The sequence below is a fragment of the Zootoca vivipara genome, chromosome 6 (genome assembly GCF_963506605.1).
Source record: "Zootoca vivipara chromosome 6, rZooViv1.1, whole genome shotgun sequence".
In the NCBI taxonomy this organism is placed as follows: domain Eukaryota; kingdom Metazoa; phylum Chordata; class Lepidosauria; order Squamata; family Lacertidae; genus Zootoca; species Zootoca vivipara.
This window is the reverse complement of record NC_083281.1, coordinates 76,341,078-76,410,545: the sequence shown is the minus strand read 5'-3', so window position 1 is coordinate 76,410,545 and position 69,468 is coordinate 76,341,078. Positions and strand designations below refer to the sequence as shown.

Here is a 69,468-nt window from a genome sequence, read left to right as displayed (position 1 = left end):
TTGCTGGAAGCTGCAGGATGGGAAAATGCTCTTGTGCTCATGTCTTGTGCATGTTTCCCATAGGCATCTAATTGAATGCTGTGAGAACTGAATGCTGGACCATTTTTTTTCTTCAACGTCTTGGTAAATGACCAAGATGAAGGAATAGAAATGATGCCCACCCAACTTGCAGATGACACTAAAAAGGAGGGGTAGCGCATAGAATCAGGATTCCAGAGGACCTTAATAGATTGGAAAATTGGGCCAAAACCAACAAAATGAATTTGAACAGGGTTCAGTGCCAGCGCTGCCTTTAGCACATGCGCTGCCGGGGCGCAAAGATTCGCCCAGCGCCCTCAAATTTAGTTTAGCCCCCAAATTGACTTTTATTATGCTCGCGCCTTATCGCTTGTTTACAAAAGAAGGGAGGAAAAAGAAAACTTTTTTATTTGCTCATTTATTTACAATACACTTATACTTAAATATACACCACCACCACACTTAAGCTTATAAGTATTGATTAGGCACCTACTTAGGAGAAACATCAGTTGTGTCAAAGGTGCCACTGACCCCGTTGCCACATAGCAGCTCAATGCAATACGTAACATAATATTTTGATGTAAGAGTTAATTTCGTGTGCATGGCGCCATTGTGAATGACAAGCACCGTTGTTGAGTCTGACAAGAGCCGCCGTTGTGAATGACAAGTGCCGTCACTGGTGCGGCCCATCTTTGGTAAATTAGTGCACAAAGTCGAAAGTCCTTTAGTGAAACAGTAGGTATACGCAGTACATTTTGGTAATACCTTGGTATATATGTATTTTGTTTTTCTATCTTGATCAAAATTATTTATTATTTCATAACAGGTAAATCATTAAGAGCGTAGGAGGCTTCAGCGACGGGTGCCCGGCACCCCCTAGAATTTGGCACCCGGGTGCCCCACACCCCTTGCACCCCCGGGTAAAGACGGCCCTGTTCAGTGCAAAGCTCGACATTAAGGCAGGAATAATCCTGCGCTCTTCCTCTAGCAATCTGTGGTTTACTTCCTGTGCTTTTGATATTTTGAGTTTCTTCTTGTTGTAATTCGTGTGTGGATGGTAACAACAGCAACAGCAACAAGAACTCCTTTAAGACCTGTTGACAGGGGGACAAAAAGGGGGAAGAATCAGAAGGATTCAAAGCCCTGTTCCACTTCCTGGCAATATTGAGGTTCAGTACCTTTTTTTTTTTAAGGCATTTATCATGACTTCAGCCATAATTACCGACAATTATGTCATGCAGAAGATTTTTTTCCCCTTGACATGCATGCAATTTAACCCCACATCCTGTTTCTGAAAGATAGGAAACACACATATTTACAAATATGGCATGGTGAATGTGGGGGTGTTAAGAAATACGCTAAATGAATGGTAACATATCTGGAATCTGGTAGTCTTAGGTATAATTCATCTCAGCATGGATTTGCATTGCGCTATGAGGACCGTGCGTTAAGAGAAGAGCCCATGCTTTGAAAATACAAGGGTTTAGGTTCCACCCTGGGGATCTCTGGGTAGGAATGGGCCTCGGGTCTGAAGATTAGGAAATCTTGGGCCGGGCATTGCACACTAATCCTATTGAACAACTACTCCCACCTTTAGTCAGAAGACTAAAGACTTCAATAAGCTGAAAAGAACATCACACATTGTGCCACTGCCAAGACCCATGGAATTGCTGTTGGTGTTCGGATGGATGAAATTTCTGCCTGGAAGTGTGTGTGCTAATTGAGAATTACTTCATCAACCAGCCTACAGACAAATAAGTAGAGTAGATACCTCTGGTGGAGTCATACAGTAGAAATTCTGCCATTGTAGACTCAATGTTTCCCTTGCACTCTTTGGAACAGTGAAATGGAGCTTCTTCTAAGCCTCGTGCTTGGGGTGATTGAAGTTATAGGGATTCTTTTCCTGTTGCTTCTCTCCTTCGCAATTTATTATGATCTTTCCAGGAGTAAAATCCCACCTGGATTTGACAGTCCATTGAAGCTTCGGGTCATTCACTGGAATGTCGTTATGGTGGTCATTGTGGTAAGTTGGGGACTTGTTGAGCTATTATGTGATGCAGGAGGTTATTCTTACGTTCTTATGTGAAAGGTGATTAAGAAATGATGATGATGATCTTAATTTTTTTAATTTTTAAAAAAATGATTTTCAGTTATATACATTTCAATAGTTTTAGAGTCATTTTAACATTTCAAAACTCAACTTCCTTCTTCCTCTTTCTGCAGTTCCTTAATTTTTTTTACATTTCCTGTATATTATATTCCAAATTACGTTAACTTATCATTTTATTCATCTACTTTAATTATTTACTCTTGTGAAACTGCAGGTTATTACAATAAACCTGCTAAAGTTTACAACTTATTTGTACACATTCAATAAACCATTACCATTCTTTTTATAAAAAGTTTGTTATCTTGATTTCTTATTTTTCACCATTTCTGCATAGTCTATGAGTTTTAGTAAACATTCTTCTTTTGCCAGGATTTCTTCTTTTTTCCATTTTTGGGCAAATAACATTCTTGTAATTTCATACATGAATAAATTTGTATACTGTTTAGAATAGATAGTTCTACCCCTATAATTCCCAGAAGAAAATCTTCTGGTTTTATTTTTTATTTTTTTATTACAAATGTTATTTTAAACATCTTTTTCAATTCATTATATATCCCAGTGAGCTTTAACCTTACTGCAAGACCACCACATATGGTGGAAAGTACCTTCTTTCTCTTTGCATTTGAAGCACTTATTTGATTTAGATTTTTACATTTTTGCCAGTTTATTAGATACCATCTATATAACATACTCACATAGTTTTCTCTTAGCATGCTGTAAATTTTATAGCTGTTTCCCACAATCATTCCCACACTTCCATATCTATATTATAACCAATATCTATTGCCCAATGTATCATTGAAGATTTTTCTTCTTCATCCTTTGTCTCTCAATCCAATAATATTTTATACATTTTAGACAGCACTTCATTACATTCCAACAGATCTCTCTCCAATTGTAATATTTGTTCCCCAACCCCTCATTTCCCATCTTTCTTAAATACTTCATTCAAATGATGATATTGTATCCATGTTAACTTTCCTAATAAATCCTTAAAATATTTTAATTTAAACTCTCCTCCCTCTTGTTTTTAATAAATTTCTAAGTTGTCTAACCTATCATATTCTTTTTCCTTACTGCTATGGCTTCCAATGGTGAGAGCCAAAGTGGTGTTTTTGTCTCCAGGAAGTTTTTGCATTTGTCCCATACTCTATATTTTTTCCCTAATTATGTGATTTGTAAATCCTTTGTGTTCTTTCACCTTTTCTTACTACAAATAGGCGAGCCAACCGAAAGTATTACTGTGACCTTCTAAATCTAAGATATGTGGATTCTCCAATGTCATCCATTCCTTCAACCAACAAAGACAAGATGCTTCATAATATAATCTCATATGCAGCAGGGAGAAACCTCCTCTCACTTTTGCATCTATCAATATTTGGTATTTTATTCTCGGTTTTCCCCCTTGCCAGATATATTTAGAAATATATTTTTGCTATACATTGTCTTGCCAATCACCAGAATTGATTGAAACAAAAATAACATTCTTGGTAATAGATTCATTTTTATAGTTGACACTCTACGTAACAGTGAAAGTTTAATTCTGTCCCAAATTTGCAAATTTATTTTAATATCTTCCCAGGTTTTTAAATAATTATCTTTTTACAGTTTTATATTATTTGTTGCTAACTATACACCTAGATACTTGACATTCCTTTCAATCTGTGGACCTGACAGATCTTGTAATTTATTTTTACTCTCATCATTCATATATTTTTTACCAAAAGTTTGGTTTTGCCTTTTTTAATCTTAAGACCTTCTACATCACAACAACAACAACAACTTTTTGTGTTTTTATCTTGTATTTTATACTACTAATAATAGTTTATATATTTAAGTAATTCATATACTGCTTAATACAACATACAAAAAAATCAGTAAAACCAATGAGTTTGCTTGATGATGATGAGATTAGGATATTATGTTGTATCAAATTTTAAAAAGGGCTTTCTTTTCATCCCATAGAGGGATACACAAAGAGACTAATATATTATTCACACTAAGCCATGGTTTGTTTACATCATGGTTTCTTTACCAAACCACAAATTGTTTCATAGGCAAACAAGCAGATTGTGGATTGTTTCTCCAAAGCTTGGCTTCTTTTGCATCTGTAGCTTGGCTGGTGTCTGGGTTGGGGTGGCTAAATAAACCATGGTTTAGGAAAGCTTTTGGGTTTCAACATCAAGCCAAACCATTGGATCACTCATTGTCTCTAATGATAGTCCCATTCTAATAAGACCAATTGAAATTAATGGACATGGCTAACATGGGCTCGTTCATTTCCATGGGTCTACTTTAAGTAGGACTTAGCTGGATACTTATGCTGACTGATTACTGTCATAAACATTGATTGATTGATTGATTGAATTAGTTGGATACACCCCATGGTGAGTGGATGCAAATGTGGGCACTGTTTTCATTAGACTTTTCCGTTGCCAAACAGGCGAGGTGTCTTGAGCAGCTTGGTGTCTGCAGCCAGTTTGCCTTTACCCGGTTCCTCCTGAGTTTCCAGAATAAAAGAGTGGATCCCAGCCTCTCTGCCAAAGACCTGCATTTCGACGGGGTGCCAGTGAGGGTTTATCAGCCCAAAGCACCATCTGCTGGACCAAGGAAAGGATTTGTTTTCTTTCATGGAGGTGCTGGGATGGTTGGAAGCATCGGTAAGAGCCATGCCTTGTTGTTGTTGTTGTTAAAAAGTGTAAAAATTCATGGTGAGTACCAGTACCTATTTTTCTAGAAGAAGAAAAAGCACTGGGTAAGAGATTAAGGCTGTGAGCCTTTGAACACTTATCCAGAGGCAAGCCCTATTGCACTCGTAAGCCCATGTAGCATCATGGAATGAGAGAGTTTTGAGCAAGCATCCCCAAACTGCGGCCCTCCAGATGTTTTGGCCTACAACTCCCATGATCCCTAGCTAACAAGACGAGTGGTCGGGGAAGATGGGAATTGTAGTCCAAAACATCTGGGGGGGGCGAAGTTTGGGGATGCCTGGTTTTGAGGGATCCCAAATGGTCATCTAGGTCAACACTCTGCAATGAAGGAATCACAGCTGAAGAAGGCCTGACAGATGGCCATCCAACCTCTATTTTGAAACCTCCAGGGAAAGAGAGCCTGCCACCTTCCAAGGGAGTCCATTCCCTGTTGAAAAGGGCAAGTCCCATTGAACTCAGTAAACCCATGTAGAATGGTTTTCAGGGCTGAGATACAAGAGTGTTGGTGGTCGTTCCTGTGAAGACAAGGGGCATACATGTCTTTTGGATTAGCATATGTTAATTTATATGCATATATGCTTACTTAGAGTGGAAATTGGAGTTCTTGGGAAAGTCCAGAAATAAACGATAAATTGCAAGAACTCAGGCCAAAAGAAGATGGATTTCAAAAAATCTTCACAAGGTTTTATTGATGTGATGCGGAGTTTAAATGGGAATCAATCCCAATGTTGGAGGCAAATAAAGATAAATTCCAGTAAAAATCAGGACAAGGCCCTGTTTCAACTATTCTTCATCAGCAAAGATTCACAGGTCAAAGTGTACCAAGTATGTTTGCCTTCATACTTGGTACACTTTGACCTGTGAATCTTTGCTGACGAAGAATAGTCGAAACAGGACCTTGTCCTGATTTTTACTGGAATTTATCTTTATTTGCATTCAACATAGGGATTGATTCCCATTTAAATTCTATATGCTTACTTAGGTCAACAGGAAGAAAAAACAAACGGAGCCTCTTTTTATCATGGCTTCCCAGGTCTCACATCTCCACTGGTCAGTAGTCGGGGGTCAGGAGAGCTGCACTCCAGCAAGCAGCCCCTGGGGGAGGGACAGAGCCCCCCCACTGATGATTCATTTTATAAAATACATATGCCACTTGATTTCATAGAACCTCAAGGAGGTTCACAGATATGTATATAATAACTCGAGGTTGCTGCTCCTGATGGCTCTGTTTGCGTGACGAGGCTACCATAAATCCCCCCTAAATAACTCACAACACACACATTATTTTAGGTTTGGGTTTTTGGCATTATTTTGGCCACAACTTTGTTTAAATACAATTTAATTTTGAGTGTTGGCTTAGGCATTTGGTTAATCCATCTGTCCCCCTCTTGGGACAGGACCATTTCCTTCTGTCCCGCTTGGGACAGGACCAGCTCCGACTTCGCTACGTGTATAAGGAAGTCAAGTAAACACCCCATTGGAGAGGAGGTAGCTTGGCCCAGGCATCCCCCCCCAACCAGGAATGTTCCCCAAGGCTCATGCTCTGTAATGGTCCCTCAGCCCCGCCTATGGCGGGGATGTATAGACTAGAGCCCCAGAGCCCCAGGATTCCTTTAACGGAATACTTCTATGAGGAGCAACATTAAGTAGGGGGGGGGCGTAGGCATCTGGATGCCATACCCCTCCTCTAACCAAATTTATTAACCAAAGCCTAACCGCCAACCTATCAAGTTGTGACAATTTGCTAAGCAGTAGGCAAAAACCAAATGGCAACAGCCAATCAGCCAAATGACAAAATTCCTATTGGGGCCCCTTCAACAGGTGACCCCATGAAAGGCAAAGCAATGTCAGGCTAAAACCTTCAGAAAAAGCGGCGGGTGGGAGGGAGATTCAAACACTTGCAAGAGAGTGGGGCAAAACCGAAAGATGCTGAGAATATAAGAGGTTAGAGCTGCCAATCAAATATTGCAACATTCTTTTCTGCCCAACAACAACAATGCCCCCTATCACTCAGCTCTGGCTTAGCCCAGCCCCCATCCCAAACCTCAGGAATTTCTTCTTAGCCCTTCCGCAATCCTCGTTATCTTTTATTAAGATAATGAGCTTTACCAACCCAGCCACCTTCCCACCCCTGGCCACCCCCTCGTTTACACCTGACCCAACCCCCACCCCACCCCACAGTTACCCCATCCACATGTGCTAAGTTATTTGCATACTTAGCTCAACTTTCAGAAATACAAAACCCGAAACTGGACTTGTGCCAGGTTTCCATCTCGCAACAGCAAGGACATTTTTTGCCGTTTGTCAATTAACCGTGTTACTCTTGGGTACAAATCCCATTTGCAACTTGCAAAGTAGCAACTGTGGGAGGAAGGAATGGTAGGATCAAATGACACGTGAAGAAGTGGGGACTCATAATGGGGGGCTTGCTGATCTTGCTTCCTGAAATACAACAGCCATTATCCCTGACTGTGGACCATGCTGACTGGAGAGGTTGGTTTGTTTTTTTTTGAGGTGGGGATTTCAGAGGTTCTGATAACCACTTGTTTTTTTCCCCTATTTCTGAAAATTGGCCTAAGTTTGCACACAAATTATAACGTGTTAATTAAATGCAAAGTTGCAAACCACTGGACTTGTGCCCCATATCTCTTAAGGCTAGGGAGGGTTTTTTGGTCAAAATTCATGCCCCACTCAACCCGAGTGGCATGGTGGGTTAGCAGTGTAGACAGTTCCAAAAAGACGTGTGGTTCCAAAAAGACTCAGACTCAGTATACTCCATCAGTAAAGTTTTACTAAGGCAAAAAAAGCTTGATGCTACAATTCCAGATCCCTGGAATGAAAGTCTCTTCACATCCAGTTGCAGCAAAATATAACAGGAAAATAAAACTTAAACGTACTATATACACAGAGCAAGTAAAATAAGTATAGAAGAAAGACTCAGTTATACTGTATTAGTAAAAAAAAAGGAAAAAAAAGATTTGAATGTGTTATAAACATGCAACACCAGTTGGTGCGAGAGAGCAGGAAATTTCAAAACACGATTTTCCTTAGGGATTTTTCTCTTTTGTTATAACAATTTAATTTCTGTCTTATTTATAGCGTGTGCTGTTTTTTTCCCTGTATGTAGATCCTCCCTGAGAGAGAAAGTACAGAAACAAAAGAATTAATTACATGAGGCCCCAGTCCTTGGGGCAGTTCGATTTTGAGAGATAGATAATTCCCTGAGCTCATCCCAGCTGCATTGTTATCTTTAGAACTTTGTAGACACTCTACAAAGACACTGAGAGCCAGTGTGGTGTAGTGGTTAAGAGCGGTAGACTCGTAATCTGGGGAACCGGGTTCGCGTCTCCGCTCCTCCACATGCAGCTGCTGGGTGACCTTGGGCTAGTCACACTTCTCTGAAGTCTCTCAGCCCCACCCACCTCACAGGGTGTCTGTTGTGGGGGAGGAGGGGGAAAGGAGATTGTTAGCCGCTTTGAGACTCCTACGGGTAGTGATAAAGCGGGATATCAAATCCAAAATCATCTTCTTCTTCTTCTTCTTCTTCTTCTTCTTCTTCTTCTTCTTCTTCTTCTTCTTCTTCTTCTTCTTCTTCTTCTTCTTCTTCTTCTTCTTCTTCTTCTTGATACACCAGAAAACTCCTGTTAGTTTATATGCACAAAAAGGTTTATGTCAGGGAAAAAAACCCTGCATGTGCAAATACATTATGTATCAGAAGACTGCTGTTCAAAAACGTGCTTTTTAAGGCAAGAGTGGAGGCAGCAGATAATTACGTCGCTATTTAAAATTTCCCTCTCATCTTGCTAGAGTCTTACCAAGACGTCTGCAGCAAAATCGCCAAGGAGACTGATTCAGTGGTTGTGTCCGTTGGGTAAGTAATCGCAACCACGTTGCCTTTCATAGGGAAAGAGTGTAGGGGCCCAGCATGCTACCGTATTTGTTGGTGGCATCCCTTGCCATATTCCTTGCAGGAAAAAGAGGCTCCCCATGAAAGCTGTCAACGTTCCGCTCTGTGATTGAAAAATCAGAGCTAACCAGTGCCTCCAGATCAGCCTCAACTGGGAGACCACCCAACCCAGATCCAGCCTGGAATCAATTTGGAAGTGGGGCTAATGTTCAGTTAGGGCTTTTAAACAGACAGTCAGGAAGAGACTGGGAAATGCCCCCTGCATCTAAACAGGAGCAGGAGGGAAAGTTCCAAGTGGCAAATGGATCCAATCCTGCAGGGTTCTGCTTCCCCAGCATTCCCTAAACTCTTTTGCTAGCTCACAAAGTCAGTTTTTAAAAGGGCATAAGCCAGCTGACTTTCACCTGCATTGTATCTGCTATAACTGATCCAGCAGGCTCTTCTTGAAATCCTATGTGAATGTGTTTGGAAAAGATTCTGGGAGATTACCTCTTTGCTTCTGTTTTATTCATCAGCTACCGCCTGTCTCCTGAGCATCTTCCCCCCGCTCAGTACAAGGACTGCCTTGCTGCTACCATACACTTAATTCAAAACGCAGCTTCCCATGGGGTGGATCCTTCCAAGATCATCGTTGGTGGGGACAGTGCTGGGGGCACGTTTGCTTGTGTTGTTGCCCAGAAATTGGTGGAGAGATCAGACCTTCCAAAGCTACGAGCTCAAGTGCTGGTCTATCCTAATACACAGGCTATGGACCTCAACCTGCCTTGCCATCAACAGAACAACTCAATTCCCGTCTTGTCCCGGGAAAAAGCTGCTTACTTTGGCCTGAAGTATAGTGGAAAGGACCCTTCTTTGACAGGCCAGATCCTGAAGGGCTCTCATGTGCCAGATTCACTGAGGCTGAAATATGGGAAGTGGATAAGTCCAGACAACCTTCCAGAGAGATTTAAGGGGAGAGGCTACAAGCAAGTCCCACTTGCTCCTTATGAACCTGAAGTCTATAGGCAACTGCCAGAGATATTGGAACCTGATATTTCTTGTCTTTTTGCTGAGGACTCTGTCATCCAGAAGCTTCCTGAAACCCTAATTGTGAGCTGCGAGTATGACATAATACGAGACGACGGACTACTATACAAGAAACGTCTGGAGGACAATGGGGTGAAAGTCAGCTGGTTCCATGTTGAGAATGGGTTTCATGGGGTGATAAGCCTCTTTGATGCAGGCCTCTTCACATTCCCCGCTGCAATTGAATTAATGGACAGCATCATAGACTTTGTCAAAAACTTATGAGAGGAAATCTCTTGCTTTTGTGAGTCACTCATAAGGACGGGGGAATTTGCCAACTTCAGCTTTTGATTGTTTCTCATTTTTCTAATCTTATATTAATTTCTCCATATTTATGCAGCAAAATGTGGTTCTTGGGGGGCAGCGGGGAATTCCTCATGAAAATTCACCAGCACTTTAGTGTGTAATTTTCCTAATAAACACTTTTACTTCGTATGGAGTTTTGACTAATATACACATGATTCTAAGCAATTTGCTCTTATATAATGCATTTCTCTATTGTTTTCACTAATAAAGTGAAACGGCTTAGTTGATGAACATTTCTCTTTTCAAATGCTGTAAACCTGGGAGTAAATGCTTCGGTTTTCGATCTTGCCTCCGAAGTAAAATGTGCCATGCGGATTCCATATTGAGTTTTCTGTATTGAGGCTTCCATGCTGAGTTTTTAATGTTTTGGAATTCAAACGGGATGAATTACATTTCAAAACCAAGGTACCACTATATGAATTTTGTAAATGGACAATTCACCCTTCTATTTCTATTTTAGTACTTATTGGTTGGCTGGAGATCTGCACTGCTAATGCTGTTCTAAGCTGCATCAACAGAAGTTTAGTGTCCAGATCAAGAGAAGTAACAGTTTCACTCCATTTTGCCTTGACCAGACCCCACCAGGAGGACTGTGTCCAGTTCTGGGCGTCACTATTTAAGTAGGATAATTGATAAGCTGGAATATGTGCAGAAGAAGGAGATCAGGTTGATCACGGGTTTGGAAACCAAGCCTTATAGGGAATCATTGATGCAGTTGGATATGTTTAGCTTGGAGTAGAGAACAGAGAGGCCATATAGTAGCTGTCTTCAAATATATAAAGGGCTGTCACATGGGAGATGGAGCAAGCTTGTTTTCTGCTATTTCAGAGGGTAGGACTTGAACCAAGGGATTCAACTGACAAGCAAGGAGATTCGGACTATACATTAGGAATAACTTTCTGAGGATTAGAGCTGCTCAACATCGGAATGGATTTGGTCAGAAGGCGGTGGAACCTCTTTCATTGGAGGTTTTTCATCAGAAGTTGAATGGTCACCTGTTTGGGATTTTTGGGTGTGATTCCTGAGTTGCAGGTGGTTGACCTAGATGACTCATTTCAGCTCTTTTCAGGAATCTGTTTCAGTTTATTGGCCTATATCCAATTCATCATCCCACCCAAGGCATGGTATAACACAATTTGACTGCCTTTCTTAATTTAGATGGAACAGAGTGATGGAGATGGGTGTCAACCGCATGTCGATGATCCCTGATCCTATCTCTCTTGACAACAACTCCCTGCTGCTTAATAGAGATGTTTAACAGCATAGGGAATAAGACATGGGTGTCAGCCACGTGTAGATAATACCTCACAACATCTCTCCTGATAACAACTCCCATCAGCTTGATAGAGATATTTAAATAGCATGAAAGACCAAATTCCAGTTCCTATGGCACCAAATAGTGGTCTCCCACAACTACTTTCTAGAAATGGTTCTGGTGGTAGGAGTGGAACCACTGAAACACAGTGCCGCGACCCACACCTCCTTGATATGCTCCAAAATTATGGTCATGTCATTTTGGTGAGATCTCACTGGAAATCAATGCCAATTCTGGTACTGCTTCCCTGCTGTTGGTGGAGGCAGTGGGGCACCATAGGGATGCCACCTTGGGGGTCTTCCATCACCTGATGTGTCTGTTCCACCTACCCCTCCCACCCGCAATCCATGCATGATGGAGGGATGCCTGTATAACCAATCAATTTATCGACTCCAATGGAGGTCATAGAATGGCCACCAACCTATATGGCTTTAAAAGATGATAAGACACATTCTTGGAGAAGACTATCCATGGCTATTAGTCTGATAGAAAGATTTGAGAATGGCTTTTACAGCCCAACTCTCTGTCAAGGGATTCAGTGTCTCCTACATCCATTATCAACCAGAGGAAAATGGGTGGAGGCAGGAACCAGTAGAAGGAAAGCAAGCAAAACCTTTATTTTTCTGTTGCAACAGAATCCCTCCCTTGTGACGAGCTGAGCGTCCCAAACAAAGGTGTGTAACAGCTTTTGAAGACTTTAGAAATTGCCCAACCCCTTAGCCAGAAGTCCACCCCAAAGTATCACACAAGCACCACAGAAAGAAGTGGCCTACAGCAGAAATTTGAGAGTGATAGCTGAAAAGGTTTTCTGATTGCCTTATCCTGCAAATCTGAGCCATTCTCTTGAGATGGCAAATACCTTAGTTCTTTAATCCAGTTCACATACAAAATATGCCCATTTGTCAGGATTGATTCAATTTGTATGTGAAAACAACTATGGGAAAAGATTTTCCAGCATATTTCCTTCTGCAGGGGAAATATTTGGGACCATTAAGAGCCAAGTTGGCTTCAGGATTGTTCTGTACTATTTCAGGTCTTATGTACTTATGCATGTGTGTTTATCTTGTACACTTATGAACATTCACCTCAGGATTTGTATAACAATTGACACAATGGCTGCACTCTGCTTCCACGGATGGAATGCTTCTCAATACCAGCCCCTGGAAACTACAGGAGAGGAGAGTGCCCTTGTGTCCCAGTGGGTTGCCATATTTCAAGAAGTTTAAAATCTGGACACAAACAAATTTTTGACCTTTTCTGAGAAAATCGCCAAAGTTGATGAGCTTTTGTTTTTGAAGATTTCCAAAGTTGTTGAGCATTTCTGGAGTTGGGGGGGGGGGGGAGGGGGGAAGAGGAGGTGATTTTCCAGTTTTGTTGCTGCAAATCCAGGATTACACTTCACATGGCAGATGTGCAGATAAGGCAAAAACATAAAAGCAGGCCTGCTGGATCAGATAAAAAGCCTCTCCCCAGGAGTGAGAAGAATTCAGCCGCCCTGCTTGACTGGGTGGAGAAAGCTGTGTACAATGTGGGTGTATGTAGACACATTTCACTTTTACTGCTAGAGCGACACTTGTTGCGACAACCACTTTAGACCTTTGTCCTGTGCCTGGAAGCGTGGCTCATGCAGCCCTTGTATTGAAAAAGGCTTCCCCCTCCTGGCTCATCGAGACCAATTCCCTGTTCCCCGCAATAGCTAACCAGTGCTGTAGCATGGCTTACTGGCACCCGGGGCACAGCAAGTGTTACACTCCCTGGTGGATTGGTGCGCGGAGCCCACCTCCAACAGGCTCATTGCCCACTGTCTCTGTCCACCTGTCCAGTAGACCAATTCGCCTTGTCTGAAGCCCCTTTAAAGCCATCTAAATTTGGTGGTCGTGAACAAGTCCTTAGTTTCGTAAGGTGATTTTTTGGGGGGAGGGGAGGCATCCATGCAATGCCACTGGCACCAGTTTCATCACTGCCCTGTTTAAACTTGAATTTCCCTTACGACAGAGAATTTAGTAAGTCGGTGGCTTAATGGTTGTTGATGTCCTATTTGCAATATATGAATGACAGTTCCCAGCTTCTCCAGGTAGGGTTGAGAAAGATTCCCAGGCTGAAACTCTGGAAAACCACTCCCAGCCATTCAGTGCAGACAATACTGAGATAATGTGGGACGCAAGTGGTGCTGTGGTCTAAACCACTGAGCCTCTTGGGCTTGCTGATTGGAAGATCAGCGGTTCAAATCCCCGCAATGGTTGAGCTCCCGTTGCTCTGTCCCAGCTCCTGCCAACCTAGCAGTTCGAAAGCACACCAGTGCAAGTAGATAAATAGGTACTGCTGCAGCAGGAAGGTAAACGGTGTTTCCATGCACTCTGGCACTCGTCACAGTCCTCCGTGTGCCAGTAGCGGTTTAGTCATGCTGGCCACATGACCTGGAAAGCTGTCTGTGGAGAAATGCCGGCTCCCTCAGCCTGAAAGCAAGATGAGCGCCGCAATCGCATAGTCGCCTTTGACTGGACTTAAGCGCCCAGGGGTCCTTTACCTTTACCTTTTTACCTACATCGTGGAGCAATGATTTGGCAGTTTTAGAAACCCAGTTGGAATAGGCGGCTCTTTGGTCTGATCCAGTAGGACTGTTCTTATGATGCCCTTTCTTAGAATGGCACCATTTTTCACCAATAATGATTTAGAACACCTTCTTCTTCTTCTTCTTCTTCTTCTTCTTCTTCTTCTTCTTCTTCTTCTTCTTCTTCTTCTTCTTCTTCTTCTTCTCCTCCTCCTCCTCCTCCTCCTCCTCCTCCTTCTTTTCTGTGAGCACACCAAAAATGGACAGATTTTAATTTTTGGCAAATGCAAATACTTGCTGGCTTTGCTTGTAGTGGTGAACATGTCTTGCTGCCTTGCTTGTGACTCTTGCCTCACTCTAATCTCAGCAAACAGGTTTCTAGAGCTCAGTGAGGAACATCTCCTCATCCTCCATTCACCTAATGCAAAATCACAATGCTTGCTTTTCTTTGCTGCGGTCACTAGAGGTCAAAAAGGAAATGTTGATTAAACCCAGGCCATTTTTTTAAAAGCCAGACCTCACCTACCCCCCCAATATTTTATTTAACTTGGCACCCCTGCTATAAGAATATTAAAATGTGATTTTATTGAAGGATGATATAGCTAACACCTTGCTGACGCTTTCAGCCAAGCAATCAATGCAATCAATGCAAAGGTGGCAGAAATCCACTTCACACATTAGAGCATAAGGCTGCAGTCACATTAGGAACCAGGAACAGCAAATTGTTTCCATAAACAATTGTGTCATAAATCTCTATATGACAAATTCCTACCAATTCACTGACAAGGTTTCACCTACATTGAAATCGCTTCATCTAAATGACACCTACTACCTGGAAGGCTAAACCCAAGGCGCACTATTGTTGACAGGTGGCAAATGAATTAATTAAATAAATTATTTTAAGCAATTGTTTACCAATCTTCATACAAATACTTATTACACAGTTGCCAATGAACCTTGAGCAGCTCAATGTAACAACATAAGAGGCCTCTATCTCAAAAGCTATCTCATACAACCGGATGACTCACATTGCTTCAAATTTTTATGTGGTTCCACAAGGCATCTTAAAAATGCAGAAACACTGCAAATCCATAGCCTTTATTGGATGTCTAGCTCATCCTATTACAATGAGAAATGTCATCCAGTCCAACCCCCAGCCATTCAGGAATCTTTCACCCAACGTGGGGCTCGAACCCACCACGCTGAGATTCAGAGTCTCACTCTCTACTAACTGAGCTATCCCAGCACCACAAAGTAGGTAGTCTTGCAGGTATTTGGAGCTTGAGTCACATAGGGCTGTGAACATCAACCTGAACACCTTGAATTGGGCCCAGAAATGTACTGCCAACTCATGCAGATGTTTGAAAACAGGAGGAGCTATATAATATCTAAACAGAACTACAGCCAGTAATTTGGTTGCTGCCTTTTATGTTCCTGGACTTCTAGACTAGGCAGTTAAAGGTAAAGGTTGGCAGGAGCTGGGACCGAGCAACGGGAGCTCACCCCATCGCAGGGATTCGAACCGCCGACCTTCTGATCGGCAAGCCCTAGGCTCTGTGGTTTAACCCACAGCGCCACTTGCTGATATAGTAGCCATCTTCAAATATATAAAGGGCTGTCACATGGGAGATGGATTCTTCTACTTCAAAGGGTAGGACTCGAACCAAGAGATTCAAATGACAAGCAAGGATATTCGGACTAAACATTAGGAATAGCATTCTAATGGTTAGAACTGATCAACATTGGAATGGATTAGGTCAGAAGATGGTGGGACCTCCTTCACTGGAGGTTTGGCAGCATGTTGAATGGCCACCTGTTAGGGATTTCTGGGTGTGATTCCTGTGTTGTAGGTCATTGACCTTGATGACTCCATGGGGGCCTTTTATCTCTTATCAGGAATCTCTTTCAATTTATTAGTCCATATCTTATCTATTAGCCCATCCAAGGCATGGTCTAACACCTTGACTGCCTTTCCTAATTTAGATGGAGCAGAGCGATAGAGATGGGTGTCACCCACATGTAGATGATTCCTGCTCTTATCTCGCCTGATAACAACTCCCAGGAACTAGAGGTGTTTAAATAGCATGAAACACCAAATTCCAGTTTCAGCAATTGTAAACAATGGTCAGAAATGGCAAATTTCTACCCGTTCACCAACAAGCATTTACCTTCAATGAAATTATTAGATCTAAACAACACTCAATAGACAGAAGGCTAACCCGAAGGTACAATATTGTTGTCAGGTGGCAAATGAACTGAATAAATAAACAATTTTAAGCAATTGTTTACCAATCTTCATACAAATACTTATTACACAGTTGCCAATGAACCTTGAGCAGCTCAATGTAACAACATAAGAGGCCTCTATCTCACAAGCTATCTCATACAACCGGATGACTCACTCTGGTTGCTGCCTTTAATGTTCCTGGACTTCTAGACTAGGCAGTTACATGTCACCAATAGCTGGTGACCATGAAAGTTATATTCTGCTTCTACAGTGGGAAGCAGCAATGCTTCTTTATAGCAGTTGCTGGAAGCGGCAGGAAGAAAAAGTGCTCAGGTCCTGCTTGCGTGTTTTCCACAGGCATCTAGTTGAATGGTGTGAGAATTGGATGCTGGAATGGATGGGCCATTGGCCTGATCCAGATAGCTCTTCTTATGCTCCGCCCCCCAATAAATTAGAGGACAGAAGAGATCATCCTGAAAAGGATATTTGGGAGTTTGAGAAGTATAAAAAATGGGCAACCAAAGTGACCAAAGGGGGTGGAAGAACTCCAACACAAGTAAAGTTGACAAAGTTTGAGTGGTTTTAGTTTAGAGAAAGAGATAGACGGTTACGGCTGATGTGTATAAACGGATGTGTGGCGTAAAGAAAATGAATGGGGAACAGTTTTCCTCCCATAATACTAGAACTTTGGGAACATCTAATGGAGATGGAGATGAATGTTGAAAGATTCAGGTCAGATGGAACAAGTTACTGCTTCTTGAGCTACTTTTTGATATCCTTGAAGAGAAAGTGGTAATATGCGGGCTAGACAATGTTATGGTTAGGTGGATTTGTAGCTGGTTGACCAGCAGAACCCAAAGAGTGCTCTCCAATGGTTCTTCAGCATCCTGGAAAAATGTGACAAGTAGGGTGCCACAGCGTTCTGTCCTGGCCCCATTGTTATTCAATGCCATTATGAATGACTTGGATGAAGGGATTGAGAGGATCAGTTTGCAGATGACAACAAACAGGGAGGGGGGAGCTAATAGAATCAGGATTCAACAGGACCATAGCAGATTAGAAAATACAGCCAAAACCAACAAAATGAATTTCAAAAGGGTTCAATGCAAGCTTCCACACTTAGGGAGGAATAATCTCATGCCTTTACTCCAGCAATCTGCAGTTTACTTTCTGTGCTTTTCATGTTTGAAGCTGCTCCTTCTTTTGTGTTTTGTGAATCAACCTGAGATGTGTGTGGAAGGTGACAACAGCAGCAGCAGCAGCAACAACAACAAAAAACTCATTAAAGGCCTGTTAATTGCAAGACTATAAGGGAAAGAATTAGAAGCGTTCAAAGTTCTGTTCTGCCTCCTGGCTATATTGAAGTTCAATACCTTTGAAAAAAGCATTTATCATGACTGGAGCCATAATTACTGACAGCTATGTCAATCAGGAATTTTCCTTCCCTTTGGCATGCATGCGATTTAACCCAGCATCCTGTTTGTGACAGATAGGAGGCTCAGAGGTTTAAAAATAAATGAATGCTAACATATCTGGAATCTGCCCTCAGGTACACGGGCGTAGCAAGAGGGGCAGGTCTAAACTAAGGTCTAAACCTCCCTTTAAATCCATTTCGTGCAAAAGAAGGGAACTCACCTTAAAACATTGGACATACACTATGTAGAAGCATGAAAGTTTACTACTCCCTATTCCCCCCCCCACTCTTCCCCTGCACTTCTCTTCTCCCCCAACCTTATACCACATACAAGATTAAGGCTCACATTGAATATAACTGATCTGTAAAAAGGACATTATAATCAGAAAACAGAGGTGATTTTTGTGCATTTGTAACCCAAGAAAATCGTTAATGAAAACATGTTAATGAAAACTTCATCTCAACACGGACTCAACACGGACCTCAGAAGAAGAGCCCATGCTTTGAATATGCAAGGGCTTAAGTTCGATCCCTGGGATCTCTGGATAGGAATGGGACTTGTGTCTGAAGCCTTGGAAATATTGGGCCAGGCAGTGCACACAAGTCCTCTTCCACCTCGGGCAACGCCTCCCACCATTCCTGACTACAGGCATAAGCTGGCTGGGGATGTTGTGAACTTCAGGCAATGAACATCCGGGGTATGTAAAGCTGAAGAGCTCTGGGGCAGACACCATGGAACTGGATTGATCAGTGGCCAGTCTTGACATTCTTGAATTAAACATCACACATTGTGCCATTGCTAAGACCCATGAAATTGCTGTTGGTGTTCCGATGGATGAAATATCTGCATGGGAGTAGGTGTGCTAATTTGGAATTACTTAATCAACCAGCCTACAGACAGCTAAGTAGCCTAGATACCTCTGGTGGAGCAAATACAGGAGCAAATACAGTACTGACATCGTAGGCTCAGTGTTTTCCTTGCTCTCTTTGTAATGGTGAAATGGAGCTTCTTCTAGGCCTCGTGCTTGGGGTGATTGGAGTTATAGGGATTCTTTTCCTGTTGCTTCTCTCCTTCACAATTTATTATGATCTTTCCAGGAGTGAAATCCCATCTGGATTTGACAGTCAATTGAAGCTTCGAGTCTTTCACTGTAGTTTCATTATTGTGTTTGCTCTGGTAAGTTGGGGACTGGATGGGCCATTATGTTCTTCTTACGTTCTAATGTGAAAGGTGATTAAGAAATGTAATTATTCTTATTATTCTTATTATTATTCTTATTAGTGATCTTTACAGATCTTTAGATGCCAGGCAAAAACATTTCTAAGTCCTTTCAAATGTCTTTGAGGGACAGGTGTTATTAATTTCTATATCTTTTATATATAGTATTTCTCTATCTTTTAAAGGTGTTATTGATTTGCTTTGTGCTTGTTTTTATTTATTTTTTGTTTTTATCTTGGTTTTTTTTAATGATGTGAACCACTCTTTGATCCTTCCAAGAAGGGCAGTATTTTTAATTAATAATAATAATAACAGTTTATATATTTAAGTAATTCATATACTGCTTAATCCAACATACATAATGAGGTCAGTAAAATTTGTGTCTTTACTTGATGGTGATGCGATGAGGATATAATCAAATTCAACAAGGGCTTTCTTTTCAACCTATAGTGGGACACACATAGAGACAAATATATTATTCACACTAATAATATGGTTCGTTTACATCATGGTTTCTTCAGGAAAGCAAATATTGTCTGATAAACAAGCAAGCAGATTGTGGGTGGTTTTTCCAGAGCTTAGCTTGTTTCCCAGCTTCTTTTGCCTCTGTACCTTGGCTGGTGTTTAGGTTGGGGTGGCCAAACAAACCATGATTTAGGAAAGCTTTTGGGTTTCAACATCAAGCCTAACCATTGGATCACTCATTGTGACCCAGGGCTGCCTCTAATGACAGTCCCATTCTAAGCAGACCAATTGAAATTAATGGACATGGCTAACATGCGCTCATTCATTACCATGGGCCTATCTTAAATAGGATTTAGTTAGATACCACCACCCCTGGTGAATAGGATGCAAATGTGGGCACTATTTTCATGAGACCTTTCCTTTGCCCAACAGGGGAAGTGTCTTGAACTGCTGGGTGTCTGCAGACAGGTTGCCTTTATCCGCTTTGTTGTGAGTTTCCGGAATCCAAGAGTGGATCCCAGCCTGTCTGCCAAAGATCTGCATTTCGACGGGGTGCCCGTGAGGGTTTATCAGCCCAAAGCACCATCTGCTGGCCTAAGGAAAGGATTTATGTTCTTTCATGGAGGTGCTGGGATGATTGGGAGCATCGGTAAGAGATTAAGGCTGTGAGCCTATGAACACTTATCTGGAGGCAATCCCCATTGAACTCAAGTAAGCCCATCTAGATTCATGGAATAGGAGAGTTCCCAAGTGGTCATCTAGGTCAGAGGTCGGTAACCTCCGGCCTATGGGCTGGATCCGGCCCACAGAAGCCGTTTAACCAGCCCATGAGCCGTCCGCTCACTGAGCCGCCTGCTTGGCAAGTCCCACACACACTGCGCTAAACCAGCACAGTGCAGCGCAGGGACTTGCCGAGTGGTGCCAGAAATGGCATCTGCGCATGCACAGATACCAGAAAGCATGTCTGCGCATGCCCAGGTGCCTAAAATAGCTTTTGCACAGGTGCGATTTTTGGCTTCTGGGCCTGCGCAGAAGCGATTTTCGGCGCCATGGACATGCGCTGATGCGATTTTCGGCATTCCGCTGCGCATGTCCGGCCCATGGATGATTGTTTGTGGGAATGATCCGGCCAACGGCCAGAAAACCTTGCCTACTCCTGATCTAGTCAACACTCTGTAATGAAGGAATCACAGCTGAAGAAGACCTGACAGATGGCCATCCAACCTCTATTTTGAAACCTCCAGGCAAAGAGAGTCCACCACCTTCCAAGGGAGTCCATTCCCTGTTGAAAAGGGCAAGTCCCATTGAACTCAGTAAACCCATGCAGAATGGTTTACAGGGCTGAGATACAAGAGTGTTGGTGGTAGTTCCTGTGAAGACAAGGGGCATACATGTATTTTGGAATAGCATATGTTAATTTATATGCATATATGGTTACTTAGGTCAACAGGAAGAAAAAACAAACGGAGTCTCTTGTTATCATGGCTTCCCAGGTCTCACATCTCCACTGGTCAATGGTTGGGGATCAGGGGAGCTGGACTCCAGCAAGCAGCCCCTGGGGGAGGGACAATGTCCCCCACTGATGATTCATTTTATAAAATACAAATGCCACTTGATTTTATAGAACCTCAGAGAGGTTCACAAACATATATATTATAACTTGAGGTTGCTGCTCCTGAGTGCTCTGACATTGCTTTGCAACAGCTTATAAAGTAGCAACCTAGTAATCCCATTGCAGCAGAAGGAGCTTTACTCATGCTGGTCACATGACGCGGAAAGCTGTCTGTGGACAAACGCCGTCTCCCTCAGCCTGAAGGGAGATGAGCGCCGTAACCCCATTGTCACATTTGACTGGACTTAACCATCCAGGGGTCCTTTACCATTTTACCTATAAAGTAGCAACTTCAGGAGGAAGGAAGGCTAGAATCAAGTGGGGACTCAGGAGAGCTTGCCATTATTAGATACATCGATGTGGTGGTAGTGGTGGGAGACAACTGTGCCCCTTGCAGATTTTGCTTCCTGAAATGCAAGAGCCATGATCCCTGACCGTTGACCATACTGACTGGAGAGATGTTTTTTGAGGTGGGCATTTGGGAGGTTCTGATAACAAGTTTGTTTTTTCCTGTTTCTGAAAATGGACCTTTGTTGTTGTTGTTTAGTTGTTTAGTCGTGTCTGACTCTTTGTGACCCCATGGACCAGAGCACGCCAGCACTCCTGTCTTCCACTGCCTCCCACAGTTTGGTCAGAATCATGTTGGAGGCTTCGAGAACACTGTCCAACCATTTTGTCCTCTGTCGTCCCCTTCTCCTTGTGCCCTCAATCTTTCCCAACATCAGGGTCTTTCCCAGGGAGTCTTCTCTTCTCATGAGGTGGCCAAAGTATTGGAGCCTCAGCTTCAGGATCTGTCCTTCCAGTGAGCACTCAGGACTGATTTCCTTCAAAATGGATAGGTTTGATGTTCTTGCAGTGCATGGGATTCTCAAGAGTCTCCCCCAGCAACATAATTCAAAAGCATCAATTCTTTGGCGATCAGTCTTCTTTATGGTCCAGCTCTCACTGGACCTAGGTTTGCATCTATGCATATCAATGATAACATGTTAACTAAACGAAAGCTTGCAAACCATTTACCTGTGTGTAATTGGATTGAGTTTGCTTTTGTAGGTGAACCTGCTAAATTTGCCTTTTGCAAAACTATTTGTGAACCCAAAGCTAGTCTCTGATGCTTACAATGCACTACTCTAACCATGTGATGTTCACAATTCACATACTGTACAGGAAAATGTGTGCACAAAAAGGTTTATGGCAGCAAAAATTGCATGTAGAAAAACATTAGGTAAGGGAAGGTTGGTGTTCCAGAATGTGCTTTAAAAGGCAAGACTGGAGGTAGCAATGCTTCTGTATAGCAGTGGCTGGAAACCTTGGGCAGGCAGAGTGCTCTTGTGCTCAGTTCCTTCTTTCAGGCTTACAGAAACATTTGATTAGCCACTGTGAGAACAGAATGCTGGACAAGATGGACCATTGGTCTGATCCTGCAGGATTTGATTTGGTTCTTATGCGTATGTTAGAGAAATGAGAAACCCAAGAGACACTGAGATTGACAGATTCACCCATCCCTATCTGTGACTGATGGGCGTTGTATTCTCTGGACATGTAGAACATCAGTAGCCAAGATGTCACCCTCCCAACTACAATTTAGGAGGTCTTCTGGGAAGACATGGTTCAGGTTGTGCTGTGATTTATGTCCATGCATGTCAGTGGTTCTGCTTTGAAGAGTTAGATACAAACAACCCAGGTTTCTGAAAGAGCTTCAGTTTGTTAGGGCTATCTTCAAGATAATTGCCTCCATATTTAGAATTTCCCTTGCCTTTCTAGCGTCTTACCAAGATGTCTGCTGCAAAATCGCCAAGGAGACTGATTCAGTGCTTGTGTCTGTCGGGTAAGTAAACGCAACCACCTGTCTTTTCATAGGGAAAATGTGTTTGTGTGTGCTTTGCACCCAGCATGTTGTTGTATTTGTTGGTGGCATCCCTTGCCATATTCCTTGCAGGAGAAAGAGGTTCCCCGCGAAAGCTGTCAACATTTTGTTCTATGCACTGGCGGAGGAATGGGAATGTGTGGGGAGGGTGCCATCGCAGCGCACCCTCGGACACGTGCCATGTACCCCCCTGCGCATCGGGCACCACACTCACAACAGGCGGTGCATCACGCCCCCAGAACGCGCACACAGCCGGCTGTGGCTCTTGCCCTCAGGACTCAAAAATGCCACTCTTCCTCCCCTACCCAGGCCACACCCTTCTTTTCTGGGATGTTAGCACCCCAAGTTCATATATATGTAAAGGATTAATTGCAAGAGTTGTATAATTCTCTAACGTCATACACCCTGTGGCAGTTGGTAAGGCAGTGGCAGCTATTAATGGTCTTTGGTGTGAGAGCGGCTGAACTGTTGCTCTCCTGTCTGCCTCAGGGTTAGTTATTCTGTAACATTTTAATCTTTGTAAAACAGAGCTTTCCAAGCTTTTCCTGTGAGTGACACACTTTTTAGACGTGCACACAATAATTCAGTTAACCAGAGGTTAAACTAACCCCATTCCAGCTCTGGGAGTAGCTCAAAGATGAATTAGCAATTTAAGAAACATTCGCCTGCATTGTATATTTAATCTGCAACTGAAAGTGCACTAAGTACATACCCTCCAAAATTCCCTGATGAAAATAGGGACATCCCATTCCATAATTATGCTTTTATTATTTATACCCCACACACATCTTACTGGGTTGCCCCAGCCACTCTGGGCAGCTTCCAACAGATACAAAATATAATAAAATATTAAACTTTTTTTTTTTTTAAAAAAAACACCTTTCTAATACATCATCAAACCTTTATTGCGTTAGCATACAGCTATAGCAAAATAAAACAATACAAAGATGCCAGAGACAAGCAACAAAGCATAATTTACGGTGATATTGCTGGCGTAATAACATTTAAATTACCCTGAGACAATAATGCAAAGATTTAGGTGCCAGTGCCAAAAATCTAATATGGGGATAGATCTAAAGCATAACATAGCCCAAAATAGGCTCGGCACATTGAGTTAAAAATGAAATAGAGAGAATTAAAGCAGGTCCAGGTCTAGGACACACTACCCTGTCAGGGTAGCCCTGAGTTTCAGAGCCTGCACTATGAAGATTGCCTTTCTAATACAGGACTGCCTTCAGACAGCTCAGGGGTTGGGTAACTCCATACCCTCCAACATTTCTCCTATGAAAGTAGGGACATCCGAAGGAAAAGCGGTACTGTACATTACAGAATCAAACCAGCTTCTCTATAGGGACACTTAGAGGGTCTGTAAGTAAAAGTTGTTCTTTAAACTTTAAAATAGTGTGTCTTGAGTAGTTTTTATAGGAGGAAAAAGAGAATTAATATAAGGGTCAAACCACTCAGGGCTGCCTTCCGCATACTCTGCAAACGGGAACTAATGTCTAATTTCCACATCATGGACTCTGTCTTGTGCCCTCATCCTTCAATCTTACCTGCCCGGAATGTGTCCCTGACCTGAGGTAATGCCTCTTGAAGATTCTGCATGTGTTTGAAAGTACACTATCTGCACAGGTCTTTTTTCAGGGGGAACTCACAGGAACTCAGTTCCAGCACCTCTCAAGTTGGTTCTGGCACCACTTAGGTGGGCATTTTTGCCATTCCTAGAGAATGAGAGAGGTTTTCATGGAGATTCTTGGAGCTCTTTTTCTAGAAAAATAGCACTGGGTTGGGTTGCAGTCCCCAGTTGGGTTGCACATCCCAAGCAAGAATTTGGAGGGCTGTCCATGGATACTCACAGGAATAATGCTGAAGACCATTTGCTTGAAGCCACAGGAAGAGTGCCCTTGTGCTTCGGCCCTGCTTGCAGGGGCCTCCTTGGCCCCGGTGAGATCCAGCAGGCCCTTATTGTGTTTTTATGTGATCATGAATAAGTTTGGAACAGATTCTGGAAGCTTACCTCTTTGCTTCTGTTTTATTCATCAGCTACCGCCTGTCTCCTGAGCATCTTCCTCCCGCTCAGTACAAGGACTGCCTTGCTGCTACCCTACACTTAATCCAAAATGCAGCTTCCCATGGGGTGGATCCTTCCAAGATCATCGTTGGTGGGGACAGTGCTGGGGGCAATTATGCTGCTGTTGTTGCCCAGAAACTGGTGGAGAGATCAGACCTTCCAAAGCTACGGGCTCAAGTGCTGATCTACCAGACTAGCCAGGCTATGGACTTCAACCTGCCTTCCTATCAGCAGAACAGCTCAATGCCCCCCTTGTTCCAGGAAAATGTTGTTTACTATGTCACGAAGTATATTGGAAAGGACCCTTCTTTGACAGGCCAGCTCCTGAAGGGCTCTCATGTGCCAGATTCAATGAGGCTAAAATATGGGAAGTGGGTGAGTCCAGACAACATTCCAGAGAGATTTAAGGGGAGAGGCTACAAGCAAGTCCCGCTCGCTCCCTATGAACCTGAAGTCTATAGGCAACTGCCAGAGACATTAGAAGCTGATTTTTCTTGCCTTTTCGCTGATGACTCTGTCATCCAGAAGCTTCCTGAAACCCTAATTGTGAGCTGTGAATATGACGTATTACGAGATGACGGACTGCTGTACAAGAAACGTCTGGAGGACCATGGGGTGAAAGTCAGCTGGTTCCATGTTGAGAACGGGTTTCATGGGGTGCTAAACCTCTTTGATGCAGGCCTGTTCACATTTCCCGCTGCAGTTGAATTAATGGACAGGATTGTAGACTTTGTCAAAAACCTATGAGAGGAAATCACTTGAATTTGTGAGTCATTCATACGGAAGGGAGAATCTGCTAACTTTAGCTTCTGACATTTTGACACTTTTCCAGACGTAAATTAAGTTCTCCACAATTCTGCAGCAAAATGTGGTTCTTGGGGCAGCAGGGAACTCCTCTTGAAAATTCACCAGCACTTTAGTCTGAAATTTTTCTAATAAACACTATTACTTTGTATGGAGTTTTGATTAATACACACATGATTGCAAGCAATTTGCTCTAACATAATGCATTCCTACATTGTTTTCATTAATACAGTACATGAATTTTGTAAATGGAGGATTCACCCTTCTGTTGCATTTTAGTACTTGTTGGTTGGCTGGAGATCTGCACTGCTAATGCTGTTCTAAGCTCCATCAACAGAATTATAGTGTCCAGATCAAGAGAAGTAACAGTTTCACTCCAGGAGGTCTATGTCCAGCACTGGGCGCCACAATTTAAGTAGGACATTGATAAGCTCGAATGTGTACAGAGGAGGGAGACTAAGATGATCCAGGGTCTGGAAACCAAACCCTATGAGGAATGGTTGATGCAGTTGGATATGTTTAGCTTGGGGAAGAGGACAGAGAGCTGATATAGTAAAGGTAAAGGGACCCCTGACCATTAGGTCCAGTCATGACCAACTCTGGGGTTGCGTGCTCATCTCGCATTATTGCCCGAGGGAGCTGGCGTACAGCTTCCAGGTCATGTGGCCAGCATGACAAAGCCGCTTCTGGCAAACCAGAGCAGCGCATGGAAAAGCCGTTTACCTCCTCGCTTGGAGGTACTTTGCACTTGCACTTTGACGTGCTTTCAAACTGCTAGGTTGGCAGGAGCTGGGACCGAGCAACAGGAGCTCACCCCGTCGCAGGGATTCGAACCGCCGACCTTCTGATCAGCAAGCCCTAGGCTCTGTGGTTTAACCCACAGTGTCACCTGCTGATATAGTAGCCATCTTCAAATATATAAAGGGATGTCACATGGGAGATGGATTCTGCTACTTCAGAGGGTAGGACTCAAACCAAGAGATTCAAATGAGAAGCAAGGATATTCAGACAAAACATTAGGAATAACATTCTAATGGTTAGAGCTGATCAACATTGGAATGGATTAGGTCAGAAGATGGTGGGACCTCCTTCACTGGAGGTTTGGCAGCATGTTGAATGGCCACCTGTAGGGATTTCTGGGTGTGATTCCTGCGCTGTAGGTGGTTGACCTAGATGACTCCATGGGTGGCCTTTTATCTCTTATCAGGAATCTCTTTCAATTTATTGGTCCATATCTTATCTATTAGCCCATCCAAGGCATGGTCTAACACCTTGACTGCCTTTCCTAATTTAGATGGAACAGAGCGATAGAGATGGGTGTCACCCACATGCAGGTGATTCCTGCTCTTATCTCGCCTGATAACAACTCCCAGGAACTAGAGGTGTTTAAATAGCATGAAACACCAAATTCCAGTTTCAGCAATTGTAAACAATGGTCAGAAATGGCAAATTTCTACCCGTTCACCAACAAGCATTTACCTTCAATGAAATTATTAGATCTAAACAACACTCACTAGACAGAAGGCTAATCCGAAGGTGCACTATTGTTGACAGAGGGCAAATGAATTAAATAAATTATTTTAAGCAATTTTTTTTACCAATCTTCATACAAATACTTATTACGCAGTTGCCAATGAACCTTGAGCAGCTCAATGTAACAACATAAGAGGACTATCTCACAAGCTATCTCATACAACCGGATGACAATAAATTAGAGGACAGAAGAGATAGCTTTGCATGAATGACCATAGGTTAATTTCTAGGTTGCCTCATCCTGAAAAGGATATTTGGGAGTTGGAGAAATATCAAAAAATGGGCAACCAAAATGAGCAAAGGGGGTGGAAGAACTCCAGTACAAGTAAAGTTGACAAAGTTTGAGGGGGTTTAGTTTAGAGAAAGAGATAGAAGGGTTATGACTGATGTGTATAAACAGATGTGTGGTTTAGAGAAAATGGATGGGGAACAGTTTTCCTCCCATAATACTAGAACTTTGGGAACATCTAATGGAGATGGAGAGGAATGTTGAAAGATTCAGGTCAGATGGAACAAGTTACTGCTTCTTGAGCTACTTTTTGACATCCTTGAAGAGAAAGTGGTAATATGTGGGCTAGACAATGTTACTGTTAGGTGGATTTGTAGCTGTGGCAGAACCCACAGAGTGCTCTCCAATGGTTCCTCATCATACTAGGAAAAACGTGACAAGTGGGGTGCCACAGGGTTCTGTCTTGGCCTCATTGTTTTTTGGTGCCATTATGAATGACTTGGATGAAGGAATTGAGAGGATGCTCATTCGATTTGCAGATGACACCAAACAGGGAGGGGGTAGCTGATATGTAAAAACATTTCACTAAAATTAGAAATGATCAGAATATTTTAAATTGAAATGCTGTGCCACAAACAAGGCTCTGCTCATCTCTCTTGCTCAGACATGCACCACTAGTGCCTTAGAGTGGTCATTCAATAACTTGTGGCGAGTGAAGACCTGGCTAAGTTCGACAGAGGAGCGTCTCAACTGGGTATGCTTACTGAGTGCGCACACAAAAACTGCATTGGGGAGAAAAGGAAGAATTTGAGAAAGAACAAAAGATGCAAAAAGGTGTGTTCTTTGCAATTTTGCATAATATACTTGTTAACTGCCTGAAAGGTACTCCTTGGTGTTTATTTTATATTTAAGTTCCTAGTTTCCAAATGACTGGAGCTATTCCACCATAGCCCAAAACATCACAAGTCAAAGGCCTATATAACTCATTTGGCCTATACAGTGGTACCTCGGTTTATGAACACAATTGGTTCCGGAAGTCTGTTCATAAACTGAAGCGTTCATAAACTGAAGCGAACTTTCCCATTGAAAGTAATGGAAAGTGGATTAATCCTTTCTAGATGGGTCCGCGGAGTTCTCAACCTGAAGCGTACTTAACCCGAAGCATGGGTGTAATTGGTTCCGGAAGTCTGTTCATAAACTGAAGCGTTCATAAACTGAAGCGAACTTTCCCATTGAAAAAATGGAAAGTGAATTAATCCGTTCCAGATGGGTCCACAGCATTTGTAAACCGAAAATTCGTAAACCGAGGTGCTCATAAACCGAGGTTCCACTGTATATAGGTCAAAGGCCTATATGTATTGCCTAGTAGACTTCTACACAAATGCCAAACCCATACTGATACAAGTCAAACTAAAGGACACCTAGATATCCTGGCTAACACTCTACTAACTACATGCCTTCTTAAATAACCCAGCAGTAAAAACAACAACCACTAGGCCTTTGAACAACTTCAAAAACCTTCTCCTGAGAGCAGAAGGACATGGCAAGGGAATGGTATCCACAATATACAAAATACTGCTCTAGACCCCCACAGACCCCCTCAATGCAATCAAAAAACAATGGAAGCATGATATAGGCCAGTGGTCCTCAACCCCCAGTCCACGGACTGGTACCGGTCCGTGGATCAATTGGTACTGGGCCACCCAAGGAACATTAAATACAATTAAATAAAAATTATTAAATCAAAACAATCTAAATAAAATATAAACAATCAACGTCCCCCCCCCAGTGGGCCGCAAAACAATCAACGTCCCCCCCCCCCCTCAGCGGGCTGCAGTAAAATTATCAAACGTTGACTGGTCCGCGGCGATAAAAGGGTTGGGGAGCACTGACATAGGCTATGAAACAAACTCTACCCATTGGTCTAAACGCCCTATTCCCCCCACTCTACCCCCACACTTCTCTTCTCCCCCAACCTTATACTGTATACAAGATTCAAGCTCACATTGAATATAACTGATCTGTAAAAAGGACATTATGATCAGAAAACGGAGGTGATATATGTACTTTTGTAACCCAAGAAACTCTTTAATGAAAACATGTTAATGAAAACTTCATCTCAACACGGACTCAACACGGACCTCAGAAGAAGAGCCCATGCTTTGAATATGCAAGGGCCTAAGTTCCATACCTGAGATCTCTGGATAGGAATAGGACTTGTGTCTGAAGCCTTGGAAATCTTGGGCCAGGCAGGGCACACAAGTCCTCTTCCACCTCAGACAATGCCTCCCACCATTCCTAACTATAGGCATAAGCTGGCTGGGGATGTTGTGAACTTCAGGCAACGAACATCCGGAGTATGTAAAGCCAAAGAGCTCTGGGGCAGACACTATGGAACTGGATTTATCAGTGGCCGGTCTTCACATTCCTGAATAGAACATAACACATTATACCACTGCCAAGACCCATGAAACTGCTGTTGATGTTCCAATGGATGAAATTTCTGCATGGGACTATGTGTGCTATTTGGGAATTACTTAATCAACCAACCTACAGACGATTAAGTAGCTTAGATACTTCTGGTGGAGCCACACAGTAGCAAATACTGACATTGTAGGCTCAGTGTTTTCCTCGCTCTCTTTGTAATGGTGAAATGGAGCTTCTTCTAGGCCTCGTGCTTGGGGTGATTGGAGTTATAGGGATTATTTTCCTGTTGCTTCTCTCCTTCGCAATTTATTATGATCTTTCCAGGAGTAAAATCCCATCTGGATTTGACAGTCCATTAAAGCTTCGGGTCATTCACTGCTTTGTCATTATGGTGGTCATTGTGGTAAGTTGGGGACTTGTTGAGCCATTATGTGATGCAGGAGGTTATTCTTACGTTTTTATGTGAAAGGTGATTAAGAAATGATGATGATGATGATGATGATGATGATGATGACGATGACAACAAGAAGAAGCATCTTTAATTTTTTTCCTTTATGACTTTATATATGACTAATTGGTGTTAGTTTGCCTTAAACAGAGACACTTTATGCTATCCGAGCTAGGAAGAGAGCAGAGGTAATTGTTGCAGATCCTTTGCATCCCAGTCATCTGTTTGATTTACTTCCATCTGGAAGTCGCTACAGGACACTTTACACAAAAACGGCTAGGCACAGGAACAGTTTTTCCCCCTTGTGCCATCAAATTTGTTAAATTTGTAGTTGTGTAGCGTAAGGGGAAGCCAGGTATGGGTGGGGTTCCTTTGCTGTGCTCTTGTATTGTGAGTGGAACAGTGTATGTATAAGGTACATTTACATTGCAATTTAGTCGAATCAAAATTCCAAGTATGTTTGGTACTTGGCCACTAAATCATTCCTTAATCCTTAATCCTTATATACATTTCAATAGTTTTACTGTCATTTTAACTTCTCAAAACTTGGCATTGTGGTAAGTTGAGGATTGGATGAGCCATTATGTGATTCAACAGGTTCTTATGTGAAAGGTGATTAAGAAATGTAATTATTTTTATTCTTATTAACAATCTTTACACATCTTTTGGTGTCAGGCAAAAACATTTCTAAGTCCTTTTAAATGTGTTTGAGGGAGGGATGTTTTTGGTTTCTATATCTTTTATATATACCACTTCTATATCTTTTAAAGGTGTTATCGGTTTGCTTTGCACTTCTTTTTATTACGTATTTTGTGTTTTTATCTCGTATTTTTATTCTGCGAACCACCCTTTGATCTTTGTATGAAGGCCGGTATACAAATTTATCTATTTAATAATAATAGTTTATATATTTCAGCAATTCATATACTGCTTAATAGAGCATGAAATGAGGAAAATCAATACGTTTATTTGATGATGATGGATGAAGATATTATCATACTTTAGAAGGGCTTTATCTTCAACCTGTAAAGGGACACACATAGAGACAAATATATTATTCACACTAATAATATGGTTTGTTTACATCATGGTTTCTTCACGAAAGCACATATTGTCTGATAAACAAGCAAGCAGATTGTGGATGGTTTTTCCAGAGCTTAGCTTGTTTCAGAGCTTCTTTTGCCTCTGTACCTTGGCGGGTGTTTGAGTTGGGGTGGCCAAACAAACCATGATTTAGGAAAGCTTTTGGGTTTCAACATCAAACCAAACCACTGGATCACTCATTGTGACCCAGGGCTGCCTCTAATGATAGTCCCATTCTAAGCAGACCAATTGAAATTAATGGACATGGCTAACATGGGCTCATTCATTTCTATGGGTCTACTTTAAATAGGATTCAGTTAGATACCACTCCTGGTGAATAGGATGCAAATGTGGGCACTATTTTCACGAGACCTTTCCTTTGCCCAACAGGGGAAGTGTCTTGAACTGCTGGGTGTCTGCAGACAGGTTGCCTTTATCCGCTTTGTTGTGAGTTTCCGGAATCCAAGTGTGGCTCCCAGCCTCTCTGCCAAAGACCTGCATTTCGACGGGGTGCCTGTGAGGGTTTATCAGCCCAAAGCACCATCTGCTGGCCCAAGGAAAGGATTTGTGTTCCTTCATGGAGGTTCTGGGATGTTTGGGAGCATTGGTAAGAGATTAAGGATGTGAGCCTATAACACTTATCTAGAGGCAAGCCCCATTGAACTCAAGAAAGCCCATGTAGAATTGTGGAATTGTAGAGTTGGGAGGGATCCCAAGGGGTCATGTAGACCAACACGCTTCAATGAAGGAATCACAGCTGATGAAGCCCTGATACTTTCCAAGGGGGTTGGTTCCCTGTCGAACAACTCTTACCATCAGAAAGGTGTTCCTAATGTTTAGCTGGAATCTCCTGAGTATGTGCTTAAGATATCAATGTAAGAGAGGTTTACAGGACTGAAATACAAGAGTGTTGGTGATAGTTCCTGAAGAGACAAGGGGCACACATGTGCTTTGGATTATATATGTTTATTTAAATGCATATATGCTGACTTAGATCAACAGGAAGAAACAAATAAATGGGGGCTCTTGTTATCATGGCTTCCCAGATCCCACATCTCGGGTAAGGATTTTTGTAAGGTCCTGAATTTAAGCCACACTAACTTTTCACAGTCGGAATCTGGAAATAAGATGTGGCTTATATTCGGGTCAATACGGCATATAATAATTGCTGCTCCTGATTGCTCTGCTTACCAACCCAGCCACCCTCCCACCCCAAATGCAATTTCACAAGTTAGCAATTAATACTGACACTCTTGGGTACAGATCATGCACTGAGTTACATTGCTTTGCAACAGTTTGTAAAGTAGCAACCTATTAATCCCATTGCACCAGAAGCGGTTTTAGTCATGCTGGTCACTGACGCGGAAAGCTGTCTGTGGACAAACGCCGGCTCTCTTAGCCTGAAGGAAGATGAGCACCACAACCCCATAGTCACCTTTGACTGGACTTAACCCTCCAGAGGTCCTTTACATTTTTACCTATACAGTAAAGTAGAAACTTCAGGAAGAAGGAAGGCTAGAATCAAGTGGGGACTCAGGAGAGCTTGCCATTATTAGATACATTGATATGGTGGTGGTGGTGGTGGGAGACAACTGTGCCCGTCGCAGATCTTGCTTCCTAAAATGCAAAAGCCACGATCCCTGACCGTTGACCATACTGACTGGAGAGATGTTTTTTGAGGTGGGCATTCGGGAGGTTCTGATAACAAGTTTGTTTTTTCCTGTTTTGGAAAATATAACTAAGTTTGCATCTATGCATATCAATGATAACATGTTAACTAAACGAAAGCTTGCAAACCATTTACCTGTGTGTAATTGGATTGAGTTTGCTTTTGTAGGTGAACCTGCTAAATTTGCCTTTTGCAAAACTATTTGTGAACCCAAAGCTAGTCTCTGATGCTTACAATGCACTACTCTAACCATGTGATGTTCACAATTCACATACTGTACAGAAAAATGTGTGCACAAAAAGGCTTATGGCAGCAAAAAATGCATGTAGAAAAACATTAGGTAAGGGAAGGTTGGTGTTCCAGAATGTGCTTTAAAAGGCAAGACTGGAGGTAGCAATGCTTCTGTATAGCAGTGGCTGGAAACCTTGGGCAGGCAGAGTGCTCTTGTGCTCAGTTCCTTCTTTCAGGCTTGTGCTCAGTTCCTTCTTTCAGGTTTCATCCCTGTGTCTCCCCCCACCCTGTTCTAACCCATTACTTATCCCTGCCCTCTATTCGCCCCCCCCCCACCTCCACTTCCCTAGTCTGGAAAGCGGCCTAGTCTGGAAAGCCGAGGTGAGATATTGTGGAGAGGGCAGGTTTCATCCCTGTGCACCCCCCCCCTGTTCTGACCCATTACGTATCCCTGCCCTCTATTGCCCCCCCCCACCTCCACTTGGCCCAGTCTGGAAAGCGGCCTAGTCTGTCTGATAATGGCCGCTTGTGTGGTTTCAGTTGCTTGGTGGATGATGATATCATTTGGTTTGTGGGTGTGGCTTAGATTTCACAGGAAGGGAGGGGGTGTACTATGGGAGGAATTCCACTAGAGGGCGCTGTTTGAGTTGGTGGAAAACCAGGTCTGCACCTTCGCAGCTGTGCTATTTGAGGGATTTTTGTCCCCAACAACGCGCGGGGAATGGCTTGGATCGTTGTGTCAAAATTTCAGGACGATTGGTCAAGGGGTTACGGAGAAAAGTGGAACCTGGATTTTCACGATTTTTACATTTTTATATATATAGACTAGAGAAATGAGAAACTCGAGAGACACTGAGATTGACAGATTCACCCATCCCTATCTGCGACTGAGGGGAGTTGTAGTCTCTGGACATGTAGAACATCAGTAGCCAAGATGTCACCCTCCCAACTACAATTTAGGAGGCCTTCTGGGATGACATGGGTCAGGTTGTGCTGTGATTTATGTCCATGCATGTTGGTGGGTCTGCTCTGAAGAGGTAGATACAAACAGCCCAGGTTTGCGAAAGATCTCCATATTTAGAATTTCCCTTCCAACTTTCAAGCGTCCTACCAAGATGTCTGCAGCAAAATCGCCAAGGAGACTGATTCTTACAATGTAGTACTTGGGATGACATGGTTCAGGTTGTGCTGTGATTTATGTCTATGCATGTCAGTGGTTCTGCTTTAAAGAGTTAGATACAAACAACCCAGGTTTGTGAAAGAGCTTCAGTTTGTTAGGGCTGTCTTTGAGATAATTGCCTCCATATTTAGAATTTCCCTTCCCTTTCTAGCGTCTTACCAAGATGTCTGCTGCAAAATCGCCAAGGAGACTGATTCAGTGCTTGTGTCTGTCGGGTAAGTAAATGCAACCGCCTGTCTTTTCATACGGAAAATGTGTTTGTGTGTGCTTTGCACCCAGCATGTTGTTGTATTTGTTGGTGGCATCCCTTGCCATATTCCTTGCAGGAGAAAGAGGTTCCCCGCGAAAGCTGTCAACATTTTGTTCTATGCACTGGCGGAGGAATGGGAATGTGTGGGGAGGGTGCCATCACAGCGCACCCTCGGACACGTGCCATGTACCCCCCTGCGCATCGGGCACCACACTCACAACAGGCGGTGCATCACGCCCCCAGAACACAGCCGGCTGTGGCTCTTGCCCTCAGGACTCAAAAATGCCACTCTTCCTCCCCTACCCAGGCCACACCCTTCTTTTCTGGGATGTTAGCACCCCAAGTTCATATATATGTAAAGGATTAATTGCAAGAGTTGTATAATTCTCTAACGTCATACACCCTGTGGCAGTTGGTAAGGCAGTGGCAGCTATTAATGGTCTTTGGTGTGAGAGCGGCTGAACTGTTGCTCTCCTGTCTGCCTCAGGCTTAGTTATTCTGTAACAGTTTAATCTTTGTAAGACAGAGCTTTCCAAGCTTTTCCTGTTAGTGACGCACTTTTTAGACATGCACACAATAATTCAGTTAACCAGAGGTTAAACTAACCCCATTCCAGCTCTGGGAGTAGCTCAAAGATGAATTAGCAATTTAAGAAACATTCACCTGCATTGTATATTTAATCTGCAACTGCAAGTGCACTAAGTACATACCCTCCAACACTCTCTGATGAAAATAGAGACATCCCATTCCATAATTATGCTTTTATTATTTATATCCCACACACATCTTACTGGGTTGCCCCAGCCACCCTTGGCAGCTTCCAACATATACAAAATATAATAATGCCTCTTGAAGAGGATTCTGCATGAGTTCAAAGGTTAACCATCTGCAGGTGGGGTGTACACAGGACTTTTTCAGGGGGAACTCACAGGAACTCTGTTCCAGCACCACTCAGTTAGGTTCTGGCACCTCTCAGGTGAGCACCATTGCCATTCTAAGAGAATGAGGGAGGTGTTCCTGGAGATTTCTGGACCATATTTCTGGACTTTTTTTCCTAGAAGTATAGCACTGGGTGTACATCCCAGTTGGGTTGCACATCCCACATATAAACATATACAGGAAGAATTTAGAGGGCTATTCATGGATACTGGCAGGAATGCTGCTGAAGAATGCCCTTCTGCTTGGGCCCTTCTTGCACCTGCCTCTTAGGAAGCTGCTTGGACCTGGTGAGAACAGGATGCTGTACTAGATGGCCATGAGTCTGATCTAGCAGGCCCTTATGGTGTTCTGATGTGCATGAATGTATTTGGAAAAGATTCTGGGAGATTACCTCTTTGCTTCTGTTTTATTCTGCAGCTACCGCCTGTCTCCTGAGCATCTTCATCCCGCTCAATACAAGGACTGCCTTGCTGCTACCATACACTTAATCCAAAATGCAGCTTCCCATGGGGTGGATCCTTCCAAGATCATTGTTGGTGGGGACAGTGCTGGGGGCTTTTATGCTGCTGTTGTTGCCCAGAAACTGGTGGAGAGATCAGACCTTCCAAAGCTACGGGCTCAAGTGCTGATCTACCAGACTAGCCAGGCTATGGACCTCAACCTGCCTTCCTATCAGCAGAACGGCTATATGCCCCCCTTGTTCCGGGAAAGCACTGCTTACATTGGCCTGAAGTATATTGGAAAGGACCCGTCTTTGGCAGGCCAGCTCCTGAAGGGCTCTCATGTGCCAGATTCAATGAGGCTGAAATATGGGAAGTGGATAAGTCCAGACAACCTTCCAGAGAGATTTAAGGGGAGAGGCTACAAGCAAGTCCCACTTGCTCCTTATGAACCTGAAGTCTATAGGCAACTGCCAGAGATATTGGAACCTGATATTTCTTGTCTTTTTGCTGAGGACTCTGTCATTGAGAAGCTTCCTGAAACCCTAATTGTGAGTTGTGAGCACGATGTATTACGAGACGATGCACTGCTGTACAAGAAACGTCTGGAGGACCATGGAGTGAAAGTCAGCTGGTTCCATGTTGAGAACGGGTTTCATGGGGTGCTAAACCTCTTTGACGCAGGCATGTTCAGATTACCCGCTGCAGTTGAATTAATGGACAGGATTGTAGACTTTGTCAAAAACCTATGAGAGGAAATCTCTTGAATTTGTGAGTCACTCATGAAGAGGGGAGGATCTGCCAACTTCAGCCTCAGATAGTTTCCCATTATTCCAATCTTCTATTCAGTTCTCCACAATTCTGTAGAAATATGTGGTTCTTGGGGGCAGTGGGGAATTGTTCATGAAAATTCACCAGCACTTGTGTGTGAAATTTTCCCAATAAACACTTTTACTTCACATGGAGTTTTGACTAATATACACATGATTAGAACCAATTTGCTCTAATATAACACATTTCTATATGGTTTTCACTAATATATGATTTTTTTTAACATTTCCCCTTCCATTTTCATTTCAGTAGACATTGGTTGTCTGCAAATGCACTGCTAATGCTATTCTAGGCCGAATCAACAGAAGTATCGTGTCCAGATAAAGAGAAGTAACCGTTTCACTCCATTTTACCTCAACCAGACCTGACCAGTAAGGCTGTGTCCATTTCTGGGTGCCACAAATTAAGTAGGATATTGATGAGCTGGAATCTGTGCAGAGGAAGTAGGACAGGCTGATCAAGGGTCTGGAAACCAAGCCTTATAATGAATAATTGATGCAGTTGGATATGTTTAGCTTGGAGAAGAGGACAGAGAGGTGATATAGTAGCCATCTTCAGATATATAAAGGGCTGTCACATGGGTAATGGAGCAAGCTTGTTTTCTGCTATTTCAGAGGGTAGGACTCGAACCAATGGATTCAAATGAACAGCAAGAATATGAAAAAAAAGATAAATAAAAAATTAGGGATGGATTTGACCAGGCAGGCTTTCTCCCAGGTAGACACAGCCAAAACAACACAAGGATATTAATTAATATCTTGGAATACCTAGATTTACGCATTGATAAACCGGCTGCCATTATGGCAGTCGATGCGGAAAAGGCCTTCGATAGGGTCTCGTGGAAGTTCATGAATAGCATTCTACATCAAATGGACTTTGGGATACGATATAGAAATAGCGTACAAGCGATTTACACAGAACAAAAAGAAAAAAAGTTGATCAATAGTTCTATAACACAAGAATGTGAAATTCGAAAGGGGGTGAGACAGGGCTGTCCGCTCTCACCTCTGATCTTTATATTGGTATTGGAAGTGCTGTGTAATAAAATTAGAGAGGAAAAGAACATCAAAGGCGTAAAGTTGGGAGGAAATAAGTACAAACTGAGATCATTCGTAGATGATCTCATCATTACTACAGAACAGCCAAAGGAAAGTCTAATCAGAGCAATAGAAATCATCCACGAATTTGGGAAAGTTTCGGGTTTCAATCTAAATATAGACAAAACAAATTTACTAGTCAAAAATTTAACGAGTGTAGAACAACAAGAATTGGAGAAAGCTACACAATTAAAAATACATTCAAAAATTAAATACCTAGGGATCTGGATCACCTCAAGAAATATAAATCTCTTTGAGAACAACTATATAAAGGTCTGGGGAGAGATCGAAAGAGATATTGAGATGTGGACCAGGCTACAATTGTCCTTTTTGGACCGGATAGCTACAGTAAAACTAAATATTTTACCTAGGCTTCTCTTTCTATTCCAAACGATACCTATTATAAGAAAATTAGATTGCATAGAGAAATGGCAAAAAGAGATATCAAAATTCATATGGGCCGGAAAGAGACCTAGGATAAAACATAAAGTTTTAATAGACATTAAAGAAAGAGGCGGATTTGGTCTACCAGACCTAAAAACATATTATGAAGCCGCCTGCATGTCCTGGCTAAGGGAATGGTTCCTTTTAGACAATACGAATTTACTAGATCTGGAAGGGCATGACACCCATTTTGGGTGGCACGCCTACCTAGTATATGGGAAAAAACAAGCGCATGGGGGCTTCACAAACCATATAATAAGACATTCGTTATTCAAAGTATGGGAAAAATATAAGAGGTTCCTAGAACCTAAGATACCAAAATGGACGTCTCCTTTAGAAGCGCTTGTGGTAAAAAAGAAAAACATGAAAAGAGGTTGGGCAACATATAATACTCTACTGACAGAAATTGAGGGCCAAACGAAAATTAAAAAAATATGAGGAAGTGAAAACCCACTTTACAACTTGGTTAGAATACCACCAAACATACGATTTGTATAAAAAAGATAAGGAAATAGGATTTTTTTAAAAAAACATCAAGACTGGAAAGTGAATTGATTAACAACAAGATAAAAACAATATCAAAAATGTACAGGCTTCTGTTAGAATTCGGAGTAATGGACGAAGAAACCAAAGTTAATATGATAAGATGGGCCCAGGATATTGGTCGACCCATACTGATGGAAGAATGGGAACATCTTTGGAAAGTGGAAATAAATTTTACCGTGAGCTATGCCATCAGAGAAAACATGTTAAAGATGCAACATCGATGGTACCTTACTCCCTCCAGACTCTCCAAGATTTATAAGAACCTATCAAGCTGGTGCTGGAGGTGTGGGGGGAGTAGGGGCAACCTGTACCACATGTGGTGGACATGTGAGAAAATAAAAAGATTCTGGGGACTAATATACGAAGAAATAAAGAAAATGCTAGGAATAACATTCCAAAAAACCCCGGAGACGCTATTATTAAGCATAATAGGGAAAGACATACCAAACCCAACAAAGGAATTATTTCTGTATGCAACTGGATTCTGGATTCTGGTCGCCAAAAGTTGGAAAGAAACAGAGGTCCCTACAATATGGGAATGGCAGGGCAAGCTACAAGAACTGGCGGAGATGGCCATTCTAACTAATAATATACGAGGCAAATCAAAATAAAACTTTGCTGCAAAGTGGGAAAAATACAAGATATACGTGGAAAAATACAAGATATACGTGGAAAAATACTGTAAAGGAATATTACCTGTATTAATATCGGATTGAAATTTAAGAGTGGCGGGATGGTAGAAATCTTGATAGTAAAATATTGGTGCGCTAAGAAATAAGAACGCATTTGATATTTGACATAGACAAGTGTACTGTGTTACGTACGTTCAAAGTTAAGACGAATAAATGCATCGGGGAAAGACAGGAAGTTCAAGGAATGAAACAAAATTAAATATAAGAGGCAGTTATTAGGCCCACCTCCTTATCCCACTCCTTAATTAACAATGCTACAGAGAAAGAAAATAATAAAAATCTTAATAATAAATAACAACAAAACGATTTGACTAAATGATGATTTTATAAACGTGAGTGACATTCAAATTGTAAAGAATATTGAGTAACGTGAAAGAAACGGAAATATCGATGAACTAGTTGAGGGAGAGGATGGTGGACGGGTGGGGATGGGGGAGGGTAAGAGAGGGGTGGGGGTAACGATTATTTTTCATTTAATGTATCAAAAACGTTTTGGATATATTTTGGATTTTGATTGTGAGTTTCTTTATTTTTCTTTCTTCTTTTTTCTCCTTTCTCCGTTTTCTTTCCCCCCTTTTTCATTCTTCTTATCCCTCGGTTTTTTGTAATTGCTGTATTTTTATTAATGTTGTATCTTTATTGAAAACATATATGTATGAAACGGATTCAAATGAACAGCAAGAACATGGAAAAAATTGATAAATAAAAAATTAGGGATGGATTTCATTTTGGCAGATAATACAAAAAAAATGAGGTGTGGTATTTTATATCAAACCTGCACTTGAACCAAAACTGATTCAAAAAGATGATAAAGGGAGAAAACTGGTAGTACAAATTAATGTACAGGGAGAAAAAATAATTTTAGTAGGAATATACGCCCCAAAGGGATGCAGGTGGCGCTGTGGGTTAAACCACAGAGCCTAGGGCTTGCTGATCAGAAGGTCGGCAGTTTGAATCCCTGCGATGGGGTGAGCTCCCATTGCTCGGTCCCAGCTCCTGCCAACCTAGCAGTTCGAAAGCACGTCAAAGTGCAAATAGATAAATAGGTACCGCTACAGCGGGAAGGTAAACGGCGTTTCCGTGCGCTGCTCTGGTTTGCCAGAAGCGGCTTTGTCATGCTGGCCACATGACCTGGAAGCTGTACGCCGGTTCCCTCGGCCAATAATGCCTGATGAGCGCGCAACCCCAGACTCGGTCATGACTGGACCTAATGGTCAGGGGTCCCTTTACCTTTTACCTTTATACGCCCCAAATGACAATAAATAAATATTTTTTAAGAACTTAGAAACAGAACTGTTAGACTTTGTGGATGAAAGGGTGATAGTGATGGGTGACTTCAATGGAGTCCTGTCACTGGAAATGGACAGAACTATTAGGAAAAAAGATACAAAGGAAGGAAGGCTTCCCAAAACCTTTTTTGAAATGGTAGAAACATTAAATTTCTACCAAGCATTTGTTTGATAGGCAGTTCACTCCCCCCCCCCAACGTACATGGTAGCAGTGCCAGGCTTGGTGCAGCTTTGGTTTCAAAAGAATTAGAGTTAAAAGTGAGAAAAATTGAAATAAAGTGAAGAACATTATCAGATCATAATCCTATACTGATGGAAATTAAAAAATAAACCCAATCAACTTTTAGATGGAGATTAAATGAAGAAATATTGGATGATAAAGTCTTTTTTGAAAAGGCAAGAAAAAACCCCCCACAAAAATGCTGAGAGAATATTTTGAACTAAATTTGAATAAAGGAGCTGGGCTGCAAAAAGCCTGGGATGCTAGCAAGGTGGTGATGAGAGGACTGTTTATTCAACAAAATGCAATTAAAAGGAAGTTAAAAGAGGAAAGAAGGAAAGAAACTATAAATAAAATAGCAGAGAAAGAAAAAGAGTTAAATAAAACTCCTAATAAAGAAACAGCAAAACAGGCAATAAAATTACCATGGTCGCAATAGGTAAAAGGTAATGGGACCCCTGAGCATTAGGTCCAGTAGGGAGCTGGCGTATAGCTTCCAGGTCATGTGGCCAGCATGACAAAGCCGCTTCTGGCAAACCAGAGCAGCACATGGAAACGCCGTTTACCTTCCCGCTGTAGCGGGTCCTATTTATCTACTTGCATTTTGACATGCTTTCGAACTGCTAGGTTGGCAGGAGCTGGGACCAAGCAACGGGAGCTCACCCCGTCACAGGGATTCGAACCGCCGACCTTCTGGTCAGCAAGCCCTAGGCTCAGTGGTTTAACTACAGCGCCACCTGGGTCGCAATACTCCATGCTAATTAGCGAAGAAATAGCATGGAAAATTAAAAAGACAAAACAACTTTTTTTGAAAACACTACAAATCAGGGAAGCTTCTGGCATGGCAACTGAGAAAAAGTGAACAAAAAAAATCATATAAATAGGATATAATTTAATGGTAAAATAACTTTTAAAAAAAGGAAATGAGGGAAGTCTTCATAAAATACTACACAGATCTTTACAGAAAGGGAGCAGAAAAGAAAGTTCAGATAGAAGAATATGTAAAAAACAGTAACATCCCAACAGAACAAGTAAGCATTTTAAACCAAGAAATAACCATGCAGGAAATTATAGATGCAATAAATCAAGCAAAGGCAGGGAAATCACTGGGGCCAGATGGAATAATGGCTAAATATTATTAAAAAGTGAGTGAACAGCTTGTAAACCCATTGAGAGATACTATGAATGAAAATTTAAAAACAGGTGAAGTCCCAGAAATATGGAAAGAGGCCTATATAACTCTCATACTGAAGCAGGATTCAGATATAACATTGGTTAAATATTATAGGCCTATATCATTACTGTACTAAATAATGATTGATTACAAATTATTTGTATTTGTGTTGGCAAATAGATTGAAAAATGTTTTAAAAGATCATATTCATCAGGATCAAGCTGGATTCCTTCCAGGAAGGCAAATTAAGGATAATATTAGAAATGAGTTGAATATTATTGAATACCTGGAAGTTAGAAATGAGAACAAAGCTGCCTTGATGTTTATAGATGCGGAGAAAGCATTTGATAATGTTTCTTGGGACCTCATGGAAAGGGTGATGGAGCAGATGGGTTTAGGTGTAAACTTTAATAGGGGGATACGAGCTGTTTACTCAGAGCAGAATGCAAAGATAATCGTAAATTGAATAATAACAAATAAATGTAATATACAAAAAGGAACCAGACAAGGTTGCCCGTTATCACCTTTATTGTTCATTCTAGTCCTAGACGTGCTGACTAGAAATATAATAAAAGATAAGGAAATAGTAGGGATAAAAGTAAAGAAGAGTGAACATAAAATGAAGGCCTTTGCAGATGATTTGGTAATTACGGTAAAAGATCCAAAAAGTTCTCTCCCTAAAGTAATGGAAAAAAATCAAGAGTTTGGTCAAGTGGCAGGGTTTAAATTAAACAAAAGGAAGGAGGAGGAGGAGGAGGAGGAAAAAGAGTTTGGATTTGATATCCCGCTTTATCACTACCCGAAGGAGTCTCAAAGCGGCTAACATTCTCCTTTCCCTTCCTCCCCCACAACAATCACTCTGTGAGGTGAGTGGGGCTGAGAGACTTCAAAGAATTGTGACTAGCCCAAGGTCACCCAGCAGCTGCATGTGGAGGAGCAGAGACGCGAACCCAGTTCCCCAGATTACGAGTCTACCGCTCTTAACCACTACACTCTGGTTACTACACCACACTTGTAGTCCTATTGCAACTCTAACTACACTGTCTGATTTTGCCTCCTTTACTCATGCATTTGTTATTTGCCAAGGTAGACTACTGCAATGCATTTAGTGTGGGGCTACCTTTGAAGATATCTCAGAAGCTTCGGTTGGTACAAAACAGGTTGGATCTCCTGCTCAGAGTTTACCCATTGAAATTAAAAGATCTATGGTATGCTAACTCCTGTGGGCCTGCTGTGAGTGGAGCTAACATCGGATACAATCTGATGTGCCCATCTGGCTATTGTTTTGGACCAGGTGGTCAGAATGCAGGCACACCAATGCCTAGTGGGGTATTTGCCTCCCCCTCCCAATATTTTCTGGTAGAGGGCTGGGCCCCTTTGATGACGAGCAGGCGGAGGAGGCTGAGCACAGGATCAATGGCTGGTTCAATGGCTGGCTTCTCCTGAGCGTGAGAGAGGAAGCCATGTCGCACTGGGCTCCCTGCTTGGCCTCCTCCCAGCGACACAAGGTCTCTATCCCCTTTCTCCTTGGTCTAATAAACATCATATAATATCTTCATGACTGAGTGGATGGTGGAATGGGGATTTGAACCCTGATGTCCTGGATCCTAGTCCAGCATTCTGACCACCACTCTATTTTTGTTAAATTGTGGGGTAGGGAACCCTCCCAGGGATTTGGGACTCCAGTTGCTCCCCAGGGATACTGGGTACAGACTCCAGTCTTGCTCCTCTAAAAAAGCATCTAAACATTTGAGGGTTTGTAGGAATGGTTTGCCAAGAATGGTCACATGACTGATCCCCTGCGGGGGGAAAAGTTGGCACAAAAAGCTGAAAGACACAAAGCTGTTTCCCAATTACCTTGTCTTTAAATTGGCGACATTCAAACATTTATTGAGGTTGCTTCTTTTCCTGAATATCATCCATATGAAGAATTTTTTAAAAAGGGTTCAACAACCTTGGACCATAGGCACTATTAGGGTTGCCACATGAACATAAGTGTGCATAGAACAATTTATTAAACTGTTTAACATGTACATATGGACTCTCTTTAAGGGCAGGGGGATGCTAACTCTTGTCCTACCAGACTCCTTCTCCACGATTTTGTAACTGAACCAGCGTATATTGTTCTCAATATGTATATTGTTCTCAGTACAGTCATACCTCAGGATACGTCTACTTCATGTTGTGTCTTTTCAGGTTATGGACACACTGAACCCAGAAATCCAGGAACAGGTTACTTCTGGTTTTGGCGTGTCTATGAATTGCGCGCATGTGCAGAAGTGCTAAATCGTGCTTTGCGCATACGCAGAAGCACCACATTGTGTCATGCACGTGCGCAGATGCAGCGCTTCATGTTGCGGTCCTTTCATGTTGTGAACAGGTCGCTGGAACAGGTCCCGTCCCGTTTGCAACATGAGGTACCACTGTACTGAGAAAAACTCCCTGTGGTTATTAGACCATGACGGCATCAGTGTGTGTGTGATTTCCATAATCAGAACCAGCAGAAGACAGCTCAATTCCCATTGTAAGCATAAGGTTGGGTGTGTTTCTCTCTCTGTGTTATGCCATGCTCCCCACGGCAGCCATTTTTCATTATGCCATACCCCCTAGCAGCCATTTACTGTAGTGTCATATCATAGCCCCTCCAGGGTATGGAGGGGTATTTTATGACTGGTGCCCCAGCACTCTCTCAAAGTTCAGAATGTTCCCGCTGGTCCAAAATGGTCAGAGACCCCCGATTTAGAAAGATGCTTTTTGGTTTTATAAGCTCTTTATAAAATTGACTATCTTGTCCAGCCCTCTTTTACCAGAAGGGAAATTCAACCAGTCTCTGTCGAAGAAGCTTAGAATCCCATGGAACCCACTTTCAATGTGGTACCAAGTCACTGCTATGCCATTGTCCTCCAGTCTTTTCTTGTAGAGTAATCCATCATCTCTCAGGACATCATATTCACAGGTCACGATGCAGGTCTCAGGAAGCAGGCGGACAATGGCATCGTCGGCAAGAAGGGGCGAACACTCTGAAGAACTCAGAACCTTCACTTTGTTGTAGACTTCATCATCACAGGGAACTGTCGCTAGGGGCTTGTAGCCTCTGGTTTTAAATTCGCTCGGGATGTTTTCTGCACTCAGCCATTTCTTGTACTGCAATTTCAGGTTCACCGGAACATGAGAGCCTTCCAAAATATCTTCGAGGAGTGAAGCTTCTCCATTCACATGTTGCAAGATGTAAAAAGCAGCCCATTCCCTGAATAAAATGGGCACGGCGTGGTTTTGCTGGTATGAAGGCAAGTTGAAGTCTACAGCCTGGAGGCCTGGGTAAATGAGGATCTGTGCACGCACTTTTGCAAGGCCTGGTCTATTCACTAAACTCTGGGAGATAGTGGCAGCCAGGCAGCCGCCTGCGCTGTCGCCAGCAATGATGACACAGGTGTTGTCCACACCATAGTCTTCTGCAGTCTCCAGGAAGTGGGTGGTGGCAGCAAGGCAGTCGTTGAGAGGGGCTGGATACTTGTGCTCAGGAGCCAGACGGTACCTAAAGCAAAATCAATCTACAGTAAATCATCCCCATCTGAGATTGTGTATGATGCTGCTGCTTTTGAATGATCAAATAGTGGCCAGTCCCCATAGGGTGAAAGGCAGGAAGCCCACCAGCAGGTGGAGCCAGAGCCATTGACAGACAACTACCACTAATTCTACTCTTTCCCTTTATCTCCTCTCTGCTCTTCTTCAGGAGCAATGCTGAGATTAAGGAGGAAGCAGACAAACCATACCTACTCTCTCTCTATCTATCATCTATCTATCTATCAATCAAAATATATTCTACCCTACATCCCAAAGAAGCTAAGGGCGGCCAGCACACAAATGAAAAAAGCAATTAAAACAGGCATAGGCAACCTTGGCTCTCCAGATGTTTTGGAACTACAACTCCCATGATCCCTGACCACTGGCCCTGTTAGCTAAGGATTATGGGAGTTGTAGTTCCAAAACATCTGGAAAGGCAAGGGTGCCTATGCCTGAACTAAAACATCATAAGAGCAGGTGCAATACAGATGCAGACTGTAAAATAGGTCTCAAAAGGCTTGTTGTAGGAGGAGTATCTTCACAGCACCTATAATATTTAACAGGAGGAGGTAGATGCCACAATACCAATGACCTGCTTCCTACATTGTGTGGAATGGACCTCCTGATATGATGGTATTGGGTTGTAAATAATAAGGCAGCAGGGCTTGGAGGAATCAAGACCGAGGTTGGTGGTGAAGGGCCCCATTTCCCCCTATATGCCATTTAGGCACATGGGCTTACCCTCCATGGCAGTGGCATAGCATGGGAGGGGGCCACAGGGGCAGTGACACGGATGCTATTAGGCAATTGAATGCTCTGTTTCCCTCCTTCCCACTCCATTGCTCTGCATGGCCCTAGGCGCTGGCAACCCATGCTACACCACTGCTCCATGGGCAGGCAGACTTGGAAGTTGGTCCACAAAGGGAATGTTCTCCTTGGGCTGCAAAGGGCGCCCTTTCCCTGAGGTGAGCAATGCTGAGCTAGATAGACAAAAGGTCTGGCATGTACAGTGGGTTACCCGACTTGCTCAGTGCTCTTTGGAAGGTGGATAGAGAGCTGAGGTAAGTTGCGGCTCATGGGGCAACCACACAATTAGGCTTCCTTCTCCAGCCGGCAAGTGAGCTGCTCTTAACATCTTGCCATGCTGTGGTTGAGTAAATGCTATATCACAACCATGGGGGGCTGGGGGCTGGGTGGGGCGGAATACATTGACTTACTCCACAGACACAACCACAGATTCACTCTCTCGGGCCAAATAGTGGCAGATATTTTCATGGGTTTCTGAAACGAAAATATTCCCAGAGTTATCCATGTATTTATTCATTAGTGAGATGTGATGATTTGCTTATGTACCTCCCAGGTGCAACAGTTAATGAGAAGAACCTCATCACCACCAAAAATATATTTCAACAAAATTAACAGAGAACAAACTCCCTGAGGATGTTATCGCACTATATTCATTTGACAAAATAGAGAAAATAAGTATGTTTTCCCCCATGATAAGGAAGAGAGGGAGGGAAGGAGGTACAGATACCATCAGGCCCTGCCCCAGTCAGACTCCATCCCCTTTGGCCAACAGTGAGTGGATGGGAGAATGGTAAAATTGTAGAATTGCATTATTGTAAACCATATAAATATATAAATCCCAAGCCTACAGTTTCTTCTAGTTCCAAAATGCAGATCTCTGCCCCGCCTCCCAAAATATTTTTGTCCATTAGTTTCCAGTGACTGAGGGAAGAACAGAGACGTAAGGTGGGATAAATTAGCAAGTTAATTACAGGTGAAACTCAGAAAATTAGAATATCATCGAAAAGTGCATTTATTTCAGTAACGCAACTTAAAAGGTGAAACCAATATATGAGATAGGTGTTGTAATTGTAATTATTTGTCAATTATAAATGGAATGCAATTAATGAAATGTAATAGTGATGTTTATTTTTGCTTAATTTTGCATTGTTGTAACTATTTGTTTTAATACTGTGGAATTTCCAAAAGAAAGCATTTGTAAAAATTAAAAGAAAAATAAAAAATAAAAAGTTGCATTATTGAAATAAATGCACTTTTCAACGATATTCTAATTTTCCGAGTTTCACGTGTACAAGGGGAACTAATAAATAAATATAACCCCACTGAAAAGTGGTCCAAGATGCAGAGCTCCAGCCTTATACTGGAAAGCCTTGACCACCCCCTTTTGATTTTTAAGTCTCTTCAAAAAGATTTCAACGTTTTTCCTCTAGAGCCCACGAGGACTAGAAGGTTAATGTTGTTTCCTCTAAAGCTAGGATGGGGAACCTTTGGTCCTCCAGATTTTGCTGGACTCATCACCTTTGGTAAGGCAAGCTGGGGCTGACGGGAGTTAGAGTTCAGCAACATCAAGAGAGTTAAAGGTTTCCCACCCATGCAGTGTTTCTGCAACTCCCAGCCATAGCTGCCAAGTTTTCGCTTTTCTCGTGAGGAAGCCTATTCAGCATAAGGGAAAATCCCTGTAAAAAAGGGATAACTTGGCAACTATGCTCCCAGCTCATCCAACAACAGCTAGAGTCCCAAGTTTGAGAAACACTATCTCACAAGGTTGTTGAGAGGATATAATTGAGGATATAATTGTGGGGAGAATTGTGCAGGTCAACTTGAGCTTGTTGGAGGGATGGTGGGATAAGAAACGAAACGAAACAAAACAAAACAAAACAAAACAGCAGCAGCAACAACAACGATGCACAGAAATCAACAACTACTTTGAAACTTGTCAATAAATGATAGCTGCAGCACCTAGGATTGTTGTTAAGGCACATCCTGACTTCAGAAAGTCCCCTTTGGCTTGAGATTATTTTGGGGGTGGGATGCTTTGGTGTTGGTAGATGGCTGATGACTTTGAGGAGAAACCTTATTATGAACTGGGTCTTAATTCAGAGGAGATCTCTCTGCAAATGCTCTGTGCATATGTGTTATCCCCACTTCATTCAGACATTGACGCAGATTAAGTTTGGGCATAACTCACGGATGCTTCCGAACACCCAGCCGCCTCCATGAAAGAACACGACCCCCCTCCTTCGGCCAGCAGAGGGAGTCTTTGGTTGGTAAATCCAGACAGGCACATGCTTAAACTTTGTGTCTTTAATGAAGAGTGCATTTTCTTTCCCCAGTTTCCGGCTGTTTCGCACAAACCGAACAAACTGGATTTGTGTGCAGATATGTAGGTTTTCCAAGATCCTTCCCTTTTGAGAGTGGGACAGGGAGAAGAAACAAAAGTCATATAGGAATTAATTCATGGCAAGTTCATCCGAGCAACTATTTAGATGTTCAAAATCTAAGAAGCAAAGTGCTACCCAGCTTGGATGAAATCTACCTAAAACAGCTGGGGCATGAGAACAGGGGAAATCATTTCAGAATTATAACATTATGGGTTATGAGGTGGACATGCCAGATTTACATATAAGCTAAACAAGCTATAGCTGAGGGCCCCACTCTTTTGGAGGGGCCCAAAAATATAAAGGAAAAAAAACCCTGGATGTACAGTGGTACCTCAGTTTAAGGACGCAATTGGTTCTGGGGAGCCGTTCGCTCCCCGAGCAGTACTTAAACGGAGTGCCTCTTCCGCGCATGCGCAAAGCGCCGAGAGAGTGCTTCTGTGCATGCGTGCACCGTGGAACCCGGAAGTAAACACTTCCGGGTCCGCGGAGTACTCAAACCAAGAGTACTCAAACCGCAGCAGACTTAAACCGAGGTATGACTGTACATTTCCAAAATACAAGATAAAAAGCAAATAAAATAAAACCTACATACAGCGACAGTGTTTTGTGTTGTGTAGGCTCCTATGGTGTAAGTAATGGGCCCTGCCTGCTAGAGTGCTCCCTAAAATATTCAATACAAAAAACAGTGACAATTTGTTGTTGACAAAGGACAGCTGGACATATAAAGGGCCCCATTACCTTCAGTAGCTTAAAAGGTAAAGGTAAAGGGACCCCTGACCATTAGGTCCAGTGGTGACCGACTCTGGGGTTGCAGCACTCATCTCGCATTATTGGCCGAGGGAGCCGGCATACAGCTTCCAGGTCATGTGGCCAGCATGACAAAGCTGCTTCTGGCGAACCAGAGCAGCACATGGAAACGCCGTTTACCTTCCCGCTATAGCAGTACCTATTTATCTACTTGCACTTTCAGTACCTATTTATCTACCTGCACTTTCAGGAGCTTAGGGCCTCATCAAATCTAAATCTGGCCCTGCATGGTGGATGTGAAGATGTGAAGAGCAATGATATAAGAGAAGATTCCTTTTTTTAATATGCTTTTTAAGACCCAGATGTCCTGATATGGAAACTGACTCAGAGTCCTCTGGTTTCAAACAGAGTAATCTAGATAATTACCTGCTACCTCAAAAACAGCACATATCTCCCCCCAAAACCTCCCTCAAATCTTTACATGGAAAGACAGTTGAAGAGATATCCCTAGGAATAACTGAGGACAAGGCTACTACTCCCATAATCGAGGCACAAGTACTAATTGATAGAAAGGTGGAACAGCTGGAGGAATGCTGCCTATTGACTGCTCAAACAGTTCAAAAAATCTTTGAACAATTACAAAACATCTCCAAGAAGCTGGATAATCCAGACGAAAGGAGGCAACTCACTCCCTTTTTGCCATCCTTAACAAGCCCCGGAGATAAACAGAACAAATATAAATTTACACCTCTAAATCAGCTAAAAACCAGAAAAAGCCCCCCTCACTCAGTCAACCTGATATTGAGGCCATGCGAGATTGTTCTCCACATTTTTCCATATAGAGGGCCCCTACCTTACTGGGAGTCAACCTTCTGGGCCAGACATCATCTAAATCTGCTCCTAGGCCTTGAGGGTGGAACCATTGACTTAAAAGCAATCAAGAGGCTCACTAACGATGGATATTCCAAAAAAGTTCTTCTAAGCTTTGGTAGTCATAGAATTACAACCAAAATCTTAAGGGAAAAGGCTCATTTAGCCCAGAAAGGAATTATTCCGCGTCAACACTTTGAAGATATATCACTCAGACCATTGATTGCATCTAAAAGACAGAACAAGATGAACGATTTTTACATATATAAATACATACATACATACATACATACATACATACATACATATATATATATATATATAGAGAGAGAGAGAGAGAGAGAGAGAGATGGTTACTTAGGTCAACAGGAAGAAAAAACAAACTGAGTCTCTTGTTATCATGGCTTCCCAGGTCTCACATCTCCACTGGTCAATGGTTGGGGATCAGGGGAGCTGGACTCCAGCAAGCAGCCCCTGGGGGAGGGACAATGTCCCCCACTGATGATGCATTTTATAAAATGCATATGCCACTTGATTTTATAGAACCTCAGAGAGGTTCAAAAGCATGTATATTATAACTTGAGGTTGCTGCTCCTGATTGCTCTGACATTGCTTTGCAACAGCTTGTAAAGTAGCAACCTAGTAATCCCATTGCACCAGAAGGAGCTTTACTCATGCTGGTCACATGACACGGAAAGCTGTCTGTGGACAAACGCCGTCTCCCTCAGCCTGAAGGGAGATGAGCACCGCAACCCCATTGTCACCTTTGACTGGACTTAACTGTCCAGAGGTCCTTTACCTTTTTACCTATAAAGTAGCAACTTCAGGAGAAGGGAGGCTAGAATCAAGTGGGGACTCAGGAGAGCTTGCCATTATTAGATACATTGATATGGTGGTGGTGGTGGGAGACAACTGTGCCCCTCACAGATTTTGCTTCCTGAAATGCAAGAGCCATGATCCCTGACCATTGACCATACTGACTGGAGAGATGTTTTTTGAGGTGGGCATTTGGGAGGTTCTGATAACAAGTTTGTTTTTTCCTGTTTCTGAAAATGGACCTTTGTTGTTGTTTAGTCGTGTCCGGCTCTTTGTGACCCCATGGACCAGAGCACGCCAGGCACTCCTGTCTTCCACTGCCTCCCGCAGTTTGGTCAGACTCATGTTGGTGGCTTCGAGAACACTGTCCAACCATCTTGTCGTCTGTCGTCCCCTTCTCCTTGTGGCCACCATCTTTCCCAACATCAGGGTATTTTCCAGAGAGTCTTCTCTTCTCATGAGGTGGCCAAAGTATTGGAGCCTCAGCTTTAGGATCTGTCCTTTATTGAATTTTACATAGAAAAAGAAAAACGAAAAAGAAAAAGGGGGGGAAAAGAATTTTTTTAAAAAAGAAATGAAATACAAAAATACAAAAAAGAAAAATAACAATGTTATCACATCTTATCTCTTCAAATTTCCTCACTTCCCCTTCTTACAATCCTTATTAATAATTAACTCTACCATTTCCAAATCTTAACTAAACATCATAAAATTACATCTTATCTCCCATTTCATAACCTTATTCTTAAATAATTCTTAATAATTTTGTGTAGAAGAATGAAGGAAAAATAAAAAAACCAAAATAAAGATAAAAAGACATAGTCATATTTTCCAATTTCTAATCTAAACATTTCAGACTTCCTCATTTCCCCTTCTTGAGTTCCTTATTAATCACTAATTATTGCAGTTTCCAAATCTAATATTACATTCTTTCTTCCAGTTTACAACCTCTTTTTAACCATTTACCCTTCATATTTCTATTTACCTTTATTACCCAATATTCTCTAACCTTTTGCCCAAAAATATTTCAAAATCTTTTACCCCCTTTTTATTCCCACCCTCAAAACTAAATCTACCCCCTTTCCTTGGAATCTATGTCTCCAGAGATTTCAGCCAGCTCCTTAGTACTTTCCGAGTTCAAACCGTGTTTTATCCACCTATAAAAATCACCCCAGTTCCTCCTCACCACAGTTCCTCCTCACCACACTCCTGCTCTATTTTCCCCCCGGGACGCTTCCCGGGGTTCTTACGGGGATCCGCGTGGCCCCCGCGGATTCCCCCCCCCTCTGCAGAGCCAGAAACCTCAGAGCTCAAGGTTTCTACACCTCTCCGCCAGCGCGGCAGACCGGAAGTCTACCCCCACACTTCTCTTCTCCCCCAACCTTATACATATACAAGATTCAAGCTCACATTGAATATAACTGATCTGTAAAAAGGACATTATGATCGGAAAACAGAGGTGATATATGTGCTTTTGTAACCCAAGAAACTCTTTAATGAAAACATTTTAATGAAAACTTCATCTCAACACGGACCTCAGAAGTTAGCCCATGCTTTGAATATGCAAGGGCTTAAGTTCCATACCTGAGATCTCTGGATAGGAATGGGACTTGTGTCTGAAGCTTTGAAAATCTTGGGCCAGGCAGTGCACACAAGTCCTCTTCCACCTCGGGCAATGCCTCCCACCATTCCTGACTATAGGCATAAGCTGGCTGGGAATGTTGTGAACTTCAGGCAATGAACACCCGGGGTATGTAAAGCCGAAGAGCTCAGGGACAGACACTATGGAACTGGATTGATCAGTGGCCGGTCTTGACATTCCTGAATCACACATCACACATTATGCCACTGCCAAGACCCATGAAATTGCTGTTGGTGTTCCAATGGATGAAATATCTGCATGGGAGTATGTGTGCTAATTGGGAATTACTTAATCAACCAGCCTACAGACTATTAAGTAGCTTAGATACCTCTGGTGGAGCCACACAGTAGCAAATACTGACATCGTAGGCTCAGTGTTTTCCTTGCTCTCTTTGTAATTGTGAAATGGAGCTTCTTCTAGGCCTCGTGCTTGGGGTGATTGGAGTTATAGGGATTATTTTCCTGTTGCTTCTCTCCTTCGCAATTTATTATGATCTTTCCAGGAGTAAAATCCCATCTGGATTTGACAGTCCATTAAAGCTTCGGGTCATTCACTGCTTTGTCATTATGGTGGTCATTGTGGTAAGTTGGGGGCTTGTTGAGCCATTATGTGATGCAGCAGGTTATTCTTACGTTCTTATGTGAAAGGTGATTAAGAAATGATGATGATGATCTTAATTTTTTTAATTTAAAAAATGATTTTCAATTATATTCATTTCAATAGTTTTACAAGAAGAAGCATCTTTAATTTTTTTCTTTATGACTTTATATATGACTAATAGGTGTTAGTTTGCCTTCAACAGAGACACTTTTTGCTATCCGAGCTAGGAAGAGAGCAGAGGTAATTGTTGCAGATCCTTTGCATCCCTGTTTGATTTACTTCCATCTGGACGTCGCTACAGGACTCTATACACAAAAACGGCTAGGCACAGGACCAGTTTCCCCCCCCCCTTGTGCCATCAAATTTGTTAAATTCGTAGTTATGTAGCGGAAGGGGAGGCCAATTATGGGTGGGGTTCCTTTGCTGTGCTATTGTATTGTGAGTGTATGTATAAGGTGCGTTTACATTGCAATGTAGTCAAGGCAAAATTCCAAGTATGTTGTTGTTTAGTCTTTTAGTCATGTCCGACTCTTCGTGACCCCATGGACCATAGCATGCCAGGCACTCCTGTATTCCACTGCCTCCCGCAGTTTGGTCAAACTCATGTTGGTAGCTTCGAGAACACTGTCCAACCATCTCATCCTCTGTTGTCCCCTTCTCCTTGTGCCCTCAATCTTTACCAACATCAGGGTCTTTTCCAGGGAGTCTTCTCTTCTCATGAGGTGGGCAAAGTATTGGAGCCTCAGCTTCACGATCTGTCCTTCCAGTGAGCACTCACGGCTGATTTCCTTCAGAATGGATAGGTTTGAGCTTCTTGCAGTCAATCATTCCTTAATCCTTAATCCTTATATACATTTCAATAGTTTTACCGTCATTTTAACTTCTCAAAACTTGGCATTGTGGTAAGTTGAGGACTGGATGAGCCATTATGTGATGCAACAGGTTCTTATGTGAAAGGTGATTAAGAAATGTAGTTATTTTTATTCTTATTAACAATCTTTACAATCTTTTGGTGTCAGGCAAAAACATTTCTAAGTCCTTTTAAATGTGTATGAGGGAGGGATGTTTTTGGTTTCTATATCTTTTATATATACCACTTCTATATCTTTTAAAGGTGTTATTGGTTTGCTTCGCACATCTTTTTATTACGTATTTTGTGTTTTTATCTCGTATTTTTATTCTGCGAACAACCCTTTGATCTTTGTATGAAGGTCGGTATACAAATTTATCTATTTAATAATAATATTTCACCAATTCATATACTGCTTAATAGAGCATGAAATGAGGAAAATCAATGAGTTTACTTGATGATTATGGATGAAGATATTATCATATTTTACAAGGGCTTTATTTTTGCCCTGTAGAGGGACACACATAGAGACAAATATTTTATTCACACTAATAATATGGTTTGTTTACATCATGGTTTCTTCAGGAAAGCACATATTGTCTGAAAAACAAGCAAGCAGATTGTGGATGGTTTTTCCAGAGCTTAGCTTGTTTCCCAGCTTCTTTTGCCTCTGTACCTTGGCTGGTGTTTGGGTTGCCAAATAAACCATGATTTAGGAAAGCTTTTGGGTTTCAACATCAAGACTAACCATTGGATCACTCATAGTGACCCTGGGCTGCCTCTAATGATAGTCCCATTCTAAGCAGACCGATTGAAATTAATGGACATGGCTAACAAGCGCCCATTCATTTCCATGGGTCTACTTTAAATAGGATTTAGTTAGATAGCATCCCTGGTGAATAGGATGCAAATGTGGGCACTGTTTTCATGAGACTTTTCCTTTGCCCAACAGGGGAAGTGTCTTGAACTGCTGGGTGTCTGCAGACAAGTTGCCTTTATCCGCTTCGTCCTGAATTTCTTCACGCCAAGAGTGGATCCCGGCCTCTTTGCCAAAGATCTGCATTTCGACGGGGTGCCTGTGAGGGTTTATCAGCCCAAAGCACCATCTGCTGGCCCAAGGAAAGGATTTATGTTCTTTCATGGAGGTGCTGGGATGTTTGGAAGCATCGGTAAGAGATTAAGGATGTGAGCCTATAACACTTATCTAGAGGCAAGCCCCATTGAACTCAAGTAAGCCCATGTAGAATTGTAGAGTTGGGAGGGATCCCAAGGGGTCATGTAGACCAACACCCTTCAATGAAGAAATCACAGCTGATGAAGCCCTGCTACCTTCCAAGGGAGTTGGTTCCCTGTCGAACAACTCTTACCATCAGAAAGGTGTTCCTAATGTTTAGCTGGAATCTCCTTTCTGAGTACAGTGGAACCTCGGTTTATGAACACCTCGGTTTATGAATTTTTGGTTTACGAACGCCACGGACCCATCTGAAATGGATTAATCCACTTTCCATTACTTTCAATGGGAAAGTTCGCTTCAGTTTATGAACACTTCAGTTTATGAACAGACTTCCGGAACCAATTACACCCATGCTTTGGGTTAAGTACGCTTCAGGTTGAGTACTCCGCGGACCTGTCTGGAACGGATTAACCCACTTTCCATTACTTTCAATGGGAAAGTTCGCTTCAGTTTATGAACGCTTCAGTTTAAGTACTCTGTGGACCGTCTGGAACGGATTAATTCACTTTCCATTACTTTCAATGGGAAAGTTCGCTTCAGTTTATGAACGCTTCAGTTTATGAACAGACTTCCGGAACCAATTGTGTTCATAAACCAAGGTACCACTGTATGTGCTTAAGATATCAATGTAAGAGAGGTTTACAGGACTGAAATACAAGAGTGTTTTTGATAGTTCCTGAAGAGACAAGGGGCACACATGTGCTTTGGATTACATATGTTTATTTAAACGCATATACCGGTATGCTGACTTAGGTCAACAGGAAGAAACAAATAAATGGAGGCTCTTGTTATCATGGCTTCTCAGATCCCACATCTCGGGTAAGGATTTTTGTAAGGTTCTGAATTTAAGCCACACTAACTTTTCACAGTCGGAATCTGGAAAGAAAATGTGGCTTATATTCGGGCCAATACGGCATATAATAATTGCTGCCCCTGATTGCTCTGCTTATCAACCCAGCAACCCTCCCACACCTGGTAAGCTTCTGTTGACACCTGACCCAATCCCCCACCTCACCTCACCCCACCCCACAGCCACCACACCTACATGTGTTAAACAGGTCAACTTTAACAAACACAAATCAATAAACTGCACTTGCACCAGCTTTCATTTGCAAGACCAAAAGCAATTTCACAAGTAAGCAATTCATACTGACACTCTTGGGTACAGATCATGCTCTGAGTGACATTGCTTTGCAACAGCTTATAAAGTAGAAACCTAGTAACCCCATTGCACCAGAAGCTGTTTTAGTCATGCTGGTCACATGACCCGGAAAGCTGTCTGTGGACAAACACCTGAAGGCAGATGAGCACCGCAACCCCATAGTCACCTTTGACTGGACTTAACCGTCCAGAGGTCCTTTACATTTTTACCTATAAAGTAGAAACTTCAGGAGGAAGGAAGGCTAGAATCAAGTGGGGAGTCAGGAGAGCTTGCCATTATTACCGTAGGTACATTGATATGGTGGTGGTGGTGGTGGTGGTGGTGGGAGACAAGTGTGCCCGTCGCAGATCTTGCTTCCTGAAATGCAAAAGCCACGATCCCTGACCGTTGACCATGCTGACTGGAGAGATGTTTTTTGAGGTGGGCATTTGGGAGGTTCTGATAACAAGTTTGTTTTTTCCTGTTTCGGAAAATATACATCTATGCATATCAATAATAACATGTTAACTAAACGAAAGCTTGCAAACCATTGGATGGGTGCCCCACATCTCTTAAGGCTAGGATTTACCTGTGTGTAATTGGATTGAGTTTGCTTTTATAGGTGAACCTGTTAAATTTGCCTTTTGCAAAGCTATTTGTGAACCCAAAGCTAGTCTCTGATGCTTACACTGCACTACTCTAACCATGTGATGTTCACAAAATTCACATACAGTACTGGAAAATGTGTGCACAAAAAGGCTTATGTAAGCAAAAAATTCATTTAGAAAAACATTAGGTAAGGGAAGATTGGTGTTCCAGAATGTGCTTTAAAAGGCAAGACTGGAGGTAGCAATGCTTCTGTATAGCAGTGGCTGGAAACCTTGGGCAGGCAGAGTGCTCTTGTGCTCAGTTCCTTCTTTCAGGCTTACAGAAGCATTTGATTAGCCACTGTGAGAACAGAATGCTGGACAAGATGGACCATTGGTCTGATCCTGCAGGATCTGATTTGGTTCTTATGTGTATACTAGAGAAATGAGAAACTCGAGAGACACTGAGATTGACGGATTCACCCATCCCTATCTGCAACTGATGGGAGTTGTAGTCTCTGAACATGTAGAACATCAGTAGCCAAGATGTCACCCTCCCAACTACAATTTAGGAGGTCTTCTGGGATGACATGGGTCAGGTTGTGCTGTGATTTATGTCCATGCATGTTGGTGGGTCTGCTCTGAAGAGGTAGATACAAACAGCCCAGGTTTGCGAAAGATCTCCATATTTAGAATTTCCCTTCCAACTTTCAAGCGTCCTACCAAGATGTCTGCAGCAAAATCGCCAAGGAGACTGATTCTTACAATGTAGTACTTGAGCTGCGTGATGTGCACATGTCCATAAAAAGGTTTATGTCAAAAAAAATTGCATGTACAAATACATTATATATTGAAAGACTGCTGTTCAAAAATGTGCTTCTTAAGACAAGACTGGAGGCAGCAGATAATTACCTCCCTATTTTAAATTTCCCTCTCATCTTGCTAGAATCCTACCAAGATGTCTGTTGCAAAATCGCCAAGGAGACTGATTCAGTAGTTGTGTCTGTTGGGTAAGTAAATACAACCACGTGTCCTTTCAAATGGAAAATGTGTGTGTGTGTGTGCTTTGCACCCAGCATGTTGCTGTATTTTTGATGGCATCCCTTGTCATATTCCTTGCAAGAGAAAAAGGCTCCCCGTGAAAGCTGTCAACATTCCAATATTATTTTTTATTAGTTCTCAATTACAATAATCTAATAATAGCCTTATTATAACAATGCCAAATTATAATACAACTGACCCGGCCACGCATTGCTGTGGATTTTTTTCTGCGGGGGGGGGGTTATTTATGTCATTTGTGTTTTGAATGGTATTGGTTGCATAAATTGTTTTTGGTTAGTGTTTTGATGTAATATGCTTTTCCGGATGTTTCAACTTTGTGCTTGTATTTATGGTTTTTATTTTTTTGGTCTTCTTATGATTGTGCATTTTCATTTGTTTGTTTTGGTAGTTTTATTTATGTTTTTAATTTTAAGAAGTGTGATTTCCCCCACCCTGTTCTGATTCATGTTGTTTCCTTTTCCCTTCCCCCCCCACCAGCTTATCCCTGTGATTTTTACTGTCTTCTCCCTACCCTCGGTTTATCCCCGTGATTCCCCCTCTCCCACATGCAGTTGTTACATAGATAGATAGATAGATAGATAGATAGATAGATAGATAGATAGATGTGGCTTAATGGGTTTTTTATTGTGGTTTTTTTTAAGAGGTTTGTTTATTAAGGTGGTATTTTGTTTAGTTCTGTAGGGTGTTTTTTGTTTGCATTTTTTCACTATTTTAGGTGTGAAAGCTGTGCTTTCTTGGAATTTTTAAAATGCCAGATCCCTCACTGATGGGCATGGAACATTGTGGCCAAATTTGTTACATTACAGTTCAGCGGTTATGGAGAAAGGCTGTGACCTCCGCGCACGCGATGCCTACATTTTTATATATATAGATCATACCTGCCAAGTTGCTGTCGGAGAAATAAGGGACCGGGCGGAAGTAGCAGACCGGAAGTAGCGCTGCCACCATTTTGGAACTGGGCGGAGCATGCTCAGAAGTGACTTTTGATGCTGCTTTGCCCAGTTCCAAAATGGCCGCCGCGCCAGAAGTCGCACTGCAGCTATTTTGGAACTGGGAAGAGCAGCATCAAAAGTCGCTTCTGAGCATGCTCCGCCCAGTTCCAAAATGGCCGCCATGCCAGAATAAACCGGGGAAAAACAAAAAAATCCGTTTTTTCAGCTAGGAACAGCTGGAAAAACGGGGATTTCCCGGGGAATACGGGAGAGTTGGCAGCTATGATATAGATAACTAATCCAGCAGACTCTTCTTGTAGTCCTATGTGCTCATGAATGTGTTTGGAAAATATCCTGGAAGCTTAAAACTCTGCTACCACCTGCCTCCGGAGCATTGTTTTATCTGTGCTCCCTTGTGTTTTGATTTTTTAAATGATTTTAGTGGTTTTTTAATGACCTTTTACTGTGTCAATCAGCTTTTGAGGACCCATAAGCATTGGAAAGGCAGGATTCACACACCTGTTTGAAGCGGGGGGCGGACCCTTCAGAACCAGGGTTTAAATTCTCTCTCACACACCCACCCAGCTGTGCTTCTTGCCCTCAGGACTCACAAATGCCACTTTTCCTTCCTTACCCAGGCCACAGCCTTCTTTTCTGGGATGTTAGCATTCAAATTCATATACGGTATATGTAAAGGGTTAATCGCAAGAGCTATAGAATTCTCTGACGTCATACACCCTGTGGCAGTTATGGCAGTTGGTACAGCAGTGGCAGCTACCCTATTTATGGTCTTTGGTGTGAGAGCAGCTGAACTGCTGTTCTGCTGTCTGCCTCAGGGTCAGTTAGTTAGTCTATAACAGTTTTTAATCTATGTAAGACAGAGCTTTCCAAGCTTTTCCTGTGAGTGACACACTTTTTAGACATGCACACAATAATTCAGTTAACCAGAGGTTAAACTAACCCCATTCCAGCTCTGGGAGTAGCTCAAAGATGAATTAGCAATTTAAGAAACATTCACCTGCATTGTATATTTAATCTGCAACTGAAAGTGCACTAAGTACATACCCTCCAAAATTCTCTGATGAAAATAGGGACATCCCATTCCATAATTATGCTTTTATTATTTATACCCCACACACATCTTACTGGGTTGCCCCAGCCACTCCGGGCAGCTTCCAACATATACAAAATATAATAAAACATTAAACTTTTTTTTAAAAACCTTTCCTATACAGGATTGCCTTCAGAAGGCTCAGGGGTTGGGTAGCTCCATTCCCTAAGACATTCATCCAGTGAAAGTGGGAACGTCCTAAGGGAAAGCAGCACATTATGAGATCAAATCAGAAACCAGGACAGATTCTCTATTTTTTAAAATTATTTTTAAATTAATATTTCAAATTATTACAAATCAGACCAAATTCCTTAAATTTAATTTCTAAAAATCAGGTCTCCCACTGCTGTTGCAAACATGTGTCAATCATTCCTCCCTGTAGCTGCACCTTCTCTTGTTTAATGTTCAGTTGTCATCCTTCGCTAGACGTTAGTCCATTTTTGCAGCTGACCGGTTTTTCCTCCTCTGAAACAGTGCCTCTGTTTCATCTTATAAATACAGTGGTACCTCGACTTACGAATTTAATGCGTTCCGAACGCACATTTGTAAGTCAAATGCCATAGGAATGCATTGGGAGAAAAAAATTAGTAAGTCGAAGCAATCCTATTTAAAAATTCGTAAGTAGAAAAAATCCTATCTAAACTGCATCCAAGATGGTGGACGGAGCTCCATTCATAAGTAGAAACATTCGTAAGTAGAGTTATTCGTATGTAGAGGTACCACTGTATATAATCCATTTAACGTGTGTAGTCCTTCATGTACATTGTTGTTTCAGACCTGGTATGTTGGGATAATTAATTACTATCTTCCTCTGTTCTGTTATTTGCCAGCTTATCTGGGTGGCACGAGGTCACATTCCATTCCGTTCACTGTTCACCAACTAACATACTGGCAGCCTAAATAACCCACAGAGTACATAAACAACCTCTGCCATTAATATTCTGCTCTGGAGTTCTTCCTCGGCAAACAGTTAAATCAGGGGTGTCCCTGAAAAATAGGGACACTTGGAGGGTCTGGAAGTAAAAGATATTTGTTATTTAAGCTTTAAAAGAGTGTGTCTTGTGTAGCTTTTATAGAAGGAAAAAGTGAACTGCTCAGTCAAACCACTCAGACACTTAGTGTCTAATTTTCACATCATGGACCCTGTCTTGTGCCCTCGTCCTTCGATCTTACCTGCCTGGAATGTGTCCCTGATCTGAGGTAATGCCTCTTGAAAAGGATTCTGCATGAGTTCAAAGGTTAACCATCTACAGATGGGGTGTACACAGGACTTTTTCAGGGGGAACTCACAGGAACTCTGTTCCAGCACCACTCAGGTAGGTTCTGGCACCTCTCAGGTGAGCACCATTGCCATTCTAAGAGAATGAGGGATGTGTTCCTGGAGATTTCTGGACCATATTTCTGGACTTTTTTTCCTAGAAAAATAGCACTGGGTGTACATCCCAGTTGGGTTGCACATCCCACATATAAACATATACAGGAAGAATTTAGAGGGCTATTCATGGATACTCGCAGGAATGCTGCTGAAGAATGTCCTTGTGCTTGGGCCCTGCTTGAACCTGCCTCTTAGGAAGCTGCTTGGACCTGGTGAGAACAGGATGCTATACTAGATGGCCATGAGTCTGATCTAGCAGGCCCTTATGGTGCTCTTATGTGCATGAATGTATTTGGAAAATATTCTGGAAGCTTACCTCTTTGCTTCTGTTTGATTCTGCAGCTACCGCCTGTCTCCTGAGCATCTTCCTCCCGCTCAATACAAGGACTGCCTTGCTGCTACCATACACTTAATTCAAAACGCAGCTTCCCATGGGGTGGATCCTTCCAAGATCATCGTTGGTGGGGACAGTGCTGGGGGCAATTATGCTGCTGTTGTTGCCCAGAAACTGGTGGATAGATCAGACCTTCCAAAGCTACGGGCTCAAGTGCTGATCTACCAGACTAGCCAGGCTATGGACCTCAACCTGCCTTCCTATCAGCAGAACGGCTATATGCCCCCCTTGTTCCGGGAAAGCGTTGCTTACTATGGTCTGATATACATTGGAAAGGACCCTTCTTTGGCAGGCCAGATCCTGAAGGGCTCTCATGTGCCAGATTCAATGAGACTGAAATATGGGAAGTGGGTGAGTCCAGACAACCTTCCAGAGAGATTTAAGGGGAGAGGGTACAAGCAAGTCCCACTTGCTCCTTATGAACCTGAAGTCTATAGGCAAGTGCCAGAGACATTAGAAACTGATTTTTCTTGCCTTTTTGCTGACGACTCTGTCATCGAGAAGCTTCCTGAAACCCTAATTGTGAGTTGTGAGTACGACGTATTACGAGATGACGGACTGCTGTACAAGAAACGTCTGGAGGACCATGGGGTGAAAGTCAGCTGGTTCCATGCTGAGAATGGGTTTCATGGGGTGCTAAACCTCTTTGATGCAGGCCTGTTCAGATTACCCGCTGCAGTTGAATTAATGGACAGGATTGTAGACTTTGTCAAAAAACTGTGAGAGGAAATCTCTTGAATTTGTGAGTCACTCATGAAGAGGGGAGGTTCTGCCAACTTCAGCCTCAGATAGTTTCTCATTTTCCCCATCTTCTATTCAGTTCTCCGCAATTCTGTAGAAATATGTGGTTCTTGGGGGCAGTGGGGAATTGCTCATGAATATTCTCCAGCACTTGTGTGTGAAATTTTCCCAATAAACACTTTTACTTCACATGGCGTTTTGACTAATATACACATGATTAGAACCAATTTGCTCTAATATAACACATTTCTATATGGTTTTCATGAATATATGCATTTTGTTGGACATTTTCCCTTCCATTTTCATTTTAGTACACGTTGGTTGTCTGGAATTCTGCACTGCTAATGCTATTCTTGGCTGAATCAACAGAAGTATAGTGTCCAGATAAAGAGAACTAACCGTTTCACTCCATTTTACCTTAACCAGACCTGACCAGTAGGGCTGTGCCCATTTCCAGGTGCCACAAATTAAGTAGGATATTGATAAGCTGGAATCTGTGCAGAGGAAGTAGGACAGGCTGATCAAGGGTCTCGAAACCAAGCCTTATCAGGAATAATTGATGCAGTTGGATATGTCTAGCTTGGAGAAGAGGACAGAGAGGTCATATAGTAGCCATCTTCAAATATATAAAGGGCTGTCACATGGGAGATGGAGCAAGCTTGTTTCCTGCTATTTCAGAGGGTAGGACTCGAACCAACGGATTCAAATGAACAGCAAGAACATGAAAAAAAAAGCTAAATTAGGGATGGAATTCATTTTGGCAGATAATACAAAAAAACGAGGTGTGGTATTTTATATCAAACCTGCACTTGAACCAAAACTGATTCAAAAAGATGATAAAGGGAGAAAACTGGTAGTACAAATTAATGTACAGGGAGAAAAAATATTTTTAGTAGGAATATACCCCCCAAATGAAAATAAATAAATCTTTTTTAATAACTTAGAAACAGATCTGTTAGACTTTGTGGATGAAAGGCTGATAGTGATGGGTGACTTCAATGGAGTCCCATCACTGGAAATGGACAGAACTATTAGGAAAAAAAGATACAAAGGAAGGAAGGCTTCCCAAAAACTTTTTTGAAATGGTAGAAACATTAAATTTAGTGGATATTTGGAGAGTCAAGCATTTGTTTGATAGGCAGTTCACTCCCCCCCCCCAACGTACATGGTAGCAGTGCCAGGCTTGGTGCAGCTTTGGTTTCAAAAGAATTAGAATTAAAAATGAGAAAAATTGACATAAAGACATGAACATTATCAGATCATAATCCTATACTGATGGAAATCCAAAAATAAACCAAATCAACTTTTAGATGGAGATTAAATGAAGAAATCTTGGATGATAAAGTCTTTTTAGAAAAGGTAAAAAAAAACCACCACCCCACAAAAATGCTGAGAGAATATTTTGAACTAAATTTGAATAAAGGAACTACGCCGCAAACAGCCTGGGATGCTAGCAATGTGGTGATGAGAGGACTGTTTATTCAACAAAATGCAATTAAAAGGAAGTTAAAAGAGGAAAGAAGGAAAGAAATTATAAATAAACTAGTGTCATTCAGCCCGTTTAGAAAACGGGCGCTAGAAGATATGTGAGAATTTGTGGAATTTAGGACTTGACCTAACCATCCCCACCACCAAGGCGCAGCCAAACACCTCGGCTGCCTTTCTTAATTTAGATGCAATAAAGTGAGAGAGATGGGTGTCACCCACGTCGATGATCCTTCACAACATCTCTCCTCATAACAATTCCCAGCAGCTTCATAAAGATGTCTAATGGCATGTGGAACAATAGATGGGTGTCACCCATATGTAGATGACACCTCACACCATTTCTCCTGATAACAACTCCCACCAGCTTAATAGGGATATATATATAGCACAGAGCACCAAAGTCCAGTCCCTAAGCCACCAGGAAGTACCCTCCCATAACTAGTTTCAAAAAATGGCTTTGGTAGTAGGAGTGGAACCATTGACACACAGTGCCCCAACCCACACCTCCTTGATATGCTTGATATGAAACATACCATGGTTATCAACAGTATCAAAAGCTGTTGGAAGATCAAGGAAGATTCCACTGCCATTATCTTTCTCGCGCTGAAGTGTACCATTCATGAATGGTACGCTTTGACCTTGAAACTATGAAACTAGAGCTGATGAAGAATAAACCGAAACAGGGCCTTGTCCTGGATTTCTAAAAACTGAATTGCTACTGAAATGTGTCTTATTATTATCAACTTAAAACTTTCTAAAAATTATTCCTTTACCTGGCCAGAGCTCTTGGAATCTTTTCATTTGATTTTCTCAACTCTCCAAGGACTCCAATTTATTTGTATTATCTTTCTCGCAACAAATGCCATCAATCAGGATCTCCATGGCATTTTCAGTCAACAGCAGGACTTTAATTTTAGCCGCAACTCACTGGAACTCAGGACCAGCTCCTCTCAGGTAGATGCCATTGCCATTATAAGAGAACAACAGAGACATTCCTGGTGAATTCCAGGGCCCCTTTTTCTAGAAAAACCACACTGGTGAACAGTATCAAAGGTGCTGTGAAATCAACCAGAACAAGGAGGATCACACTCCCTATATCTTTCTTGCAACAAATGCCAGGGTCACGAATGCAGTTCCAGTGCCATGGCTAGGCCTGAAGCCAGACTGCAATGAAGCCAAGTAATCTGTTTCTTATAAGGATATTTGGAGCTGCATTACTACAACCTTCTTTGGCCACAGAGGGGATATTCAGGCAGGGTTGCCATGTGTCCTCTTTTTCCGGGACACACCCTCTTTTTCAGAGGTAAAATTTGAGACAAGTTGCCTTTATTTGCTTTTAATGGCTGCCATAGCACCCTCTGTTTTGCTCTTCAAAACATGGCAACCCTATGCACTCGACCACAACAGTTTATCAAATAGTAAAACCTCAAATCTTGATCTGTAGCAAATTGGCAGCCATGTGGCCCTTAAAATATTCTCTAGAAGGTTCACCACCCCTGATCTCCAAAGCCATTGCAAAGATGGGAAAAGGGATTGGAGAGAGGAGAAAGAAAGCAAACTCATGCACAATTTGTAAGTGAAAAGAACAATGGGGAGAGCTTTTTCCAAGATATTTCTTTCTGCAGAGGAACTATTTAGTGCAGGGGGTCCCCAAACTAAGGCCCGGGGGCCGGATGCGGCCCAATCACCTTCTAAATCTGGCCCGCGGATGGTCCGGAAATCAACATGGTTATTTGTGGGGCCTGCCTGGTGTTTTTACATGAGTAGAATGTTTCCTTTTATTTAAAATGCATCTCTGGGTTATTTGTGGGGCATAGGAATTCGTTCATATTTTTTTTTTCAAAATATAGTCCGGCCCCCCACAAGGTCTGAGGGACAGTGGACCGGCCCCCTGCTGAAAAAGTTTGCTGACCCCTGATTTTGTGTCATTAAGAGTCAAGGTGGCTTCAGGATTGTTCTTCTGTACTATTTCAGACATGTGGTTTATGTACTTAAGGGACCCTGAGGATCATCTAGTTCAACTCCCTGCAGTGGATGAATATGCAGCTGTCCCATATGGGGATCAAACTTGCAGCCTTGGCATTATCAGCCAAGTACGCATGTCAGGAAGTGCGCCGACGCAACTTCCGGTGTCACTCCGCCCATCTATGGGCACCAAAAATGGCCGCCGCCAACACCGGAAGTCACGTCTATGTACTTCCGGACATGCGTAGATGCGACTTTTGAAGCTGGCGGCGGCCATTTTTGGTGCCCATAGAAGGGCAAATCGGAAAGAAAAAAATGGCCGCCGGCAGGAAAAAATAACGGAGAAAAACGGGAGACGAAGTGATACGGGGGACCACCGGGAAAAGGTAAGTAAAAAAGGGGTTTCCCCGGGGAAAACGGGAGACTTGGCAGCTATGGTTCTAACCAACTGAGCTATCCAGGGCTATGTTCTTATGCTGCTCAGAATGCTTCTGAAATGACTCTAAGGACATAAGAGATTTGATTCGCCTTTCTAGGTCATATGGGTGTACCCTGAGTTTTGAAGCAGCCTGCTGAGCAACTCAGGATTACACGTCACATGACAAACCTGCCGATAAGGTAAGAACGTAAAAGCAGCCCTGCTGGATCAGATAAAATGTTTATCCCAGGAGCTAGAAGAATTCAGCCACCCCCTTCAGCAGCCCTGCTTGACTGGGTGGAGAAAGCTGCGTGGGTTGCGTGTGTATATTGAAATAGTACCCTTTTACTGCCAGAACGACACTTGTTGCGCCAACCACTTTTGACCTTTGTCCTGTCCCTGGAAGGGTTGCTCATGCAACCCTTGAATTGGAAAAGTCTGCCCCCTCCTGGCTTATCAAGACCAATTCCCTGTTTCCCGCAGGTCACAAGCGCAAAGCTTTCTCCCTCTACCACTCCTTAGTCAAAGGATGTTGCATTTGATCCTAGGGATACTATATATTCTTTGGCGATCACTTGTAGCCAAGTAAGATTGTCTTCCATGAATATCATCTTAACTCACTCTGACCCCTTATATGGGATTTGGTATATAAATTTTCCCTTGGCTTTTTGCTGGCTCATGTAGGACCAGCATGGATAGCTGGCTCAGGTGAATATCTGATGTTTCCTCCCTTTATGGTCTTGATTTATGAGCTACTGTACTACTAAAATGAGGCTGCATTTGAAACTGTGTTTTAAGTTGTATTTTAAGCCGTATTTTAATTAACTGTTTGTGTGTTTGTTGTTGTTGTTGTTGTTGTTTTCTCTATTACATTTTATTGTAATTCATATTTGGTGTTAGCGAGAGAGGGGTATAAATAAAAATTATATCTCCACCATAACGACTAGCCATTGATAACCCCATTCCCTACAAACTTGTCTAAAGTCCCTTGGTTTTAAGCCATCCAAACCAATGACCATTACTACACCTGGTGGTAGTGAACAAGCCCTTTCTTTTGCTTTGTGGATCAGTCTGTGCATTTGGAACTGTGCAAAAATGTATTCCTGGCTACCTTTCTTTATTTCAGGAGTCTTCAATTAGTGAAGAAACAAATTTTTGTTGGTCCTGTTAAACAATTGACAACCAGCCAAAGATATACCAGTAGATCTTGATCTGCCTTTCAATCACCCTTGCATTATAGGGCACAGATCTTCACCCAAAGTACTCAGTGACCAGGGTTGGATGGGAGAGGGAAGAGCTGTCTTCTCATACCCTGTCCAGAATCATCCTATAAAGTACAGTACATCTCCCTACTTTGTGCAATTGAGGGCTTGACCTAACCATCCCCACCTCCAAGGCGCAGCTGAACACCTCAACTGTCTTTCTTAATTTAGATCCAATAAAGTGCTAGAAGGGACCCAGGTGGCGCTGTGGGTTAAACCACAGAGTCTAGGGCTTGCTGATCAGAAGGTCGGCGGTTCGAATCCCTGCAATGGGGTGAGCTCCCGTTGCTCGGTCCCAGCTCCTGCCTAACCAGCAGTTCGAAAGCACATCAAAGTGCAAGTAGATAAATAGGGACCGCTCTGGCGGGAAGGTAAACGGCATTTCCATGCGCTGCTCTGGTTCGCCAGAAGCAGCTTTGTCATGCTGGCCACATGACCCGGAAGCTGTCTGCGGACAAACGCCGGCTCCCTCGGCCTATAGAGCGAGATGAGCGCCACAACCCCAGAGTCTCTCTCTCTCTCTCTCTCTCTCTCTCTCTCTCTCTCTCTCTCTCTCTCTCTCTCTCTCTGTGTGTGTGTGTGTGTGTGTGTGTGTGTATTGCTGAACACTTTTGGTCAAAAGAAAGTATTTTAAAACAACTATTGTTGAGACATATCATTTGGAATCTGCTAGACAGAGCAAGACAGAGGATGATGGCAGGTGGGTGTTCTGTCCCCCCAACATAAATCCTGGCTGTGTCCGTGCTCAGATATACTTCATGTCAACATGAAGTTGCATTTATCTATGAGGAGCAAAGCCCATGATTTGAATATCCAGGGGCTTAGGTAGGGACGGGACTCATGTCAGAGGACCTTAAGATCCATAAATAGTAACACCTTAGAGGTCCTGGGCCTGAAGGAAATCAGATTAGCCTCAACTAGAACCAGGGCCTTCTCAACACTGGCTCTGACCTGATGGAACGCTCTGTCTCCTGAGACCAGGGCCCTGCGGGATCTGATTTCTTTCCGCAGGGCCTGTAAGACAGAGTTGTTCCGCCTGGCATTTGGCCTGGAGCCAACCTGATCCACTCCCCCATTTCCCCCTTTTCCTTCCGTATGAG

General features: G+C 42.4%; 5 protein-coding genes across 5 annotated transcripts; 4 read left to right on the top strand and 1 right to left on the bottom strand.

The window, feature by feature from the left end:
- Positions 1–1,999: 1,999 nt before the first annotated feature.
- On the top strand, positions 2,000–10,344 carry LOC118086126 (arylacetamide deacetylase-like 3; the record flags this gene model as incomplete). Its single annotated transcript, XM_035117405.2, is given in 4 exon segments — positions 2,000–2,041; positions 4,572–4,788; positions 8,647–8,710; positions 9,262–10,344. Coding segments are annotated over 4 exon segments (1,071 nt in total). The 3' UTR covers positions 10,037–10,344.
- An 8,221-nt stretch (positions 10,345–18,565) lies between these two features.
- On the top strand, positions 18,566–25,826 carry LOC118086125 (arylacetamide deacetylase-like 4). The gene is made up of 4 exons (XM_035117404.2): positions 18,566–18,801; positions 19,741–19,957; positions 22,682–22,745; positions 24,828–25,826. Exons 1-4 carry the CDS (start codon positions 18,625–18,627, stop codon positions 25,600–25,602), a joined length of 1,233 nt encoding a protein of 410 aa, XP_034973295.1. The 5' UTR covers positions 18,566–18,624; the 3' UTR covers positions 25,603–25,826.
- A 4,149-nt stretch (positions 25,827–29,975) lies between these two features.
- Positions 29,976–37,091, top strand: LOC118086124 (arylacetamide deacetylase-like 4). The gene is made up of 4 exons (XM_035117402.2): positions 29,976–30,251; positions 31,770–31,986; positions 34,611–34,674; positions 36,066–37,091. The coding sequence occupies exons 1-4, from the start codon at positions 30,075–30,077 to the stop codon at positions 36,838–36,840; spliced, it is 1,233 nt and encodes a 410-aa protein (XP_034973293.2). The 5' UTR covers positions 29,976–30,074; the 3' UTR covers positions 36,841–37,091.
- A 6,635-nt stretch (positions 37,092–43,726) lies between these two features.
- Positions 43,727–49,199, bottom strand: LOC118086123 (arylacetamide deacetylase-like 3; the record flags this gene model as incomplete). Its single annotated transcript, XM_035117401.2, has 3 exons — positions 43,727–45,916; positions 47,163–47,226; positions 48,941–49,199. Coding segments are annotated over 3 exons (1,098 nt in total), but the record flags the coding sequence as incomplete, so codon positions are not given.
- A 4,312-nt stretch (positions 49,200–53,511) lies between these two features.
- On the top strand, positions 53,512–63,424 carry LOC118086122 (arylacetamide deacetylase-like 4). Its single transcript, XM_035117400.2, has 4 exons — positions 53,512–53,789; positions 55,611–55,827; positions 58,567–58,630; positions 62,443–63,424. Exons 1-4 carry the CDS (start codon positions 53,613–53,615, stop codon positions 63,215–63,217), a joined length of 1,233 nt encoding a protein of 410 aa, XP_034973291.1. The 5' UTR covers positions 53,512–53,612; the 3' UTR covers positions 63,218–63,424.
- The last annotated feature ends 6,044 nt before the right edge of the window (positions 63,425–69,468 follow it).

Excerpts from the sequence above, each read along its gene's own strand:
- LOC118086125 (XM_035117404.2), top strand. The coding sequence starts at position 18,625 with ATGGAGCTTCTTCTAGGCCTCGTGCTTGGGGTGATTGGAGTTATAGGG. Across the intron at positions 18,802-19,740 it reads TCATTATTGTGTTTGCTCTG|GGGAAGTGTCTTGAACTGCT; the intron begins GTAAGTTGGGGA and ends TTTGCCCAACAG. Across the intron at positions 19,958-22,681 it reads TGGGATGATTGGGAGCATCG|CGTCTTACCAAGATGTCTGC; the intron begins GTAAGAGATTAA and ends TTGCCTTTCTAG.
- LOC118086124 (XM_035117402.2), top strand. The coding sequence starts at position 30,075 with ATGGAGCTTCTTCTAGGCCTCGTGCTTGGGGTGATTGGAGTTATAGGG. Across the intron at positions 30,252-31,769 it reads TCATTATGGTGGTCATTGTG|GGGAAGTGTCTTGAACTGCT; the intron begins GTAAGTTGGGGA and ends TTTGCCCAACAG. Across the intron at positions 31,987-34,610 it reads TGGGATGTTTGGGAGCATTG|CGTCTTACCAAGATGTCTGC; the intron begins GTAAGAGATTAA and ends TTCCCTTTCTAG.
- LOC118086122 (XM_035117400.2), top strand. The coding sequence starts at position 53,613 with ATGGAGCTTCTTCTAGGCCTCGTGCTTGGGGTGATTGGAGTTATAGGG. Across the intron at positions 55,828-58,566 it reads TGGGATGTTTGGAAGCATCG|AATCCTACCAAGATGTCTGT; the intron begins GTAAGAGATTAA and ends TCATCTTGCTAG. Across the intron at positions 58,631-62,442 it reads TCAGTAGTTGTGTCTGTTGG|CTACCGCCTGTCTCCTGAGC; the intron begins GTAAGTAAATAC and ends TTGATTCTGCAG.